Genomic DNA, 61,639 nt, shown 5'->3' on the forward strand with positions numbered 1-61,639 from the left:
TGTATTTTACGTGTATGTCTCTTTCATTACACTGTGAACGATTTGAGGTCTAGGGTTTAGTCATGTTTATTGGTAGATTTCCCATCAGCAAGAGCATCACCTGGCACGTTCTAGGCTCTTGATAGATCTAGTGAAATTCAAGTTATCATTGGAGAAGAGAAAAAAAATATTATCTAAAATAATAGCTATGAGGCTGGGGTTGTAGCTCAGCAGTAGAGCACTTGCTTTGCATGTGTGAGGCACTGGGTTCGATCCTCAGCACCACATAAAAATAAATAAACAAAATAAAGCTATTGTGTCCATCTACAACTAAAAACAAGAACTAAAAAAAGAGAAAGGGGAAAGTACACTTTAAAAAAATAAATAAAATAATAACTAAATTGTTGGTGCTATGGTATTTGGGACCTTATATTTAAACAAACTGTGTGTATGATGTCAGAGAAATTTACTTCTAAACTGAAGAAATATTGAAATGTAAAGAAGTTTTGAAGGTCATCTAGACCCGGGATTGGCAAACTATGGTAAATGGGTCAAATCCAGTCCACTGCCCATTTCTATAAATGGTTTTATTGGAATATAGCCATACATTGTCTAGAACTGCTATTGCGCTATAACTAATAGCAGGGCTGAGTAGCTGTGACAGAGGCAGAATGACCCATAAAACCTAAATATTTACTGTCTCTGTTTTCACTGAAAAAGCTTGTCAACCCATGATCTGGAGGATCACTGTGATGTATAAGGAAATGAAGCCATGAAAACCATGTAACTTGCCCAAGCTCATTAACCATACAGCTGAGACTCCACATTTGGTTTTACTGCACTGTCTCTCTTTTGGAATATCCTTCTATTTCTTCCCTTCAATAAAAAAAAATCTCACTTTGAAGATTCAATTCAGAAGACACCAGAAAACTTTTCCCTTTCCTTTCTTTACTAAGGAAAAGGAAATATTTGTGACTCTCCTTCTTAGAATTGATGGGTGATATCCTGTTTTCCCACAATATCAGTTTTAAGCCGTGACAGAGCATTGACCTGACCCCCAGCTTTGTTCTCCTTGCATACAGACCTCCCTGGGCATGTGTGGAGAATCATGGGATGGGCCCTCTAAAGGGCATTTCCCATAAACCTCCCAGGAAGGAGTGCATCTTAAGGATAAAGGGTAGAGTTTACAAATCTGGGTCCATGTGTGAGGAGCAGAGGAACTCAGGTGGCATTAAGGACACCTGCCTGAGTCCTAGGGAGAAAGGGCCATACCAAGGAAAGAATTAAGGGAATTATTCCATAGAACCCAGTATAAAGGGGTCTCTTTCATGCAATAAAGGTCCACTTCATGCTTTGAATATAAACCTTACTGCTGGATCACTGGAGGCTTATTTTTGAATTGACATGTTTCTTTCTTTTTTTTTTTTTTCATCTCCCTTTTCCCCTCTTCTACCACCAGGGAAACAAGATTAACATTCTTCCTGTCGTAAGTCAAGTTGTCTGGACTTCTGCTCACTGTCCACAAGAATAAAGAAACTCTGGACCTGGAAACTGGAACAATAGCTCTTTAAAGGACATAATTTAAGCATTAGTTAGATATACTGATAATGATACTTGGAAAACAGTCCTTGTTTCCCCCCTTTTTGAATCTCTCTGTTCCGTTTGGCAGTCAGAATTGAGCTTCTATGGCTTGAGTCTGTTGCTTTTCTCCTTTGCCAGCAAAGCAATAAAACTTTTTCCTTTTTCTCAAAACTCTGTCCTCATTATGAAATTGGCATCAGGGACAAGGACTGAGCTTTCAGTATCACTAGCAAGGACAAGGTGGGCATCAGACAACACAGGGGATTTGTGACCCCAGTGCCAATGGTTTTGGCACCAATGAATGGGGGTCTCTGTGATTGTTTCCAGGTGGCTTCCCAGACACATGTGATCCTTATATTAGAACTCAGCACAGCAACCCAGGGTAGGACTAGAAATAAGAAATGGATGATAGTGATAACTCAGGGGGCCGTTCTATGTACCCATGTGAAATGCTTCTCAGGGTATTCTAGAACCCAGGGAAGAAAATGAGCAGGCTGGAGGGCTCATAGTAGCGAATGGGGCTGAACCACAGAAATGTTCTTTTTTTTTTTTTTTTTTTTTTTTGATCCCAGGCTGGTATAGGAGGTGGCAGTAGCAGTTACAAGTGCTAATCCTCTCACCTGCCTTTGCCAGTTTTAAAGTGCTATAGAGACAAATGGGCTAGTCCCAAGTCCTAGCCTGTGAGCTGGACAGCAAAGCCTCTAAAACTCTATTACTGAGTTTATTAATCCTGGTTCAATAGGACAGGGATATACTCCAAGCCACTCAACAAGAAATTCACCCACTGTCAGATGCTGCTTGTCTATAAATACAGTCAGTGGAGTTGATGGTATTGGCATAGCCCGCCTGAGCTTGAGTGGGATCCAGAGAAATGGCTTCGGACCTGTGAGGAAAAAAGCAAAACAAACACTTGTTGAGCAATTAGGATTGCCTACCATAATAGAAAATACCAACTTATAAATCTAAGACTTAAAACAAGTCAGAAATAAGTTTTCACTGAACTAAAGAGAATGTTGGGAAATGTAAAAATGGCAAGAGTAAAGGGAGGGTTTGCATTTTGGATTTGATCACTTCTAAAAATCATTTCCTTGGCTTTCATGCAATCATATATGGTGATTTTATTTATGGCAAGAAGTATCTTGCCAAGAATGAAGCTGTGTGTTCAGAAAAATTATACAAAATTTGAAAATAAGACAAACATGTTACAAGTGCCATTTAACGTCATGGTGTCACATTGTCTAATGAGCCCAACTGACAGTCATTTGATGGTAGGGGAGTAACATAGACTTACTAATTACTAATGATTAGGGACCAGACTCTGTAAAGCTAGATATTTTCTTGAGAAGATTGCTGACTTGCAAATTACTTTTGTTAAGTAGAAATGCAAATGAACTCTGTCAAATAGAAACAACCCAGAGGTTCTCATTTTATTGCTGTGTAGAACGTTAACCAGTTCTGTCTAGCTTTTCGAACCTGCTTCCACAAGGATCATAGAAAATAATCTTTTGTTTTCTCCTTTGAGTTGACTCTCTCCTCCTGCTGATTCCTTCACTAATGAGAAAAAAAATCTTTGACTATATATTTGTATGAGAATCATATTTTGAACACTGTATAGAAACTTTCTCCTCCAAAATTCACCATGGGCTTCCCTATTTACAAGTACCCATATTGTTCTCTATGCATATGATAAATTGGACTCATCTGGCTTTTATTTCTCAGCTGGCAGATAAGACAAAGTCTCTTTGTTAAGAAAAAAGGAAAGAAAGAAAAGCAAAGAAAGTTCCTTTCATGTCTACTTTAAGACAGTTCATTTCAGCAAGTTTCTAGGTGACTTTTTGGGCCCAGTGCTATGCTGGTTACTCCATAAATTACAGAAGAAAGGTCATCACCCCTGTCCTTAAGTAACTTACAGACCAAATGGGGAGATGCATTATGTGCATTTTTATAACAGTCATCTGCTTTGAGACATTGCTATGGCATATGTGGACCACTTAGCTACCTTGAGCTTTGAGGTTAATCTGATTTTATCCCAGGATCTGGGAGGGGAGCGAAAGTAGCAAGAAAGATGACTATAGCTATAACAAATTTCAGCCTCTCTTGGCTCCCACCCAAAGTAATCGGCCTGGGAGATTGATTTCCCCTCCAGCCAGCATCTTGTTCAGCATTTCTGCTCATCATGCTTCTGGCATTGCTTCCTCAGAGGACTGTCCATCATTCTTAAACCATCTCTGGCTCTGGTGATAAATCAGCCACCACACGCTGGGGAGACAGAATGGAAACTCAGAAAATATACCTGCTTTACAAACTCATTCCCTCCTCCTTACCTTGGCTTCTCACATCAGAGAGAATCATCAGGCAGCCTGGCAGCAAAGCAGGAAGTGTGTGTGTGTGTGTGTGTGTGTGTGTGTGTTTTGAGGGTGGGGATGGGAGCACTTGGGGTAAAAAGGAAAGACTCTGGGATGAGATTGAGGGCAGAAATCTTCTAAGAAGAAGTCCTCCAACTTCCCTGAGTCCGCCCCCCCACCCTTTTGTTGTAGATGGACACAATACCTTCATTTCATCCATTTATTTTTTATGTGGTGCTGAGAACCGAACCCAGTGCCTCACATATGCGCGGCAAGTGCTCTGTCACAGAGCCACAACCCCAGCCCTCCTTCCCTGAATTCTTATAAGCCCATTTGGAGAAATGTTTTTGGAGAATGATGCTGATTTTCCTCTCTCTTCGAGGTGGGAAATAAAGGCAAGGGTGTTCAGTGTTTGTAATACAAAGAGGGGAGGAGGAAAGAGCAGGCTTTTGGACTCACATGTTCATTTGGATAAGAGACCAAGAATTGGAGGTAGGACAGGGAGGAGTGGAGACAAATCTGCCATACTTCTGCTACCACTTTAGAAATGAAATCCAGCTGGGAGTGGTCCAGGCCCTCAAATCCAGATAAGGCTGGTTTGAACTGTGTGGACTCTTCTGGCAAGCTGGTGCCCTCTCCCATTCTGTGAATTATTAAGAGATCTCTATGGTGTTGTAAGGGCTGGCTCCAGCTTTCTCCCCAGCTGAGTTCTTGTTCTCTGCCCTATATCTTGTGGCTGTTCCTCTATTTTCACCCTGGCTTTAGACCAGACATGAAAGAACTTGGCCCCCTTTCCTTGCTCTCCACAAAATAACCATTCACATATGGAGATGAAGGAGATTTATGTGCAGCAGCATAGATATTTAAAATTGAGCAGAAGATATTTCTCTTCTTAAAAGTCCTTTGGCCACCCTGTCTTCTTGCTGGGTCATCCCTCAATCCCTCTTGTTCTTCTAGGTAAAGGCAGTGTGTCTAGTGGTTAGGAGCAGGCAGGCCCCTTACTGGCTATATACCCTTGTAGTCATTTCACCTCTCTATGTCTCATTCTTCTCATCTGTAAAATGGAGATAATAACCCATGCATGTTACAAAGTAGTCATAAGTATAAAGAGGAGATCTATATGCCCATAAGTACATTAAAAAATGCTTCACATCATTAGTCATCCAGGAAATGTGAATCAAAACCATGATGAAATACCACTGCACCCCCCTGGGATGGGCTAGAATAAAAAATTCAAAGAATTACAAGTGCTATGGAGCATGTAAAGAAATCAGAACCCTCATATAGCTGCTGGTGCATCTGCCTTGGAAAGCAGTCTGGCAAGTCCCCACATGATTTAGCAATTCCACTCCTAGGTTTTGACACAAAAGAAATGAAAACCCACGTCCATGCAAAAACTTGTATCTGAATGTTTATAGCAACATTGTTCATGATGACCAAAAGGTGGAAACAACCCAATGCCCATCAACTGACAAATGGAGAAATAAAATATGTTCTATCCAAACAGTGGAATATTAATCAGCCACAAAACAATGAGTGTTTATGTAAGATGCAACATGTTTTTTGTTTTGTTTTGTTTTGGTACCAAAGACTGAACCCAGGGGTGCTTAACCACTGAGCCATATCCGTAGCCCTTTTATATATTTTATTTATTTTTATTTATTTTTATTTTTTAAAGAGAGAGAGAGAGAGAGAGAGAGAGAGAGAGAGAATTTTTTAATATTATTTTTTAATTTTTGGCGGACACAGCATCTTTGTTTGTATGTGGTGCTGAGGATCGAACCCGGGCCGCACGCATGCCAGGCGAGCGTGCTACTGCTTGAGCCACATCCCCAGCCCCTTTTCTATATTTTATTTAGAGACAGGATCTCAATGAGTTGCTAAGTGCCTCACTAATCTGCTGAGGCTGACTTTGAACTAGAGATCCTTCTGCCTCAGCCTCCCGAGTTGCTGGGATTATAGGCGTGCACAAGCTGTAACATGGAAGAAACTCAAACACACAGGTCAAAATAAGCCAGTCTTAAAAAACCACAATGTCATTCTCTTCATATAAAAAAGACAGAATAGGGAAATCTTCAAAAAGGTGATTAGTGATTGCTTAAGACTAAGTGGTAGGGAGAAGGGAAAGAGGAGGTAATGGCTAAAGGACGTGAGGTTCTAAAGTTGACTGTGAAGATGTTTGCACAATCTGTAAACATTCTAAAAACCATTGGTGAATTGTATGGTATGTGAGTTATATCCCAACAAAGCTGTTTTTTTTTCCTCAATAAAAAGGAGATGTATATCTATATTTATAACTTCTCAGCATATAGGAACATTCAGGGTCCTGAGAAGAAACAGATGGCACATTGAAATGAGTTAGTAATGAAGAGATTAGTGAAGCGTCTAAAGGTACAGGCATGGCGAGGGAAACCTAAGCGTGGATGGTGGAGTGTCCCATGGGCAAAGAAAGAGAATCCTGGGAGCCGCTGTGGCAGAGAGAATGGCCTAACAGAAGATGTGACATTTCTGGAGAAAGCAGCCACTGCCCTACTGTCCAGCAGGGAGGAGCAGGAGGCAGATTCCTCAGTGGGATCACTCTGTCGCCTGGCTCCTCTTGATAGACCCTGCCTAAGAGCCTGAGGAGTCCCTAGATATGGTTCAGACAAGTCAGCCTCCTGGGGGAAAAGAATCATTCTTTTTTTTTTTTTTTTTTTTTTTTTTTTTTTGAGAGAGAGAGAGAGAGAGAGAGAGAGAGAGAGAGAGAATTTTCAATATTTATTTTTTAGTTTTTGGCGGACACAACATCTTTGTTTGTATGTGGTGCTGAGGATCGAACCCAGGCCACACGCATGCCAGGCGAGTGTGCTACCGCTTGAGCCACGTCTCCAGCCCCAAGAATCATTCTTATTATGTGCAGTGACTTAGTCTTTCCCTGGTTTTGTATCCCCTCCCCAACAACAGTACCACCATAGGACCAATCTTCTAGGGCCAGGCTTTTGCCACTAAATGGTCTAATATAGAGTTTTTTTTTAAACTGCTAATCAAGAGGTTTGAATACTTTTCTACAGCAAAATATTTGCAGCCTTCTGCGAAGATGCCCCATAGACTTTCTTCTAGAGTAGCTGGGGAAAGAGCTGGGGATGTGGCTCAAGCGGTAGCGCGCTCGCCTGGCGTGCGTGCGGCCCGGGTTCGATCCTCAGCACCACATACAAACAAAGATGTTGTGCCTGCCGATAACTAAAAAATAAATATTAAAATTCTCTCTTTCTCTCTCTCTCTCTCTCTACCTCTCTCTCTCTTAAAAAAAAAAAAAAAAAAAAAAAAAAAAACAAAAAACCAACCATCAGAATGTTTTTTCCCCAGGCTGCTCACGGAGAGCAGGAATGGGTGGAAGGGCACCCATGGGCCTACACTGCACACCCTTGCCTTGCAGCCCAGGTGAAACAAATATCAAAACCTGTGTTGGCAAGAGGCAGATTTTCAACTTCCCCTTTAGTAACCATGCCTCCACAGGCCTGTATTTGTTCCTACCTAATGCCACTTTCCCTTTGAAGTGGGGTCTCCTTCCTTTGTGGCTTTTTTTTTTTTTTGATAGATTGGTGAGCCCGTATTGCTCTAAGGTCTGGGCAGAAAGGGGAATGAATATCTGTTATGGGCTGAATTGTGTCCACCCCCAATTCACACTCAAATCCTAACCCCTAGAAGAGTAGTTCAAAATGTGATGATATTGGGAGAGAGAGAGAGAATTAAGGTAAAATGAGGTAGCTATAGTGGGCCCTAGATCCAATATGATTTGCAACCTCATAAGAAGAGATTAGGAGACTTATCTATACTGAGGGAAGACCATGTGAAGATTAGAGAGAACAGAACCACCAATAAACAAAGAGGATCAGCCTCAGAAGAAACCAAAGGGGCTGCCACCTTAATCTCAGACTTTTAGCCTCCAGAATTGAGAATAAATTTTGGTTGTTAAAACCACCCAACCTATAGTTCTTTGTTTCTGTAGCCCTAGCAAAAGAATGCACAACTCATCCCAGAATGTCAGGTGGCCACCTTTGTGAACGAGGCCAATTGCCTCCCACTTGGGCTTTGCTTCTGAGCTCTGCCCTACTGTTTACCCTTGGGAAGAAGGCCTGAGGTGCTATACTATTTTTTTTTTCCTACCAGGGATTGAACCCAGGGGCGCTTAACCTCTGAGCCACATCTACAGCCCTTTTTATTTTGAGACAGGGTCTTTCGAAGTTGCTTAGGACCTTGCTAAGTTAATGAGGCTGGCTTTGAACTTGAGATCCTCCTGCCTCAGTCTCCTGAGCCCTGTGATTATAGGTGTGCACCACAACGCCTGGTTGGAGCGAACAATTTCATGGCTTTCATGCCTTGTTTGGGCATGAGGGTCATGGCAATACCCTTCCAGTCTAGAAGAAACCTTCAAAGCTCTTCCTTGGCTGCTGTCTCCTCTCCTCCAACCCTAGAGTCAATGTCCTCTAGCTCTAGGACAAATCACCAAGTTCTCTGAGCTAAAAAAAAAAAAAAGCTATTTTACTTCTTTGAATGCTACCCAAGGCAGAGAGCACAAAGAACTGGTTAACTCAGTGGAAATTTGCAGGGACATCTAAAGCAATAAAAAGCAGCATAAATTAGCATCTGGGTAAGTCACCCTGCTTTGTTTTGATGGAGTGTAAGGAAGCTGCCACACTCTCTAAGCCAGATTTTTGGTGGTACAGCTGGAATGCTGTCACCAAAGGAGGCAGGACTCAGTTGGTATTTCCTCTGAGTTCAGGTTCCTGTGGGGCACAAATGATGACTGCTGAGCTAGAATCCTTACTGTGCCCAAGAGCCTCAAGCTGCTTTCCCCAACCACGGGAGTTAAATAATGCAGCCAGATTTAGTCTTCGCCTCAGGTTTCATAACAGACAGAAACAAACTGGGAAATCTCCCTGCACACCCGCAGGAGCTGGGGAGAACATTGTGACGGGTGTTACATAGCCATTCCCCCTCTTGCTGACATCTCCTCATTCTGTTGTGGCTGGAGGTAGAAAGGAAAACCAAAACCAAACCAAAACAATACAAAAAAAACCAAACCTTCCAATTCTCCAATTCCAGGGTGCAGGGTAGCCACTATCTGGGATATAATTAGGGCCCCAGGGAGAAGCTGTGCACAGACTCTGAGTATCTCATTAAAAAGCCTGAAGCTGCTACTGTGGTGCTGGAGCTGGGGCAGTGCAGGTGGCACTGAGAGCCAGGTGACCTCACTCAGCCTCTGCATGTCCTTGATGTGCAAAGTGCCTTTATTCAAGTGGCTTCCAGAAATCTAGCTTCCTGCACAAGCCCTTCTGCAGCTTTGGATTTTTTTTTTAATTTTTATTTTTTTAGGAAAAAGAACCAGGGGCTGGGGATATGGCTCAAGTGGTAGCACGCTCCCCTGGCATGTATGCAGCCTGGGTTCGATCCTCAGCACCACATACAAACAAAGATGTTGTGACTGCCAATAACTAAAAAATAAATATTAAAATTCTCTCTCTCTCTCTCTCTCTCTCTCTCTCTCTCTCCCTCTCTCTTAAAAAAAAAAAAAAAAAGAACCAGATCCCTCCTGCTAAAAAACAGGTCTTTTCCTCCCATCAACCTATCCTTGCCTATGAAACAGACACATGGACACACACACACACACACCCTGTGGGGATATTTCATTTTATTTGTTTGGAAGTTTGTTGGTTTGTCCTCATCTTGAGGTACCAGGATGCTTGTCTGTTTTCTCCTGCATTACTTACCCACATTGAGTTATCAATGCAAACCAGCATGTCAGATGGTTGGGGGTGATAATGTCAGTTTTTCTCTTCAATATATTTGGGAAGCTTGTTTTATTTTATTTTGGTACTGAGGATTGACCCCAGGGATGCTTAAACACAGAGTCATATCCTCAGCACTTTTTGCTTTTTATTTTGAGACAAGGTCTCACTAAGTTGCTAGGGCCTCACTAAGTTGCATAGGCTGGCTTTGAACTTGTGATCCTCCTGCCTCAGTCTCCAGAGTCACTGGGATTACAGGCATGTGCCACAGTACCTGGCTGGGGACTTCTCTTGAGGGTGGACAATACAACAATGAGTAAGACCAGACTGGGTGTCCTTAACCTCACAGTATATTTACACAATCAGTGGAAAAGTCTAGAGGAAGACATGATTACAGTTGATAGTAGACTGTGAGGACTGACAAGATTCAGAGATTGTCATCTGCAGGGGGCCTTGAAAGATGAATAGATTTCAGCTGAGGTAGAAATGGTGACTGGGGATTTGGGGCACAGGAAGCAGGATGATCAAAGAACTCTCTATTCTTTCACCCTGCTTTATTTTCTCCCAGCGTTTAGCACCATCTGAGATTATATTTTTATCCAGTTTCCAATTGTTTCTTTTCTGTCTCTCCCACGCACTCTATGAGTACAGGAAACATGTCTGTCTCATCCACTGCTGTGTCCTAAGTGCCTAAAATAATTCCTGGCACATGGTGGGTGCTCAGTACATATTCATAGAGTGAATGAATCAATGGGCAGCCCAAGGGAAAAGAAAGAAAGGAACTCTTATGAGCTCTAAAATTACATACGTGGTTTCAGTTCATCCTTATAATATCACCTGCCCCCAAGAAACACATCATTATCTTCATCTTAAAAAGTAAGGAAACTGAGGTAAGACAAAGTAAGCGACTTTCCAAAGGTTGCATACCTAGTGAAAGGGAAAGGTAGGACTAAGTCCAGGCCATCAGGTTGAGGGTCTAGATTATGGCAAGAAGAGACTATTGAGAGACGAACTCATGCTTGAGAGGCAATGAATGGATAAAATGGTTAAGACAGGGGCACCAACAGGAAGGGAGGGATCCCTTTGCAGATTCATCTCCATCTGAGCAGCTGGTCCTGACCTCTTGATCCACTATAGTCAATCACACGGGATAACAGAAACAAAGCAAACCAAAACTACAACAATAAAAAACAGTGTCATTAGTTACTAACTAACTGTTTAATTTCAGAAGACTTGGGCTGGGGATGTGGCTCAAGCGGTAGCACGCTCGCCTGGCAAGCATTCGGCCCGGGTTCGATCCTCAGCACCACATACAAAGATGTTGTGTTCGCTGAAAACTAAAAAATAAATATTAAAATTCTCTAAAAAAAAAAATTTCAGAAGACTTACTTAACTACTCTGGAGATCTGTTTTTAGCTATGGTGATAGCTAAGTTGTTGGCTTCAGGGTTATTGTGAGATATTACACATAAAGCACTCAGAAGAGTTCTTAGCCACTGCAAGTGTTAAATATATATATATATTTAAGTTTTTTAGTTGTACAGGAAAATGCAAAACCTTTATTGTTTTGTGGTGCTGAGGACTGAACCCAGAGGCTCACACAGGAAAGAGCTCTACCACTGAGCCACAACCCCAGCCCATTCAGCGTGCATTGATTCACTTATTTCCCCATGGTTTCATGATGTCTTTTGACCTGGAAAGTAATGTTTCCAAGAGGAGGATACAAAAGAAAGGAAATGTCAGGAGGAACCTATCTGGGGCAGGCACAGTAGGGATGGTATCAAGAAGGTAGAGAGTGCCAACCTAGGCCTGGAAGAAGTATATGGATAAGAGGCTAAGAAAAGAACCCCATAGAGAAAATTTCCCTCTCTGTGAGGAAAACTCTGACCCCTCTGGTGTGAAGGCTTAGACAAGAAACCAGAATTCAAAAGAATTGTGGCCAATCTCTTCACCAGAGTCTGGTGAAGGGGCTCTAGGGAGCCATTTGGCTTGGGCCTCATATATATGAATTTGGCTGTATCTCCACATGAGGCTATTCATAAAGTTATAGTTTTGGGATAAAAAAAAATGTGAGTTTAAATATGCCACAGCACCTATTGGAGATTTTCCATTCTCAAAACACAATGTTCACTATTCTATAAAAATTGTTTCCAGAAATAGACATACTATTTATATAACCATTTAAATAAGGTGTGAACGTGTATATATATAAACAATACCATATATATATATATTTTTATTACTGTCTTTAAATCTCTTTAAAACCCTGGATCTCTGGGTTTTCTCAACTCTGGGAATCCGCACATCTCAGGCTGTAGTGGAGGCAGCAGGCGCCCGAGGGAGGGGAAGACTGCTTTACTGCTCTTGTTCACAGCGCCACCTGGTGTTTATAATACATAAAAATTTCAAATTTTTTTAATCCTTAAAGAGTTGGAATTTGCTGAGTAAACACCCACAGCTATTTTCTGAAGCTCTTTATCTCAAAAACCTCTTTTATTTCACAGAGAATGTATAAGAATATAAGAAAGAGTGATACAAAATAACACTTAATGGTCTAAGACTCATTTTTAAAGGGAAGGTCTATGTAATACTAGTTAAGATTTATTGAGCAGTTGGGCACAGTGGCACAGTGGCATGTGGCTGTAATCCCAGTGAATTGGGAGGCTGAGGAGGATTGCAAGGCCAGCCTGGGCAATTTAGCTCTTTAACAAGAGCCCATCTCAAAATAAAAAAGGCCTGGGAGATGTAGCTTGGAGGTAAAGTGCCCCTGAGTTCAATCCCTGGCATTAAAAAAAAAAAAAAAAAAAAAATTAAATCTAGGTAGTCTGGCTTCAGTCCCTGATTTTAACTACTGTTATGCTATATGTGTTCCAAGAGGAGCCATCTTCTCCATTTTTACTTGGACTGATATTAGGAATTAAGTTTTTCCAGGTGAAGCTTGAAGGACCAAGGATAAACAGGATAACAAAGGAGTTAAAAAGCCAGGCTGTGGTGCACACCAGTAATCTCCCCACAACCCCAGCTTGGGAGGATGAGGCAGGAGGATCAGGAGTTCAAAGCCAGCCTTGAGCCAGGTGCTACGCAACTCAGTGAGACCCCTTCTCTAAATAAAATATAAAATAGGGCTGGGGATGTGGCTTGGTGGTCAAGTGCCCCAGTACCCCTCCCCTGCAAAAAAGTTAAAAATATGCCTTAAATAATTCCATGACATACGAGACATGATACTTTTCAGAAGCACAGATTTCTCTTTAGAATGTCATCCAATCCAGAAAGATGGCACACAAAGCAGCCTTTGTAACAACCCTCTCTAAGAAAATATAATTTCCTTAGCCCTTCTAACAGTTCAACAATTCAGAAACTTTCTCTTTTAAAAAGAGCAATAACATTAGATGTTCTTTTCTGTTTTTGTTTTAAGAGAAGTAATTGTCCAGTGAACAACATAGGCTCTCGGGACCATACTGCCTGTATTCCAACCCTGGGGGTGCTCCTGACTGAGCAAGTTACTTCACATCTCTGTGTCCAATTCTTTCTCTGTGGGATGAAAAGAAAGGATGATGGCTACCTAAAATGGGTGTGAGGACTGACTGAGCCCATGTAAAGAGCTTAGAAGTGTTTCCTGCACTTCCTAAGTGCTTCAACCAATGCTACCTTCTCTTATAATGTGTCAAGCACTGTGCTAAACAGATTACTGAACAAAACTACCTTTTAATGCAAATATATTTGTACATATACATTGTTGTGTACACTATATATACATATTCACTGTTGGCTGCTATTATTGTTCTTGCAAAAAAGAATCTGGGAGAAAATATAATAAGACATTAATAATAGTTATTACCGTGGGAAAGGCAGGAGAACAAAGGAAGCCTAGGACATATAAAAAGGGCAGAACACCTTGCTTCTTGGGATACCAGGATACCAGCTATGGCCCCCTTTTTCCTCATGGGAGAAGTCTGCTACCCATTTTTAAATAAATCCTGCTTTATATGCTTTTAAAAAAAGAATAGTTATTACCAAATAGGTATAGTTGTGAATTTTATTTTTCACTGTTTACTTGTCTTTGCTAAAGGAGCATGGGTTCCTATTATATAAGACTAAAAATAACAAATAACTTCAGGAAAAAAAAGAGTTGAAGGAAGTAAAGATGATTGGTCTGGAGAAAAGGCAACTCCTAGGACATGGCAGATGACCAATAGGTTTGGCCAGTAGAAGGGGAAGAAGACTTATATTTTAGAAACAGAAATAGAATTGATGGATAAAGTTTCATAACATCTTTGACCATCAGAGCTGATCAGAAAAGCCACAGCAAACACACCACCTTGAAGGCATTCAAGCAGAGGCTAGAGGCCACCTCTCAGAGATGATCTCAGGTAGTTCATAAATCAAGTAGCAGATTGGGTCATAAGACCTCCTAGCTCCTACTGATTTGAGTTCTGATTTGTTGACTCCTTTTTGCTTTGAAAGGCACTAGATGAAGAGCAAATGGTCACTTGCTCCAGAGTTCAAGTCTGTTTCTTGCCAGTTATTTTTCTGCTACTATCATTGTTTCCAAAAATGCTATGAGAAGACTCTTATCCTCACTCCCTTTTATGGTTTCAGTGTGGAGGTGTCAGAAGGGATAGCACAGACACTCCTTAGCATTCACTCCTCACTGCCACCAAATGGTCAAGCATCACCCCTGGATACCTACAGGGAACAGAATAAACAGGCAGGGTCTTTGGATGTCAGAAGTCTGTGGAGGCATTTTTGGTCTTCTGTCTCAGAAATTGTTAGTAATAGAGGTCTGGCCTCAGTGGTTTAAAAACATTATGGGCTTATTTACATTAAAGGAATCTAAAGGAGACCATGCAGGACTGGTACAGCTGCTACAGAATGTGCTTAGAGAACCAGGCTCCTGTTATCTGCTCCACCATCCTTTAAGCCGAGCTTCTGTCCTTAGGAGCTTCAGCCATGACTTATGTTTTCTCAGTGGGAAAAGAAGAACAACGAGGGAGAAAACAGGTGTTCCTCTGTTTTAAAGAACTCCCCCAAGTTTTAAAGAACTCTCACCCAGTGGTGAGTGCTTATGTCCCAATGGCCACAGCATGATACTAGGGGAAACAGGGCTGGGAAATATATTTTCACTGGGTATTTTGTCACCCCATTAGAATCCAGAGTTCAGTACTAGGGAGGTAGGTGAATATAGTGCAGACAATAACAATCTCTTCCACTTTCTCTCATGGCTCCCCTGCAAGGATAGCTGGGATTATTCCCCACTTTATAAAGATGAGAAAACTGACAAGTAGCTGTGAAAACTTGCTCAGAGCCAGTGTTAGTGGCAATGTTGGTCTAAATACCCAGCTCAGAGCTGGCTTTGAATAATGAGAGAACACAAAGACAGAAACCCATGAGCATCTGTGACCAAATACCAGCTGTGAGCCCAGGGCCATCTCTCCCTGGGGAGACAAACTGGCAGGTGAGAAGGGCTACAGTGGTTGGTGAGAACAAGGGACACAGGACTTGGACCTCAGTGATGGCGCACTCCCTGTCATTTCCTGGGTTGACAAAAGGTAAAATAACTTTGGCCTTGGCTCAGCTGGAACAACAGATGGCAAGAATTCAGCACAGCTTCCAAATCAGCCAAGCGGCAGACGGCTTTCTGTGTGTCAGCTGAGGCTACTGTTCCCAACTGGTCACAGCCAGCTGCAGAGGCCCAAGACTTAAAACCTGGACAGCTCAGCCATGAACACCTAAGAATGTGCCATCTCCTGCCTGACTGTGAGCGCCATTGAAAGGACAAACAAGTAAAGTGAGGAGTTCAGCTTTCTACCGTAGGCAGGCTCTGATCTCTGTGCAGGGCAAGATCCCCTGGTGGCCTTCAGATCTAGTTCTGACTCCCTCTGAGCACAGGCCTCTGGCTATTGAAATCACCACCATCTGTTTGAGAGGGACTTGGAGACGACTTCTTTACCATGCGGCTACCTCCCATGGATGACAGCAATGTGGCCGGGGGGCATAAGGGGCACCCAGGACTCATGCTGAAATACATGCTACACCAGTGGAGGCAACTCTTCCCACATCTGGCAAAAGGAAGCTCTTTGTGGAAGGGAAGCAGAAACAAACTTGGGCGGCAGATAGGAATGTGTTCAGTTTTAGAAACAGAACATGAAATACAGTTTTATTGCAACTCTGGTTAGAACATATGCTATAGAAGGAAGAACACAAGTTTTTAGAAACATGCTTCTCTGTCAGCTGAACATGGTGGGCTCACTTGGGAAAGAATAAATAGGCCCAGAGGAAAAGGAAGTGAGTTCTCTTTTTCACCTTTCAAAAATTACATTAGGTTTGGATTACCTACTCCCCATTCACTGTCTAATTTAAAATGGAACTTTGTTCAGAATCCTACATAGCCAGGCTTCCAAAAAAGCTTTTTTAAAGTGAAAAGTCTCTGGATGAAGATCACCACTATACTCCTTCAAGAGAGAAAGTGGGAAAGGGAAAGGAGGGGAGATGAGAGGGAAGGCAAACTGTGGTAGCCTACTCTGCTGAAGAAAGCACCCTGAAAGGAGCAGTCTCTGTTTCCCTGACATTTGTCTTCCAAGAAGCTTCTGGTACTTCCTGACTACCTGCAGCTTGCACCATGAAGCTTTTCAGACGATTATAAAGAACTTCCAACTCCTGCTCCCTCACCCCAGGCCTTCTGTATTCTTGAGACCTTAGACTCATCAAATCTACTCGTGGGCTGCCTGAAGACAAGCTCATGCGGCTTTGAGAAGGCTGGGCAGAAGGCAGCCAGCAGGCTGAGGAACCACCTGGCTTCCCTTTCCTTCCTCTGCAGCCTGGCTCCCTGCCTCCACGAGTGCACAATCAGGGCTGAGGGCCTTCAGGAGCCCCCCTTGGTCCTCCAGGGTGTGAGGAGTCAGCAGGGACACACTCCCCATCCCCGCCGGGGCCATCTGCACTCAATTATAAGCCCTTTGGGAGCCAGCAGAGGGCTGTTTTGCTGCTGCTGGTTCTCTATGATTAGCTTGTTCTTGTTTTTTGAATATTGCCACATGGTGCAGCCAGCTGTGAGAAGTATTCACTATTCAAAGCTTTTATTTATTTTTTTCCTCAAAAAGAAAGTGCTAAGCTAGTTGTTATTATTACTAGGAAAGAAAAAGTTTACAAGTCATGCTTTTGGGTAAGTTCTTTACCTTTTGACTCCTATCTCTTCCCAGGACTGGGGTGGTTCATTCTCTATTCTCAAGTTTTTGTATAGGCACTTGTTTGTTGCAAATGAGCCTAAGAAACAGAGATACTCATTCCAGTTTGCACACTATTATCCACAGTTCTATGACCTCTTCTTCCTTGTGTATGTGTGTGAGATACTGGATGTTAAGGTATTCTTCTAAAAAAACCTTTCCATCAACTCAACTCATTGGAATCCACTCAAGAGCCAGGGCCAATACTGAGGCTTACCTTCTAAGTGCTCAGCCAGGAACAAAGCAATACTACTTTGTTTGCACTTGAAATTCTCAGTATTCTCTGCAGGCAAGAAGAAATTGGTTGGGTTTGGCTCTAGGCCAGCATGAAAATCACAGGGGCTGCTTAATAAAATGTGTACTTCTGGTGCTATCTATAGGGGTTCTGACCGGAAATGTACAGGAAAGCATTCCCCTGGTGAGCAAACTCCTAGGGAGTAACAGGCACCCTGTTTCCCACCTTCAGAATGTTCTGCAATCTTTCTTAGGATCTAGTAATATAGCTAATATATATGCAATGTCTAACTGGTATGGCAATGTCCTGAGAAGCCTGTGTTAGAGCCTCATCAAGCCTCAACTGTGATTGCAGGCACATAGGTCCTGGGAATAAAGGAACTTGCTTGTTTGATAACTACAATGGTTCATCAAACTCTGGTGCTCCTGGATCTGCCCGCCTAACAGTGACTTTCTTGAGAACTGCACAAAGCTCTTAACATTGCATGTAGTATATGTGAAATGTAACTGCAGAATAAGCAACCTTACTGATACTCTAAACAATAATGTAGTTATGGTACTAATGACCTAATATAACCTATTTATAAATAAATGTGGCCTCCTGAACAAAGAGCCACTCTGCCAATTTCCTGCCTCTGCACCTTGTCTCTTTGTCTACTTATTATTATTATTCCTTATAACTATCATGGACTTGAAATCCAGGCTCACACACAAATAGAGAGCCAGAGAAGTTGCACATTCGAGACTCTTGTGAATAGTGATAATAAAAGTGTGAGATGAGCTACAATTCACAGGGGAAAAAAAATATGGAAGGAAAAGACAGAAGTAGTCATGTTGAACTAAGCAAGTAAGATTCATTTCTTTTCTTATAAAATATAGACTCTATGGTAAACAGCAGCTCAAATATGCCAATAACCACAGGGCCCATCTAAGGACACAAAATTCTTGTTGATGTGAGTTTTGTTGGCTTCTATCTATCCCCTAAATTTTTTTTTAAAATATTTATTTTATTTTAGTTATTGGCGGACACAACATCTTTGTTTGTATGTGGTGCTGAGGATCGAACCCGGGCCGCATGCATGCCAGGCGAGCGCGCTACCGCTTGAGCCACATCCCCAGCCCCAGACACCTAAAATTTTTGAAACTTAGGAACCCATCAATATGTGGGATAAATGATTTTACCTACCATTCTGAGAGAATAAAAAAAGTAAAAATACGTATTTAAATACTTAGCAGGAAAACTACCCCACAAATTTTATATATTATATATATATATTATATATAAAATCCATTTTAAGTGTGTCCAAGTATGAAAAAATAATCTCTGCCAATTATGGGTTTTTATACTGAAGATAATGGGAATGACTGTGAGAAGGGAGTTTAATATGGAAAGGGAGAAAATTAGAAGGAACCCTGTGGTGTCAGATTAGAACTGAAGGCACTAGTTTGAATTCATGATTTCCAATATATAGACAGAGAAGTAAATTCAGATGTTAGTGTATGCACATTGTGTGTGTATACCTGTTTACATACTGCAAATATCCCCAAGGTCAGGCTTCTAGGATGACCAGGGACCAGGCCAGGTGAGTAACACCACCATAATAAGCACACTTAGCACTCAAAAGCTTAGCTTTCAAATAATTTTGCTCTGAATTAGAATAGAATAGAAAAACCTGGAAAGACTTCTTGCTCATAATCTGCACTATTCAGGAGGCTGATGGAGGAGAATCTCAAGTTCCAGGTCATCCTGGGAAACTCAGAGATACCCTGTCTCAAGATAAAAAAAATAAATAAATAAAAACAAAAAGGGCTGGGGTAGAGGTCTTGCCTAGCACATATAGACCCTGGGTTTGAGAATTTTTCAAAACAGAAATGTTGAGTTGGGTGTGGTGGTGTGCACCTGTAATACCAGCTACTCAGGAGGCTAAGGCAGGAGGATCACAAATTCAAGGCCAGCATGGGCAATTTTGTGAGACTCTGTCTCAAAAAGGGCTGGGGTTAGAGCTCAGTTGTAGAGCACCCCTGTGTTCAATCTCCAGTTCCATAAAACAAACAACAACAAACCCAAAACAACCCCCCCCCACAATTTTTTTTTAAAGTACAATTTCCTTTTTCTTTTTACGTGATACAACTCAAAAAATGTCAAAAGATGCTAGTGTCAAAGATGGATATTTCAACCTTGAGTTCCAACAAAATAATTTCTTAAGACAGAGTAGGAATTGTTATCTTTATATAATGAGATTTTTAATGTATATTTTAAACTAAATTAAAACATTTACCATTATGAGTTACAAAAAGATCAGTGAGTGAATGTACTTTTCTAGGTTGGATTAAAGTAGAATATTTATAACATTTTTAAAAAGTTTGGCTGGGGAAAATATGTTTTACAAAATCTGTGCCATCTAAAATTAAGATGACATGCAACAGCAAGAAGTATTCCACTTTCTCAACAAATCTTCACAAGCAATGCTTTCTTTACATGTATGCTTTCCTTTAAGAAAGTGTCAAACAGGCAAATCTGAATCTACCAAGTATAATAAATTAGAGATAAAAATCATAATAAAAGAATTTATGGCTTATAACAAAAAGATTCACAAATGAAAGTTTCAATTTGTGAATTTTTCAGTCTATCTAGATCCTTCTTGATCTCCAAAGGCTACCAAAATTTACCAAAATTCGGTTGGCATTTAGCTTTTCAGGAACACATGGCCTGAAAAGAAAGAAGTATCAGACAAGGCTGATGCTGCTTTGTGCTCCTTCCTTCTTATCAATTCCTCCCCTGCAGAAGTAATCAGAAATGGGTGCCACTGGCAAGGCATCAGTGCATCATGCCAAATACCATGCTCTGTCCAACCAATTTTCATTTTTCTCCAGTGATAAAGAGGTGAACATTCTTCTTGGATTGTAGCATCTGTGCTGCTCGCTCCACACCAACCACAGCAGCTAACCTCTGGGCATCGTATTTGGAATAGAGGACAGTACAGGTCCATGTGGCTTCTTCTCCTCTGCTGGTGGCTTTCAGCATATTACAGATTTCACTGTAGAAGTGAGGATACGTTGGCAGTTCATAGAATATCAAGTTCCTGATACCTTTTATTGTATACCTATAAGAATGGAAAAGACAGAAACTCTGTCTATGGAGAAACAATTCACAGAAAAGCTAACTCAGAGCTTTACATGGGCATAGTTCACTTTTTTTTTTTTTTTAAAAAGAGAGAGTGAGAGAGAGAATTTCAATATTTATTTATTTTTTTAGTTCTCGGCGGACATAACATCTTTGTTTGTACGTGGTGCTGAGGATTGAACCCGGGCCGCACACATGCCAGGCAAGCGCGCTACCACTTGAGCCACATCCCCAGCCCCACATAGTTCACTCTTGTTGCTTGATGTTAGAGGGGATAGACAACAGCACAAAGCAGAGCAAAGCTTATTCTATTTGGTTTAAGAGAAAGATAATAAAAGTCCTGAGAAGCCTGTGTTAGAGCCTCATCAAGAAAGTAGACCAGGATTAAAAAATCTGTCACAGAACAGCTAGGGAAGCTGAGGCAGGAGAATTACAGGCTCAAAGTCAGCCCCAGCAACTTAGTGAGGTCCTGAGTAACTCAGTGAGACCCTGTCCCAAAATAAAAAATAAAATGGGCTGGGATGTGGCTCAGTGATTAAGTGCCACTGGGTTCAATCCCTGGTACCTGCCCCACAAAAAAAAAAAAAAAAAAAAAAATCTGTCACAGAAAATTAAACATTTACAATTTAATATTACCCTTATTATAATCAGGAAAAATGTGATTTGCTTTAATGGAGATGAGGTCAGACCCAGTACATACACTGTACAAATTGTAAATGCATTCCCATTAGTCTATTTCTGTTATCCTGTAGACATGTTAGCTCCATGGCAGATGTCCCAACTTCATCCATTTACAGGATCCTGCCTGAGGACCCATTAGACATCATGAGAAAGCAATTAGTTTCAACAGCTTACACATTTCCACCTCTTTCCCTGCTGCACAGTGCTGCTCAGTGGTGGTGGGGGGTGTAGACCCTAGAGACTCACTGTATGGTTCGAGTCAAGGTCAAATGTTCCCTCTGAGACTCCATAACAAAAGAGTTTATACACTGACAGAGTTCTGATTTTTCCTGTTAAGACTGTCTCACACTTGATGATGTTATATTACCTTGAGAATTTTATTTTATTCCTAAGTTTTCCTACTCTTTTTATCTCACAGCTCATTCTAATCTCTCTGGAGCTTCTCTTCTTCCCAATTATAATTGCGATCTATTATATGGTTCACCTTTCAACATCACCTTTCCATAAAGAAGGTTTTTGTTTTTGTTTTTTTCCCAATACTGCAGAAAGTAACTAGATACTTCTTCCCACCACTTTAGAGATACAAAATAGAGTGTGGAGGTCTGGTGCACTGCCTGTGAAGTCTGGAATGAACACGACATGCTAAATCTGAGGAGAACCAGGAGAACCAGTAAACTGCTGCTTCATGCCTTGCAGGCAGTGCCAGTAGGAGCCTGGGTGAAGGGCAAGAGTGCAGAGACAGGTCTTCCTCTGGCACAGGAGTACAGGGCTTGATGACACCTGAGAGATCAAGATACTGATAGAAACCCTGCAGCACTCCACACCCCAAACTAAGCCTTTTGTCTGCTGGAGGAGTCTGAAGACAGAGGTGTACAGAAAGTCACCATGGTAACCATCAAATCCAGAGTACACTGGCAGTACACACCTACGCTAATGGCCTAGTGATGAGTACACCACACTTTTAAGTATTATTACCTCAGGCTCCATATTTAATTGAAAATTACAGAAAACATGAAAGAGCAAGAAAAAGATATTAAAACAATAAAGTTTGGGGGCTGTGGCTGTGGCTCAGTGATAGAGCACCTGCCTTGCACATGTGAGGCACTGGGTTTGATCCTCAGTACCACATTAAAAATAAATAAATAAAGATATTGTGTCCATCTACAACTAAAAAAGACTTTATTTAAAAAATGAAGTTTTACTTTGACTATAAAGCCACTGGAAATCCTATGGGATTTTACAGAAATAGGCCAATAGAATAAAATTTTTTTTGTGTGTAAATTTAGTTTTTGGTGGGGCAGAAAATATAAAGATGAGAACTTGCAAATAAATAGTAATGAACACCAAATTTTTACTTGTGTACTACCTTTGTACTAAATTTTCCTTTCAAAATCTATCCTAAGGAAACAACTAGGTAAGTATACCATCAAAATACATGCATATACATGTTCTTGGATTCTTGTATCTGAGGTATCTGGATGAGATTGGTTTTAGGACCCCCTCTCAGATACCAAAATCCACACATGCTCAAGTCTCTTATATAAAATGGCATAGTATTTGCATATAACCTATGCCTCCTGTATACTTTAAATAATCCCTAGATTACTTATAATACTTAATACAATGTAAACGCTGTGTAAGAAGCTGTTACACTCTATTGCTTAGGGAACAATGCCAAGGAAAAGTCTGTACAAGTTCAGTGCAGATGCAATTTTTTCTTGGAATATCTTCAACATGCAGTTGGAATGGCACTAACATGTGCCTCTTTATAAGTCGAGGTATGAAGTACACAATATCTCTTATGTAGAATTCTTTCCCCAAAAAAGTTTGAGCTAAAATAGCAGTCCCCAAATTGATACACACTGAAATCACTTGGCATTTTTGTCTTCAGATTTATGTTTGGCACCCATCCTCAGACACTGTGATTTAATCAGTAATGGGATGTAACCTGGGAATTGTAATATAACAAACCTTGGGAAACGCTGATCTAATACAAAAGAAACAATTAGATAAATTCAGATTATGGGATGTTCTACAGGAAACTGGGTTGGACTCTCCAAAAATTGTGTTATAAAAATAAATATAGCAAGACAATTTCTCAACTTCAACATTACTGACTTCTGAGCCACAAATTCTTTGCTGTCGGGTTGTCTTATGCACTGTAGGATGTTTAGGCAGCTTCCCTGGTCTCAGCTCAACCTCCAGTTCTAACAACTGAAAAATCTCCAGATACTGCCAAATGTTCCTGGGGACCCAGAATGCCCCTAGTTAAGACTAGGGTAGACAAAAAAACAAGTTGAATGAATATATGATTATGATATTTAACTGGATCCTGGATTGTGTGTGGCGGGGAGGATAGGGCAAAGGGGAGGGAAGAGAAAGAGGGGGGCATGGGGTAGGAAAAATGGTGGAATGAGATGGACATCATTACCCTAAGTACATGTATGAAGACACGAATTGTGTGATGCTACATTGTGTACAATCAGAGAAATGAACAATTGTGCTCTACATGTGTACTATGAATTGAAATGCATTCTGCTCTCATGTATAACAAATTAGAATTAAAAAAGGGTTGCTAAATTAGAAAAAAAATAGAGAGATTATTTTGGAGACAAGTAGGAAGATTCAAATAACAGATCATGTATTAGATGATACTGTAGTAACATTAAGTAGTGTGATAATGATATTGGAGTCAGATGAAAGAATCTTCTTATTTTAGGGGAGAAGTATCATGAAGCCTTCTGCAACATTCTTCCTCTTTTTTTTGACAGTGTCCTGCTATTTATTGCCTCAGCCTACACCCTGTACCCAGCTTACAACTTACTTTTAAATGCTTCAGAAAGAAAAAGTAAGAGATAAATAGAGAGAATATGTGAAAGTGTGATAAAATGATAACAGCCAGTGAGTTCTGAGTGAAAGGGTTTAGAGACACTTACTGTTAGTCTTACAAAATGAAATCTTTCCAAACTAAGAGTTGGGGGAAAGAAGGATATGTGATAAAATTATGTGTATTAACTTAAAAAATACATCCACATCTGCAAATATATATTCCCAAATATTAAAATATTTGAAATTTTTTAAATAACCACATAAAACACAAAATAAAGGAAATGAATCCCAATGTATACAGTGTGTCTGCAATTTTGGTACTAAAAAAATGTAAATATTTGTGTGCCCACATATTTTGTATATTAAAAATAAACAAACAAACCAAACAGGAACAATTTAACCAAAAAACAGTATGTTTACCAGGGAAGTGAGATTGTAGTTGATCACATTTTGCTTTTGTAACCTAGATTTTCCAAGTTTTTACAATTGTGCAATACCCTTGTAATTAGGAAAAAGAAAACCGCTAGGTGTTATATTAAACACACAAACACAACCAAGAAAGCAAATCCCACACATCCAAGAAAACCTCTTAGTCCCAAATTGCCCACAATAGAGAATAAATATTTCCTGGAAATAGACAATGTGACCAATGTGACGGGACCTTTTCCGAGGGGCAGTTAGTGCTGATTCTTTACTTCCTGAGTATCCCTTTTCCTGGACCCCTTCATCTACCTTTCTCCTGCCTCATAAATGCTTTGAGTCTAGAGTGACCTCTACAAATACAGCCTAACCTGTCAGGACCTAAAACCAAAGGCATTTCAGATGTCTACTTTAGCTGCCAAATGTTAATAGGCAACCACAGTTAACAAGAAAGGCTGATCCCTTTGTATGGCATAGAAAGACCAAGTCTATTACTTCTAGAACCTGGGATTCTCATATAGGGGCAGGAAGTATTCCAGTAGCCTTTCCAAACTCTGTAAATCACAACTTCAAAGTTTCCAACTTCCCTTGGTTGAGAATCTTCCCAGCTGGGGTAACCCACTGTTACAGGAAAAGACCTGTAAACCATGCTTGGCAGGGCAATCACGACCAAATGCCCATCCAATCTGGGGTTTCAGCACCTTTATAGAAAAAAAATCTTCAGGATTAAATTGAATTCTCATTTTCCTAACACTGTCAATTGTCATAGAGAATATAAAACAAATTCAGAGTTGGATAACACAGTTTACATGTACCTCAAGGGCTGGGGGGTCAGTGGTAGAGCACTTGCTAGCATTTGTGAGGGCTTGAGTTCAATCACTAGCAACACACACATGTGCGTGCACACACACACACTTTTTCTAAGGTCAAATACAAAACCAAATCACAAAGGCACTGTAGAACAAAACACCCATCATCAGTGTGGTGATCTCTCAAGCAAAAAATTCAATAGTTGAAAACCCTGAGATAATTACTTCGTTGAACTCTGAAATACCTTACCGTGTTTCATTCATCTTCAGCACAAGAAACACCCATTAAGTCAGTTCACAGCAAAATACAACTGGCACATACTGAGATTTGTCTTTATGGTGACTTTGGGGGCAACAAGGCTAGTAAATAAACTGTAAGACAAGGAACTGTCCTGTCTGCAAAGGGCTCCTCTGATTTCATTCCCTGTCCTTGAAAAGTAGCTAAGATATGTGAGATCAGTCCTTAGCCCAGCACTTGCTATAGACAATGATTCTAGGAAGATTTCCAATCCACCCACTTCATTTAAAGGGCTATCTTTCTTTTTTCAAGCAATAGAAAGCTAGGGGCTTCTAACACCTAGTGAATATATCTGGCCCCAAACACCTTCCAGCATGAATGGAAACCATAGTTTATTAGAACAAAGCAAATAATGGTACCAACAAGCAGGCATTCATCAACACTCTTTGGTCAAGCAGTCTTATCTGCCAAAATGGCAGATAAGAAATTTAGTTAATTTTCAACTCTCCACTTAGCAGACTACCTTAAGAGGTCATGTCAGGCCAGCCCTGCTGCACCCAAGCAGGTGACTGGGATTCCTCCCTCACCTTCCTGGAAAACAGAACATGGCTGGGAGCACCACTGTAACATCAGTATAAAATAAAAGTCATGCAATGCCAAAGGTGCAACATCTAATGTGATCCAAAGCCAAAGCCTAGAAGACTTCTGGCTCATCTGGGATTCTCTGAGAAAATGCATCATTCATTAGATCAGAACTTAAATTCATTGGCTGTTATTGTAAAATCGGAAAGAAACAAGTAAGACAATGCAGTTTCCATCCCTGTTAGTAGAAATTTTTAAAAAGTCTTTGCTATTGTCAGCAGAGAGATTTAGCAAAACAATATAATACCTGAGCTCTGAGGCCACAAAGAGATTGAACTATCTTCAAGAGTCCCAGAAGGCTTAACTAGCCCTCTAATTAGAATTTTAAAAATAGTAACAATGAAAAGGTCAAGCAACATTTTACCTGTCACCTGGTGGGGAATCTAAACAAATACTGAAACCCTTAAATAATTCAACTCTAAATCCTTTTCTTTTTTCCCCTCCTTCCAATATCAAGGGGCCCACCGTTCTGGAAGGTGAAGAAGTTACCAAATCCACATCTCCTCAGGATCACTACAACTTTATGAACATGAGACAGTGCTCAGCTTACATTTCTCTTGACTACAAAGCCCTCAATGCTTCTGTCTGTGCTGCAGTGACAGGTCCCTGCCCTGCCTGTATTTACCTGAGTAGTTCCTGAAGTGGGCAACCAGAGATGCATTTCAGATTTACATACAGATTACATTCTTGTCCCTATAACCTTTCCAACAATGCCCATTTTGGGGAGGAAACCAAGCAAACAACCAACCTACCAAGATGAGTCTGTCCAGCCCCCAAATCCTTTGGCTTCTCTGTAAGAATGCAAAGCCTACCATGTGCTGGGAAGCAGTCTATGATCTGCACTGCATCTCTTCTTCAGAAAGGAGGTGAAAACTGGGCACTACTTTACCTTTTGTAGAAATGGAAGCGTTCTGTGAGGAGCAGAAATTGTTTCTCTCCTTTAAGGAAGAAGTGTCTGGCTCTGGAGACACCAGATTTCTGTGTGTACTCGCAGATATGGGTGAAGTTCAGTTCCTCCTTCTTGAAATAATTTCGAAGACGCACAAAGTCAAAGTAGGACGGGACATAGATGAGTGTGTGTGACATGACTGCGTCACGGTACTGAGGCAAAATCTTGTTTACAAAAAAGTTAAACCTGATTTGGAAAGGCAAAAGGCAAAGTTAATTGTCTAGAGTTGATCCAATAGTATCCACTAACTGTGTGACTCCAGGCAAATCACAATTTCATGTTAAGAGATTAGTTCTTCAGAGGGCAATATGATTTATCTCCTCTCAGAGATTATATGAAGATATAATCATTGATATGCACATTTAAAAAAGTATTAATAGTATTTATCATAAAAAAATATGCAATGCCATTATTTTCCAGAGAATTATTCTAGGAAATATATACCATACCATAGCATTCATTCATTCATTCATTCATTAAATAATCACTGAACATCTCCCATATGCTAAGCACCATTCTGGTAATTAAATACAATGAGGAAAAAGAGGAAAATTTTACACAAAAGAAAAACAATTCTAGCTCTAAAGGTTTGACAATGAAATCGCTGACATGGGATAACTTGCAGGATTGTGTTTAATTGTCTCATTAAATTTGGTAGACAGTAATCCACAAAAGCAACACTGAATCCAATTCTAACTCTGTAAGCCAAAGTTAAGTCTATGTGGCCCCCAAGGGCCCAAAAGGAGGGATGGGTTACCTGGAATCAATCACTGAAGCTAGGTTTTCAGCTTCCATTCTCTGGAAGACATGTGGGAGCTGTACCAGCACATGGCTAATGGAGCCCGTCAGTGGAACATTCCTCACGGCCACCTGCCAGCAGTTAACAAAACCTTTAGGAGGTAAGGCATGCCCTGTTGACCAAATCATCTTCTGTTGTATGATCCAATAATAAATAGTGCTTCATGAAGATCCAGAGAAAATGGAGAGAACCTACCTGTCCTTGTAAATTGACACAGTACTTATTGAACACTGAGTTGATCTGGGCATCCTGCAGGGCTCCAAACAGCAGTGTCTGGCGATAGTACTTGGACCAATTATTAAGGCTCCACATTCGCACTCGAGAAAAGTCGACTCCATGAGAGTCCAAGGGCAGTAAGTTCATATGGTTCATCAAATGCTTTGAGCAAAAATAATGCTACCATTAATGTCTATTCAGCACTTATTTGTTGGTCAGAGCTTAGCAGTCTACAAGTATATCATCTCTCTTAATCTCATAGAGGATGTACTATTATCTTCCAAATTACAGCAAGAAAACTTTGGCATAGAGGATGAGTGACTTACCCATCATCAGCCAAATACCCCCAATATTGAAACTGGCCACCTCCTGAACTTCTAAACATAAAAGATCAAAATGGTATCTATTCCTTTAAGAATAGGAACATTCCTTAAAAGGAACTTCTGAAAATGCCACTCTGATTACTATTCTATGGGCCCCCTCACTTCTTGTGAGCTGCATGTTCTGGAGTTATAGGAAAAGTGAAGTCCCATCTGCCTTAAATAACCAAACCTACAGTTCTATGATAAGGATATCCCAAAGAACAGTTTTTCAACCCTAAAACAACAATACTGCAGAGTATGTGAAGAGGAGCAAAAAATTATAGCATAAACAGAGTAGGGGGATAAAGTCTTCCTATAAAACAAGATCCCACAATAAGAAATCTTAGGCAATGTTTTCCCATCTCCACTGAAGACCAAAGAGAATGAGCATAAACTGAATGAGGACTTATTAGGTGAGACATTACTAGTGAGGCTTCTCATCTATTTATTTATGCATGCACACATACATCCATCCATCCACTGGCAGAAAGAGACCTTTAACAGGAAGAAATCTTTTCTGTAGATTTGAAAATATTGACAAGAATATTTACCCTCCAGATAGTTTAATTGTTGAATCATCTCTGGGTAGAAGGAAGAAAAGAATTTTTCTCAAACTGGAAAATGTGGAGTATTTCCCTGTCTTCAAACAGAGTTTTGATCTGGACTTACACCTTTTAAGACTTAAGCCACCAAACTTCTTGTCTCTAAATAAGAATGTTGTCCCTCTATATGTGAATGACCACATTACCAAGACATGCTCCCAGTTCTGCATGAGGTAAATGTCAGCTTGATCAATGATGAGAAGCTCAATAGAAGACAAAAAGTCAAAATCTCTCTTCTTCTCTCCTTCTCCACCAATAATAGTCCTCAAGCCCAGAGGGGAGGCAATGAGGATGTCTGAGGAGTAAAAGGGGGCATAGAGTCGGATGCTTCTCTGAAGTATTGCCACTCCTACACAAAACCAAGTACAGATTGGCATGTTAGTCGCTTACAAGCTAGTACCTTCTGCCCTTTTAAAGCATCCTCCTCTTTTACACTTGCCACATTTCTCTGTTCCTCTTATCACATACTTGTGTTCAAAGTGCTTTTTTCTTTTGCAGTACTGGAGATTGAACTTGGGGGTGTTCTACCTCTGAGCTATGTTCCCAGACTTTTTTATTTTTCACTTTTGAAACAGGGTCTTGCTAAGTTGCCCAAGCTGGTCTGAAACTTATATTCCTCCTGCCTCAGCCTCATGATTATAGGCATGCACCACCATGAGTGATTCAAAATGCTTTAATTGTTAACAAATAAAGATGATGATAACCCCTCCGGTGTCTACAATCCTTTCAGAAAGCTCCCACTTTCATTTTCTTTCCCCCACCGTCAAACTTCTCCAGACAGTCTTCTCTTCTTTCGAGCCTCCCATTTACTTCTCAATCCACTGGCATCTGGCCTCTGATTCTCAGGACTCCACGGAAATGACTCCTGCTTAAGTCCCCAACAGTGCTCAGTTTCCAGTTCAAAGACCACTCTTTAGAGTTTCTGGTCAAGAATAATTATGTGCATACTAAACATATCCTCCCTGAAATAGTACTTTCCTTTCTAGTAGTTTTCATAACTTCAACACTTAATTCTGATTATCACTACCCTGATCCTTGTCCATTTTTCCATATCCAAATGCTTCTTCTTCCACAGACCCTTGGCTGGATTCACCTGTCAATTCTACCCACACTCTAATAAAGCTTTTGATAAATATATTCAATAACCATGATTCTAATAGTACCTTCACATAAACCACATTTCTAGCCCACATTTCCTCCTTTCAGATCAACATGCCAACTGCCTGCTAGACATCTGTACATTTCAAATGAGAGAATGACTTATCCCCTTGCACTTTACAATGCATATATACTAAAGCCTGTGTGAATCCTAGGCTGTTTCAGGCTTTGGCACCCAAATACCTCTGCACAGACAGTTTCCTATCTGAAACATTTTCCTCCATTCCAATTGCTATACCCCTCTGCTACCCCTGCAATAGGCTAAATTTCACTCAGTTTTCAACCTAACAAAAAATAGCAGCAATGCTAGGATGGCTTACATAACCACCCATCCATATCTAGGGAAAGGGTTGGCTTTAAATGGTCCCAGAATACCCACTGCATACTTCTCATCCTATATTGTTTGTTTTCCCTTTAGGCAGGACTTCCTTGGCAGAAGGAACCATAACTTTTATTTCTATATCCCCAGGTTCTTACTGGTACCTGGCATGCTATAGATACTCAGTAAATGTTTGTGAATACACGTGACTAATGCGTATTTTTACAGGAACTTTATCAAGGTACAATCAACCAAGTAAATGAAAGCTGGATGAAAAACAAGCAAAATGCTGGGTGTGTGCCTATAATCCCAGTGGCTCAGGAGACTGAGGCAGGAGGATCATAAGTTCGAGGTCAGCCTCAGCAATATAGCAAAGCTCTAAGCAGCTTCACAAGTTCCTGTCTCAAAATAAAAAAGAGCTGGGGATGTGGCTCAATGGTAAAGCGCTCTGAGGTTCAATCTCTTGTTTAAAAAAAAAAGTGAAAACCTGGGTGGGAGTTAAATTACATGAGGAGATTATTAGGGATGGGTGATATATACTGTACACAGTAGACAGGATGGAAATTCATCCTTCTGCACAGAGGCTCCCCTATCACTTTCAACTTCCCTAAGAATCCTTTGTAGCCCCTGACTATGTGCTACCAGCTACAGGTAGACTGAGTCATTTGCTATAAATGTGCACGTGGCTTCAGAGACTCCATTTACCACATTAGCCAAGGCAACACCCTGCCCTGGCAAACAAGATATTTAATGCACACTGGTTCTATTAAAAGCAGAGTCAGTAACCCATTGGGAGAGCACTAATTTCCAACTTTCTAGCCTCTAGCTATAGCTTAGGTCCCATGGTATCCTAAGCTTGACAAGGAGAAATTACCAATCCTGAAGTGGTCATCGATGTTGCCCATAAACACAGCTTCATAATCCTCAGGCCTCTTCAGGTTGGGGGGTCTCTCCTCAGGATCTGATCCATATTCTCCCTGAAACCTCTTTTTGTTGCTCACAATAATTTTCTTCTTGCTGTCACCCTCGAGGAGGCTGATGAAAAGCTGCACTACCCGCAAAGCAGCTTCCCGGAATGGCACCAGTATCAGTACCTGTGTGTGGGGAGGGCAATGACAGCAGTGGTGGGGACAAAAGAAAGGAATAATAGCTCAGGTGAACTCGCTAAGGAAGAGAAGTTCAAAAGCCTGCACACAGCAGTGGCCCCTGACTATATCTACATCACCCACTTTGCACAGGGCGTGGTTTGGTACTAGAAGCTGAACCTCTTTTGTAGCTATAGCACAGGACATTAGTCCAATGGGTTCATGGAACACATAACTCAAACAGAATTTGAGAAATACTTTTAGCATAAAAAGACAATGCCTATAATAGATGTATTCACTAGCCAAAACTCAAAAACATAAATACACAATGACTTTGAGAAGGAGTAGTGTTACACATTTTTCTTTGTCCCAGAACTTAGTATAGTATTTTTATCCAGGAGACCCATTCAATAAGTAAATGCTGAATAAATACATGTAATATGTAGAGAAGAAATAAAGAAGATAAGGAAAAGGATTAACATATTATTACTTTTCTAGTACATTCCCTAGTATATTTTTCTTGATAAAGCATTTCTGAAATAAGACTATAATTCAATGGGAAAAATAGGAGTTGGTTTCTAAACTTTTTGAAAAAAATGCTTAAAGTTACTGTTGAGAACAAAGAAGACATTTATTAAATGGTTACTTTCTAATTATCCTTTTGTAAATGATATAATAATTAATGAATGCAAACCCAGTCAAATCAGGCAATTCACCAAATTATAAATATGTTTTATGGGTAATCCATTTCTTATTCTTTTATGCAATGCTAAATTCAAACGGATAACTTTATAATCCTGAGGTTTAAGACTCTGAGGCAGCTTCCTAGAACAGCATCCAGGTAAGTCAAAAGAGTGCAGTGATTCAGTACACAAATGATGAACCAAGATTAAGAGGGCTGAGTTATCATCCAGCTGGGACACTATGGAAGTGGCTCAGATTTGGTTTCCCCAGCTAGCAAACAAGGGAGTTTGACTAAAAAATCTCTAGGAGCCACATCAGTATCAATATCCTAGAACCCAATTAAGCTCAATGCAAAATCTAAAAAGATAAGCCTTTTTCAATATGGAGAGACACAGGCTAAAGGGTTGAGGGGGACAAAGCCTTAGCTCCATAACATGAAAAGTGTAGACAGAATTAAGAAGTGCCTTTCCTATTAAAGTCTCATATCCAATGGAACTTAAGACTTACCAGCACAAATAAATGTAGTCATAACTTTAAGTAGCACTAACTTTAGAGCAGTGAAAGCGGATTTTTGTTTTCAATGATTTACATATTCATGCTGCTTAGTAAAAAGAATCCTCAATTCCAATCCCATCTCTGCTACTCTTTCTCTGGTTCTCTTTAACAAGTTCCTCTATAAATATTACATTTTCATGCTGCTTAGTGAAAAGAATCCTCAATTCCAATCCCATCTCTGCTACTCTTTCCCTGGTTCTCTTTAACAAGTTCCTCTATAAATATGGGTCTCTGACCCTAGCTATGTTATACAGGGATTGGGTAAAAGGTTCATTAAGGTTCCATCCAACTCTAAAAACCATAAGGAAGAGATTTATAATGTAGCGTTCTTTGTGTATGCTCTGGGTTTGTCTTTCAGAAGTGTATCCTGAAGTATACCCTTTTGATAGTTTTCACTGTCAGAAATAGTCCACTGTGCTGTCCATAGCACTGCTCTGATATTATCTGGCCCACTTAATATGCTCATTTTGGGGTACATTCATTATTCCAGTCAATTATTAAAACATTCAAGTACAAGCTAAATGCCAGACACCTATATGACAGTACCTTGAAGCTTCCTCTTTAAGAGCAAAATTTCCTGTTGTCACTCACCTTGGGCCTTGTTAGCCCTTGGTCCCTGAAGTCATCATCATCACCCACCCCAAGTTTCTGACTTCTGCGTCTGCTATTGTTGCCAAGCACCTGGGCATTGGCTTTAAGGACATGATTTATCACATGCAGGCAGTATACATGACGGATTTCTTCCCCATTCTTCAGGGCAGTCCTTTCTGGGTAGAATAGGTCCCGGTAGGAATTCATAATTAAGAAGAGCTCTTTCTGGAGGGGAGTGAAGGAACTATTTGATTTTGGAGGTCCAGATAAGAACTGGCTGTTGGTTTTGGTCCAAGTGGATTCCAAAGGCTTCTGGAGATGAAGTGACTTTAAGTCAATATCCTTTGGAGGCTTAAATGTTTCCAATTTCTGAAACTTGGATGAAAAGACAATCTGGCCCAGGATGGGCCACTAGGGGAAAGACAGATCAAGAGCTAAGTCAGAAATCAATAATAACACTTGGCATTTAGTAAGTACTTTATAATATACCAAGAACTTTCAGTATTTATAGATCATCTCATTCAATCCTCACACAACCCCCCCATGGAGGAGATGCAATAATACTCATATTGCAGTGTAAGAAATGTTGAGGCTCACACACAGATAGTAAAATCCATACAAAGTTTACACAACAGGGAATGAAACAGAGGGCTAGTGCTCAAGGCTTCTGACTTCAACTCTGAGCTCTTCACTCTACCAGGGTTTCCCATACTGTTCTGTGGAACACATTTGGGGAAGAGTCAAAAAAGGGGCTCTGTGGTCAAATAACTTTGGTAAATATCACAAAATCTAATTCCCTTCAAGATTCACAATGTACATTAGATCCTAAAGGTTATGGAAAGTCTTAAAACAAGAACTCTTAAGTTGTTTAAGCCAGAGTCTTCCAAATTTATTTGAAAACAAAATGATGTTTTCTTTATTTTTTTCTCCTTTTTCTTTGTCTTTTATTTGAGATATACCTGTTAGAATCCTAAGGAATATAATTTTGTGGGACATGAAGCAAACTTGGTGGTCTAAAAATAGATTACTACAGCATGATTCCATTAAACATTTTTGAAATAACAAAATTACAGAAATGGAGATCGGATTAGTGATTACCAGTGGACAGGAATCCAGAGTGCAAAGGGAGGTAGATGTGGTTATAAGAGCACAACAGGAACCCACCTACAATGCTATGAATGTTCTGCACTTTGACTGTGATAGTAGCTACAGGATCCCACAATGACAAAACTGTATAGATCTAAACGTACAGAGCTGAACAGGAGTACAACTGGAGAAATCTGAATAAGATACATAGATGGCATCAATGCCAATTTCCTTGTTGTGATACTGTAGTTCTGATAGATAACATTGGAGGAAGTTGAGTAAAGGGCACAATAGGTCTCTGCATGACTTCTTATACCTGCATGTGTAGCTTTAATTAAAACCTCAATAAAAACTTGTATTAAAAAAAGGATAAACAACTCTCATGAACAATATCAGTGGTAAAAACAAAATAAACTCTGCCCAATATGTGAACAATTTACTTGTGAACTATCCCAGATATCTCAAACAAGGGAAAAATAGGGGAATAAGATGAGCATCCCTACTCCAAAAATCTGAAATGCTACAAAATTCAAATCTTTAAAAAGTTTCAAATTTTGATCTCTCACTCTGCACAAAAATCAACTCAAAATGGATCAAAGACTTAGACCTAGAACAGAGACCCTGTGCCTAATAGAAGTAAAAGTAGGTCCAAATCTTCATCATGTTGGCCTAGGACCTGACTTCCTTAACAAGTCTCCTAAAGGGTAAGAAGTAAAATCAAAAATCAGTAAATGGGATGGATTCGAACTAAAAAGCTTCTCAGCAAAGGAAATAATCAATAATGTGATGAGAGAGCCTAGAGAATGGGAAAAAAATCCTTACCACATGCATCTCAGATACAGTACCAATTTCCAAGATATAAAGAACTCAAAAAACTTAACACCAAAAAAACAAATAACCCAATCAATAAATGGGCTAAGGAACAGAACAGATACTTCACAGAAGAAATATAATCAATCAACAAACGTGAGAAAATGTTCATCATCTCTAGCAAATTAGAGAAATGCAAATCAAAACTATTCTAAGATTTTATCTCACTCCAGTCAGAATGGCAATTATCAAGAGTACAAGGAATAAGTGTTGGCGAGAATGTGGGGGAAAAGGTACACTCATACATTGCTGGTGGGACTGCAAATTGGTGCAACCACTATAGAAAGCAGTATGGAGATACCTCAGAAAAGTTGGAATGGAACCACCATTTGACCCAGCTATTCCACTCTTTGGTTTATACCCAAAGGATTTAAAATCAGCATACTGCAGTGACACAGCAGTATGTTGTTTATACATATCAATGTTTATAGCAGCCCAATTCGCAATAGCTAAACTATGGAACCAACCTAGAGGCCCTTCAACAGATGAATGGATAAAGAAAATGTGGTACATATACACAAAGAAATATTACTCAGCCTTAAATAAGAAAGGAATTATGGCATTTTCAGGTAAATGAATGGAACTAAAGAATATCATGCTAAATGAAATAAGCCAATCCCCCCAAATCAAAAGCAGAATGTTTTCTCTGACAAGTGGATGCTGATCCATGGTTGGGGGTGGGAGGTGGGGTAGGGAAGAATAAAAGAACTTTGGTTTGTGTAGAGGGGAGTGAGGGGAGGGGTGGGGCTGTGGGGATGGGAAAGATAGCAGAATGAGACAGATATTATTACCCTATATATATGTATGAACACATTACTGGAGTGACTCTGCACCATGTACAACCAGAGGAATGACAAGTTATGCTCCATTTGTGTATAATATATCAAAATGCATTCCACTGTCATGTATAGCTAATTAGAACAATTTTTTTTAAAAGTTCAAAAAAAAAAAGTTTCAAATTTTGGAATATTTTGGACTTCAGATTTTCTCATTAGAGATATCAATTGGTAATGTCTATGCAAATATTTCCAAATCTGAAAAAGTCCAAAATTTGAAATACACCTTGTCCCAAACATTTCAGATAAGGGGCATTCAGCTTATATCTACTATTATTACTCAGTAAACGAAATTACTTTATTTTTGGGTGGCATCACTCTCTCCCTCTAACCTGAGATCAGTAAAGTGGAAAGAGGAAGATTAAGTTGTCATAGGATATGTGACAACCCTCCTTGCAGATTCTGGTCTAAATCCTGGAGCACCTGTCTCCAAGACATCTCTTTCATATCATTGTATTATTCCCACTCCCACTTCCCAGTGCTTCTTCTAGCTATAACTGTGTCCCCCTAGGCTGTTCCAGCCTTCCAATGTCCTACTTCCCTAATAAACCATGTACTATTTGGTATATACCATATATTCTAGGAACCCTCTAAATCAAAGACCTCTGTTTTATTTAGAGCTTTCTTCATTCATGACTGGGATTACCAAACAACACTTACTTTTAGCTGATGGGTAGTTTTGGGATTTGTGGCAACAACCTGAATTTCTTTTTCTTTCAGTTCTTTGTTCACATGTTGTACAAATGGATCTAATTCAGAATAAAGAATATTGATACATTTAGCAAAAATGGCAGGGGTTTTCTGGGCTTCCCTTATGAATGATATGCTGATTTTCATGATGCCCATTCATCCCTTTTTCCAGCTGCTTTCCCCATCCCCTATCCCCATCCAGATCCTAAGAGTTCCTGAGAGGTTTATCTCCTAAAGAGGTTCTTTAATCATATTATTTCCATCTCAAAAACCTTTGAAGAAACTTTCTGGCCCAAAATTTAGAGCATTATAGTCTATACCTCCAACCTGCTTCTTCAGTAATTTCTATTTGGCCCTAAAATTCTTTTGTCTCTGTGTTTTTCCTTTCTTTAACTAAGAATTCTAGCCTCTCCTTCATCTTATATTTTTTATATTCAAAAAGTATCAATGCCGGGCTGGGGTTGTGGCTCAGTGGTAGAGTGCTTGCCTAGCATGCATGAGGCACTGGGTTCAAGTCTCAGCACCATATACAAATAAATAAAATAAAGATCCATCAACAACTTAAAAAATTTTTTAAAAAGTAGCAATACAATATTACCTTGACTCAAAATAAATATTTCCCAAGGGCTCACAAAGTATTGGCTCCACTAAGTGGCTGTCCTAGGTTCACTACTGACAGTCATCCCTCTCTCCACTCAAGTCCCCTACCGTACACCTCACCTCTCCCAATACATGTTATGTGCATTTAGTAGAGAACAAGATCCCTGAAGGAAGGTTCCATGTCAGATTGATCTTATATTGAAATACAAATAAAAGCTCTACATAATTCAACTAAAATGAGCAAATGATCCAAATGATAGTACTACATTTTGAATAATCTTTAGTGCTTTGAAGTGCTGACTACACAACCTTCTCTCCCAGTCTGCTCATTAAGAAATGAAACATTCAGGGCTGGGGATGTGGCTCAAGTGGTAACGTGCTCACCTGGCATGCGCGGGGCACTGGGTTCGATCCTCAGCACCACATAAAAATAAAATAAAGATGTTGTGTCCACCAAAAACTAAAAAATAAATATTAAAAAAATTCTCTCTCTCTCTCTCTTTAAAAAAAAAAAAGAAAGAAAGAAAGAAAGAAAGGAAACATTTAGCCAGGTGTAGTGGCATGTGCCTGTAATCCTGGCACCTGGGAGGCTGAAACAAGTTTGAAGCCAGCTTCAGAAACATAGTGAGGCCATGAGAAACTTAGTAAGACACTGTCTCAAAAAATAAAAAGGTCTGGGTATGTGGTTTAGTGGTTAAGCACCCCTGGGTTCAATTCCTAAACACTCCCAACCCCCCCAAAAAGGAACATTAAAAGTTAAATGACTCATTTAAGGATCCAAATGAGAAAACTTCAAAGAAAATACAACTTGTATTAAATGCCTAAGATAATAGTGAATAATACTACGTAAGAATTCTATGTGCTAATAAAAGTATCCAGAAAAACTTTAGGACAGTTAGGTTTCCTAATGTTTCCTCCCGGGTTTCTAAATTTTGTTGGTTTAGAATGTTTGGAGTTTGTGCTAAAATTCTATAAATTCTACCTGTTATTTTTCCTTCTCTTGCATAATGGCAAACACAAATAAATGAGCAAATGAGGGGTAAAATTTCAGTTAATGGTAAAGCTAGACTGAGGAAGGGCACTGGGAGTAGGAAAGGCAGTCAGAACACAGAATGACACCAACGTAACTTGGTCACCCAGGCACAGACTGAAAAAAGAACTGTTGAGAGAGACCTGCCTAAGCCTGCCACAGAACATCCTGTCCAACTGAATTTGATTGGTCACAGAAATAATTAAGAAACTGAGGAAGATGAGTGAGACAAAAAAGATTTTAAGCTTTAGAGGTCCTCCTTGGTAAAAAGGACCATCCAGATTGACCACTTCTGGGTCTCACAAATCTGAAAATTTAGTGCTACTAGGAAGAATAAGTAAGGTATAGAAATAAAAATGGGAAGTACTTTCTCATTTTATTTTTTCTTTTTTTTCCTTCTTGGGAAGAAAATCAGTAGTATTTCTCTAATTCTAAATCCAGAAATGTGAGGCCTGGGGAATTGGCCTTCCCTACTACCATTCTTAAGCTGTTCATGCTCCTAAACATCTCTATGCCCTAACACCAACTACTGAAAAACACAAAATATCCTGAGAAGTAATTTTTCCCAGCTCTAGATTTAATCACTAAATTATATGTTTTTATTATTGCTAGTTCCAGTATAAGGAGACAAAGCATGTATTAGTGTCTAACCCCACCAAGCACCTGGTGAATTCAGACAATACATGTTGCGCTCTGACCTTGTGATACTTTCGGGGAACAGTTGTCTCCACTTTCCTCTTCCAGAAAATTGGTTTCCAGGCTGAACAGTGACTCATGTTTGGCATCTGTGAACTCCTCGGGGGATTTGTCTGATGTGCCAGGTGGTTCTTCCCCATCTTGTCCCTCAGGGTCAGCAGATAAGGTTACATCTGTAATTTTGAAAAATATTTTATTATATTATTTACTCATAAATATAATAATATTTTTGTTGAAAAATACAAATTCTTTAGCTTATATCAACATTGATGTTCACTGCTATTCTGTACTTTTAGGTGGAAGACAGATTTCAAAAGTAAGGCTGATTGTTGACCTAGTATAATGTTTAATTTGGTCAACTTAGCTAGGCCTCAATGCTTAGATATCTGATTAAACATTACTTGGGATATTTCCGTAAAGGTGTTTTAGATGAAATTTACTTAAATTGGTACACTCTGGATGACCTGGCCTTATCCAAATTGTTGAAGGAAGGCCTGAATAGACCAAAAGAAAGGGTCAATATCCTATAATCAAGAGGGAAACTTTTTCCAGTAAACTGCCTTTGAATTTTAACTCCAACAAAGGCTCTTCCTGAATCTCCTGATTGCCTTTGGAGCTGAACTGCAACTCTCTCCCTCCTGAGTCTCAAGCCTGTCAGCATCCTCCATCAGATATTCTGCATTTGCCTCATGACCACATGAGCCAAACTCCTTAAAATATATCTCTTTCTATATAAACACATCTGATTAGTTCTGTTTCTCTGAGAACTCTGATTTCCAGTTCTAGGAAATTACTCTGAAATGGTACACCAAGAAGTACATGCAAGAATTTTCAAAGCAGCACTAATTATGGTTAAGAAAAAACTAGGAAAAAAATGACATGTCTATAAATGAAATGTTAAATAAATTACCACATATCACTTACAACTGAGCACGATAGTTATAAGTTAAAGTGAATCCAGTTACATTACAGACATAGGAAAAAGCCTATAGCAAATTATCAAAGAAAAAAATAAGTTATAAATATGTATGAGACCACTGTACATATACATACAGATATAAGTACATACTTGAACTCGTACACATATCAATAAAAACACTGTCTTGCCGGGCGTGGTGGCACATGCCTGTAATCCCAGCAGCTCAGGAGGCTGAGACAGGAGGATTGCGAGTTCAAAGCCAGCCTCAGCAATGGTGAGACCCTGTCTCTAAAAAAAAAAAAAAAAAAAAATACAAAATAGGGCTGGGGATATGGCTCAGTGGTTGAGTGCCCCTGAGTTCAATCCCCAATACCAAAAAAGCCCAAACAAACAACAAAAAACATGGTCTGAAAAGTTCTAGATACAATATTAAAGGTGCTTATTTCTGGGTGGTAAAGATAGACGGTAGCCATAATCTACCCTCTTAAAATTTCACAGTAGATATGTTTTATGTTTCATTAAAAAGAAAAAAAAAATTCATAAAAACTAACAAACAAAAAATCCAAACTAAAACTCCATAAACTCTAAATCTCAGGTAATAAATTTTTATCCCAGTAAAGTTGATTAGTTAAAATATTAACAATGATATGTGACACCTTAAAGTACAGGAAAAAGTCGGCATTAAGATAGTAAGATGTGAAGTCATCTGGATATATTCAAGAATGAAATACTGCTCCAGCACCAAAAAGGAATGAACAAGTAAGATGTGAACATGAATGCATCACAGTAACGTGAGCAGCAAAAGACGGACAGGAAAGGGTTCAGAGTGCGAGATCCAATTTATACAAATTTCTAAAACAGATAAAAATAATCTATAGTGACAGAAATCGGGCCATTGGCTGCCTGATGTCAAAGGTGGGAAACTGATGACAAAAAGACAAAATGGAACTTTTTGGAGGTAATGGAAATATTCCATATCTTGATTTGTGGTGGCGATATTTATTCACTCATCAAAACTCATTTAAATTGGGCACATTTTTCTGTATGTAAAACACACCCCTAATGAAATTGATTTTAAAGAAAAAACTCACTGAGAAGTGTGAGTGATGTCGGGCAGTGGTACACACTTACAATCCCAGAAACAGAGGAGGTTGAGGCAGGAGGATGGCAAATTTGAGGCTAGCCTGGACAACTTGGTGAAATCCTGTCTCAAAAAAAAAAAAAAAAAAAAAAAAGAAAAAAAAGAAAGAAAGAAAGAAAAAGAAAAAAAAAAGACTGTGGATGTAGCTCAGTGGTAAAGTATCCTTGGGTTCAACTCCCAGAATTAAAAAAAAAAAAAGCCTGAGTGAGATGAAGTCCCTTTGGGATTTCAATTCCAGTTCTTCCCTTAAGTCTTCCCTAATTTATCCTGTCAGTATACAACGGTACAACCACTCTGTACCTCTTCAACATCTTATGCTTGAAAAATTTTGTGCATTTTTGTCTATCTTTCATCAAATTTGACCTCCCTAAGGAAGGAACAGTAATCTCTTCAAAAAACTGAGAGGTCATAATAAAAAAATTATGCTCTTCCTTGGTGTCAGGGAATTCAATTGCATGACAAAGTCCCTGAAATAGTAGCAAAATGATATTTCTGCATTTTTCTGGCAAGGGAGCCCTGGGTTTCCATCAGATTCTCAATATATAGTCAAACCCCACAAGATCAAATCTCTGCTCATGCCCAACTTACTCCATACAGGAGGGAACTGTGCCCAATCTGCACCATCTGGCAAAGATAACGAGTCAACACCAAAACACTTACTCTCCTGCATCTTAGATGCTGTTGCAGTTTCTTCTTCCACACTGACATCATCATCAGCACTTTCACTGTTCATTTCTGCATCATCTACCACACTGTCTTCCTCCTCTTCTTCCTCCTCTTCTTCTTCCTCTTCTTCCTCAGAAACATTCTTTAATGAAGCGAGTAGTTTGTGGTACCCAGAAACTTGTTCTGGTTCACTTTCTGACTCACTTTCTGAATTTGAACCATCTGAACTCTCTGACTAAAAGGAAAATGGGAACTTTAAGAACAAAAATTGTATTTTTCTCATGGTCACCCTAAGACTATTATCAAGCCAACAGGTTCAGACTTCCTTAAATGAAAACAAACTTTGCTACATCTATGCAATTTCACCTATTCAACCAAGCTCAGTGCCAAATTTACTTAAGACAGGAAAACTAACTTGGAGTTTATAAGCTCCTCTATTCTCTGAACACTAATGCTCCACATGGTTAGAAAACTGACTTTTAAAAAACAGAACTTAGGCATGGTGGCAGACACCTTTAATCTCAGTTCCTCAGGAGACTGAGGCAGGAGATCATACATTTGAAGACAGCTTGGGCTCCCCAGCTTGGGCTGGGGAGACTCTATGTCAAATATAAAATTAAAAGGGCCAGGGATGCAGTCAGTGATAGAGAGCTTGCCTAGCATGAATAGGACCCTGGGTTCAATCCCCAGTAAGACAATAAGCAAACAAACAACCCCCACAGAACTACAGTTTATAATGAGACTGAATTTATGTCCCAGACATTAGTCTACATGTTAAAAGGACCAACAGGAAAATTACAAAACAACAAAGAATGTAGTATCTTTGAGTTTGTTGCAATAAAGGAACATTGTTCATTTGCACTCTATTTGTAACTTCTTTTATGCTAAGCAAAAAAGGATGCATTAAAACACCCTCTGATACACTTCTTTACCAGGGTCTAATAGGCTATGATCAAGGGACAGTCTCAAATTCGGGCTTCTGTACAAATTATCACAATAGAATTTTTACGATCATTTACATTAAAAAAACTAAGCAATATTACTAAAATAGTAGCTTACATCTTAACTGAAGAGAACAGAAATGTAATAAACCCTTATTTATATATATATATATATATATACAATCTTAAAGAACTAACTATTATAAAGAAGGTATAAAGCATTACCAGTTGACAAATCTGTGGTTTGGCTTCCTTTCCAGAAACCCTGAGAAGAAACAGGGAATGTTAAACTCTACTAGTTTGTAATAATTACAAAAATGTCTTATAATTTTAAATGAAAAGGACAGAATACCATCAAAAGTACATTATAACCCAATGTGGTAGCTCATGCTTGTAATCCAGCCACTCAGGAGGCTTATACAGGAGGATCATAAGTTCAAGGTCTGCCTCAGCAATTTAGTGAGGCCTTGAGCAACTTTGCAAAACTCCTTCTCAAAAAATTTAAAAGGGCCTGGGGATGCAGCTCAGTGGAAAAAGTGCCCGTGGTAAAAATATCCCTGGATTCAATTTGCACTTAAAAAAAAATTGTAAAAACTGCATACTCATTTGGACAAAAATTACAAAACTATGACAAACCTGTAACTGGCAAATGAGAAGTTTAATGACATGACATGTCAAAAACGAGTCACATAGTAACTGGCTCTCACCAAAAAGATACAACTTAGCAGAAAAAAGCCTCGAGGTTCACCTTTTCCAAGCAAGTTTCTTAATTAGAATGTACTTCTAACTACAGATAAAGCAGCCCAACGTGGTCGATAAGCCCTAAGACAACCTATCCGGGCATTTCCAGAGGACCCACAATCACCGATACAGCTGCTCTCTTACGGTAATTGGATATGTAAGTACTGTCAAAGGCCCCAACCAATTATTTAAACATACACCTTAGAAGAGCTCTGCCCACACAGAATGAGTGTGTCGTTCAGTCTAGTTTCGGACTCAACAAAAACTAGAAGACGCGTGAAGACCCCTGTCTTCCAGAGTGATGCCTCCAGAATCCTTCCCAGCCGAGCACTGGGGGAGCAGGGGGAAGTGTGGGAAAAGGACCGAACAGCTAATCCTGGGACCTGCGGACCCAATCTGGAAAATGCCGGCTCACACCGGGAACAGACGACAGCAGAGCTGGCCCCAAGCAAGCTCCTCCGGACCTGTCATAGAAGGGATGCTCCTCGCCGAAATCTCTCAGGTGCTTCTTCTGTTTTTTCGTCAGGTTACTGAGTAGCTGGCTCTGGCTCCTGCTCCCGCGTTTGCCCATTTCGCCCGCCTCAGTCAAGTTTTCACCAGGAAATTGTCACATCAACACAAGCACGTGGGCTCGCCCACGGCGCTTTACGGCGGAAGCACGGTGCCATAAAGCAGATCCGCCTTACGTCGCGCTTGTACGACAGGCGCTAGAACTTCCGGGTCCAGATCCCGCCCTCTGCCGATGTTCTTTGGAAGAATGTGCCCGCGAGCCGGTTGTGTTCTCTGAACCGCAGAACTTTGACAGCGCAGGCCTAAGGACTTCCTAGGGTGGATAATAGGTCTGGGTAGAGGCTGGGAATTTGCTTTGTGCTTCTGTGTTGGTTGTGGGAAGCAGCCAGAGTAAATGGGTAGTAGCAGAAACGGTTGAATGCAGTGACTTTAATATTGTACTATGTTAAAAACTACCAACTTTTAAGGTTGCTGTCACATCTTACTTCATCGTCGGTCTTGTTAATAAGCCTGATGTGCAGATGAGGAAATTGATGTAAGCATGGAAAGGTTATCCACTAGCAAGAGATGAGATGAAAAACCTAACTTTGTCTAATGTACACGTGTGCTTTTACATGAAGAGCCCAGCTTCAGAGGTGAGGTTTCCATCCTCCCTGATCCCTGAATTTTCTGAGAGTATTATCAGAGCCCTTGGAAACAATCTTTCCTCTCATTCTTCTTTTGACAAAAGCAGAAACACATCCAGAGAGGTGAAGGAAGTGACTTTCCTAAAATCACCCTAGGAGTCAATGTTAAAGACTGTGTAACTAAATCTACTGTCTCAAACCTGACCTCGGGCAAAGGAGGATGAAAAACTTTAAGGTGAAGGAACCATTCTGTCTCAATTGCGTGGTATTTGCATGTTGTATACAATTACCAAAAAAATAAATTAAAATGTACACTTAAAAGGGGTGGATTTTACTGTTTTAATAACAACCTAAATATAGGAGCTGAGACTAAATAGGAGCTGGGACTGTAGCTCAGTGTTAGAGCACATGCAAGAGGCCCTGGGTTCAATCCCCAGTACTGCAAAATGCCTAAAGAAACAAAGATGGAAAAGCAAACTGGGTGTGGTTGTGCACACCTGTAATCCTAGCCCCTTGGGAGACTGAGACAGGAGGATTGCAAGTTCAAAGCCAGCCTCAGCAACTTAGACTGTATTTCAAAAAATAAAAAGGACTGGGGCTGTGGCTAAGCAGTTAAGTGCCCTGGGTTCAATCCCTGGTACCAAAAAAAAAAAACACAGAACCCAGATACACAGCAGTGTGCGGGCCTGTTTGAGACCACAGGATAACCAGAGTAAAACATTTTTTTCCTCTAAGTGTTGAGTTTTGCTGAACAACCTGCCACACTGTAGATGTTATACTACAACTACCAGACTGCTATTGTTGTCCATTCTTGGCCACTGACTACTTCTAATTGGAGTTCAAGAGGCTGGAGTGGGGAAGAAAGGAGAGGAAAAAAATATCAAGACAATGTACAAACAGCCAGTGGTGCCAAGCAGCTGGCCCAGCCAAGGAACCCATAAATAGACATCTGTCTTCTGTCTAGGTTCAAGATAAAAGGTAGAGTTAAGTCAACAAAAGACTGTTTGCAAAATGTCATCATGTTTTAAGGTGCTGATTATAGTATAACCTGGTTGTAAGAATAAAGACCCATACTTTTTCTGCTTTCACCATATTACTATTGTTCCAGCTTCGCTCCCCAGAGGCACCCAGTTTCTTGGTGTTCTTCCAGAGATCTTCCATGAAAAATTATATTCTTGAAAACTTGAGGTTTATTTATTGTCTCCTAGTTTTCACATCCTTGTGGTCCAGTGTAGAGGTCTAACCTATTAGGTTCAGTAAAAAATGCATCCTGGACCCACCCAACCTATTATTGGCTGAGTAATGGAAAACAGCCCTCTTTCTCCCCAAAATATTTATATTAGCTTTTGACAAAATAAAAGGGATCATTTGTGAAAAATGAACCTGGTAACCAAGAATTTAACCTTTTTTCATGTCCCTAGTAGAAGTTCTCAGTATAGTTCACACAAAGATGTATATGCCAACAAATGAAAGGCCTAGGAACGTTGTAATGAAGACAAGATTGTTCCTTTCCTTTCCTCTTCCCTCCCTCATCCCTGCCTTTTCTCTCTCCTTTTACATCTACTCACAAGCATTCAGTATTTTCAGGGTTAAAAGTAGTGCAGGAGATAATCTTCCATATTTACAAAGAGATATTAAAGGATTAGTAAGTTACTCTTACTGGGGTATTTGCAATTTCCAGAAGACTCCCTCAGATAATGATCTCAAGAGTTGGGAGAAGGATGACTACCCATTAGGACAGGAATATCAAAATATTCAGAAAGCTGTTAATAATTTAAAAGAAAACATTCTATGGAAAATTTCTTCAAGTACAGCAAATACAAAACTAGTCAAACTGGTATAATGAACTCCATTTACCCATTATTCAAAAATTATCACTCAAGGTTATCTTGTTCTACATATTTGTATACTCACTGCCCCTGCCTATATGCTGTATTAGTTTTTTAAGGCAATCCCAGAAAACATATTATTTCATCTATAAATATTTTAGTATCCACTTCTAAAAGACCAATTGTTCTTTCTTCAAACATAGCCATATGGCATTATTTTACCTAAAAAATATTAGTTGTGTAATATCTTCATATATTCAATTAGTTTTCTATTTTCTGATTGTCTCATAAATGTTTTTGTTTTAAACTTTGTTGGTTTAATTTTAATGTATTCTGCTTTTCTCTATTCTGTGACTTGTGTCCATATAATTTATATATATATAGTAAATATATATATATATTTATATATATATATTTATATATAGTAAATTTATATATTTACTATATATAAAATTTATATATAGTAAATATATATATAAATTACATGGACACAATACCTTTATTTTATTTTTTTAATGTGATGCTGAGGTTTGAACCCAGTGCCTTCCACATGCGAGGTCAACACTCTACCACTGAGCTACAACCCCAGCACTGGACCTAGACTTTTGATCAAATTTTTTAAGAGTTGATATGTTATACTTCTATCATAAGGCATATGATGTCTAATTACGTTCTTTTTGTGATGTTACCAAACATGATACACAACATCTAAATTCATTAATGCGTTCTAATTCTACCTTAGGGGTAATATTTTAATTTTATCCTTTTTTTTTTTTTTTTTTTTTTTTTTTAGAGTGGAAAGTTGAAGCTTTATTAAAGGACAGCAGAAAAGACTTTTCCTCAAAGGAAGAAGGGGACCCAAGAGATGGAAACCATGGAAGGGGGAGGTCTTCCCTCTTTTATAGCTAAGGTTTACTTTCAGATTTCCCACATTCCTGTCGCATGCATTCCTTTAATTATATCTTTTCTTCTTTACTTACTGCCAGACTTTTCCCTTACATAAATTTTGATCTCCCAGTAGTACAGCTTATATAGGAAGAATGCATGCTTAATTATTTCCTTTTATTTGCTAATTTTCAACATAAAGAGTTGGTCACTATTCTAAATGATGACAATTGAGTTTGTGATTTTGTTTCTAGTATCATAATGAATTCATGGAGTTACATTGGTGATTAAATCCCTAATCTATGATATATATGGTTTGAATTAGTAACTTAAAGAGATCTTAAGTAACTTATTCAATATATAACTATCTTATTCAAAGCAACAGATAAAAACACTTTCTGATATAAACTAAAGAAAGGAAGCAGGATTGTAGCTGAGATTCTCAATAGAGCCAGGGGAGCACAGTTTGAGGGTACATCTCAGAAACTGGGGATTTTTGAGATTTGAAACATGATAACTACTGTGATTTTTAAAAAGTCACATCTGGTTGGGTGTGATGGCTCATGCCTGTGATACCAGTGCTCCAGAGACTGAGGGAGGAGAATCACAAGTTTGAGACCAGCCTAAGCAACTTAATGAGACCTGAAATAACTTAGAGAGACCTCATCTCAAAATAAAAAATAAAAAGGGCTGGGGGTATAATCATAGTAAATCCCCTGAGTTCAATCTCCAGTATCCACTACCAAAGTCACATCTGAGAGGGAACCATCCATAATCCAAAGGTATAACTCCATTGATGAAAATTCAGACATTTCAGCTTCAGAGTTGAGAAGATTCTGAGAAGGTGTGTGTGTGTGCGTATGCACGCATGCCTGCACGTACATGTGTGTGCCTGTACACGCATGTGGTCATGTGTCTTCTTAGTGGTCCTAAATCAAAAAGTTTCCTATATGCAACACCAGCTCTTCCATCACACATATATCTCTACACAGCCAAATCAATTGAGCCTCTTCCTAAGATTGCTGGCAGTAAGGAAGAACATTCCAGGCAGAGGGAATAGGATGGACAAAGGTGTAGATATGTGTTTGGAGAACTTCCAAGTGCACATGGTGCTCAGGCAGACAGGGAAGTGGTGGTGGTGGGGTTGAAAAGACAAGATGAGTTTCCAGTCCATGAAGTCCTATGTCCTTTGCTGAAGGGTTTAGGTCCAATCCCATAAACGATGAAGAGCTGTTAAAGCATTCAAACAAAAGGGTTATGTGATAAGATTTGAACTTTAGAGAATTTGCAGTGATGTCTGGTGTGGGTGGCACAGCTATTAGATCTTCCTTTCCAATGCCTTCCCTTAGTCTCTCACTACCTTTAAGAAATTATGAAATTAATTTATTCATTCAAAAAATATTTACTGAACACTTGCCATGTGCCAGGTGCTAGGATGGCCGCTCAAGCTAGGAAAAAGAATAAGATTCATGCCAGCCTCCTCAAGGAGTTCACCGTCTCATCTGAATATAGATAAGTACATAGACAATTACAATACACTGTGATAAACGATGAGCTGATCAGTGTTGGATGTTAAGGAAACAGCCAGGATGGTGTTTACCCAGGCTGGAAGAATCCGCTTAGGCTGAACCTTTGTCAGTCAGGCATATTCACTGAAAATTCTATTGAACTCAAAATTGGTCTAACTAGTCTAGATCTTAAGCTGTAGGAGTAGTTTCTGCTGATCAGATAAACAATGTGTGTGTGTGTGTGTGTGTGTGTGTGTGTGTGTGTGTGTTTCAAGGCAGGATACGAGTGTTGTAGGGCAACTGGAAATTAAAAAACTAAAGTCATTGGATTCTACAACATTTATTGTATACAGAGTAATAAGTTTTCTAGATGGAACAGATTATAGGAAATGAGATTATATCTGAAAAAAATTTATAATTAATGCATTCTTCATAATGTATAAATGTAAAATATTATGGTTGCCACTCTTTCTATTAATCTGTACTCAAAACAAATATCCATTGTTAAACCCAGATTCTGGAATGCAGTAACTTTTGATAAATATGTTTCCTTAGGACTGATTATCAGGGACTGATTTACATTAGGTCTAGTCTACAAGTAAACATATTTTTATCAGTTTATATTGATAGATTTTAAAACAAGCCTAAAATTCTGTGTTAGAGGGGAACAAATTTTTATATCACACCTTTTATTGGAATATTGGTATAACTGCACTCTGTTTTTTATATTTTCTGACAACGCACACTTTCTTGCATTTATCAAACACTAAGCAGTTACAGTATTCCAGACATGACATTAGGCACCAAGGATTTAAAAAGCTCAAACCTGCCCAGTGCAATGACTCATGCCTATAATCCCAGCAACTCAGAAGGCTAAGATAGGAGGATATCAAGTTCAAGGTCAGCCTTGACAACTTAGTGAGACCCTATTTTAAAATAAAGAATTTTAAAAGGTGAGGGATATGGTTCAGTGATAAAGTGCCCCTGGGTTCAAACCCCAGTACTTAAATAAATAAAAAGCTCGAACCTCAGACTCTTCTTGGAAGATCTCATAATCTACTTGGAAGACAAAGCAATTAACAAATAATTACATTGTTGTGGGATTAAAGATGTATAAAGAGTTATAGGAACCTAGAGGATAAAGAACTTGTTTCTGTAAGAAGGGGACAGAAAAGCTCTGAAAGAGCTGCAAAGAGGGTGAGTGGAGTCAGTTTCCTGGATAAACAGTAAGGAAAGAATATTCCAGGCAGAGGGAATAGGATGGGCAAAGGTGTAGATATGTGTTTGGAGAACTTCCAAGTGCACATGGTGCTCAGGCAGACAGAGAAGGGGGGGGGGGGTTGAAAAGACAAGATGAGTTTCCAGTCCATGAAAGTCCTATGTCCTTTGCTGAAGGGTTTAGATCCAATCCCATAAAAGATGAAGAGCTGTTAAAGCATTCAAACAAAAGGGTTATGTGATAAGATTTGGACCTTAGAGAATTTGCAGTGATGTCTGGTGTGGGTGGCACAGCTATTAGATTTTCCTTTCCAGTGCTTTCCCCAAGCAATTACTTCACTATTGATGCTGCCCACTAAGACTATTAAGTCCTTTTCACATTTTAACCAAATGATTCCTCCCACTTCTCAACATTTCTTGAAACCAAGATCTCAAATCTCTTCTTAAATAAGCATCATAATCTCAGGCCATAGTGAGTTCAGTTTATCAATAAACATTAATGAATGATGTCTATATCATCCTTGCTGGTCACTGAATGGATATGGTTACACATAATGGGATAACATGGGTCACCTGAAGGTCTTACTCCCCACAGCTTTTAAAGTCTTCTGTCTTTATTCCTGGGCTCCAGAGACTCTGCATACCCAGATAGTTCAATTCACATATTAAGCTTGAGATCCTATCAGATGTTCAAGTGGAAAGTTCCATGAGGTATACACATCTGTGTGCACACCTGGAGTTTAGGGGAGAGATGCAAGATGCCCATGCACACCTGGGAATGATCAGCATATAAATGGGACTGCTATGGCTTCAATATGGTTTTCTCCAAAGCTCATGTTTTGTATACCAATGTAATGGTGTTGAGGGGAACCTTAAGAGGTATTTGGTTGTAAGGGCTCTGCCCTCATGAAGGAATTAAATGCCACACTTATAGACTGGGTTAATTCTTGAGGAAGTGAGCAAATTCTAGTTCTCAAGGAATTGCAGGTCATTATAAAGGGAGGCCGCCCCTCCTATTTTACCTCTTCTGCACAAACCTACTTGCCCTTCTGCTTTTGGGCCATGAGATGAAGTTGCATAAGGCCCTTGCCAGATGCTCACATCATGTCTTGAACTTCCAGCCTCCAGAACTGTGGGTTAAATAAACATCTTTATTTTATAAATTACCCAGTCTCTGGTCTATTAGAGCAACAGAAAGTGGACTGAGCACTTGGTACAGTGGCACATACCTATAATCCTAGCGATTTAGGAGACTGAGTCAGCAGGATCTCAAGTTCAAGGCCAGCCTTGGCAACTTACTGAGACCCTGTCTCAAAATAAAATTTAAAAAGGATTGAGGATGTATCTCAGTGGTAAAGCATCTCTGGTTCAATCCCCAGCACCAGGAAAAAAAAAAAAAAAAAGACTAAGCCAATGGTCAGATGAGATCACCTATATAAACACCAAGAAGCTTAAGAACTGAACCCTGGAGCCCTAAAGATTTAAGAGGCTGAAGAGATGAGGAGTAACCAGCAAGGCAACAAAGACGGAGCAGCCATTGGAACAGAAGGAATGTTGGTAATGTCCCACATTTACTGACAGATTCTTCACAATGGGATGAAGATGGAGGGTGCTGAATTCAAATGAATCCTGATTGAAATCTCAGTCATGCATTTGATGCTAAATGATTTTTACACTTCATATTTGCCACTGAATCTACTATAAGACCTGGAGAGTATTTGTTCACTGAATAATTATTGAATATGTATCACTGCAATTGTGGGTAGGGAGCTCACAGCCAGAAGTGGGGGACAGTCATAGAAGATGTCTCAGCTTTTCATCACTATAAGAAAAATAAACTTGAGATAAATTAATTTAGAGAAAAGGGTTATTTGGGCTCACAGTTTTGGAAGTTTCAATTCATGATTGGTTGAGCCCTTTGCTTTAGGGCCTTTGGTGAGGCCACACTTAATGGTGGAGGTTATATGGCAAAGCAAAACCATTCACCTCCTGGCCAGTAAGTAAAAGTGAATAAGAAGGTGTCCCTTTCCAGGACACACCACCAATGACATGAAGTTCTCCCCTGAGGCTATACCTCTTAAAGATGAGTATGATTTTCCTTGTTCATCTTAAACACATCATCTGGCCTAAGAAAATTATGACTTTTTGGAACACCGTCAATCTATTGATGATTTATGAGAATTTTTTTTTCTTCTAGATACAAGGAGAAAAAATTTCTCAAAATATATACACATTGCGGTCCTACTTTATTTTTTGCAGAGGAGCAAACTCAGGGCCTTTGCATGCTAGGAAAGCACTCTACGTCTACACTACATCCCCAGCCCTGTGGTCTTACTTGTAAAAATTAATAATTACAATCTTAAATGAAATTAAGTCTATAATTACCAATTAGCCTAAATCAATATTCTCCCACTTTTGACTGTTACCAAATGACTCATCAGTGCAGCCTGACATCTCAGCCCCAACTACACTGCCTATTACATCCGGTATGGTAGTTGTCAGAGATCTTAATCATTTTCCCTTGAGCAATAATTTACCTTTCATTTTGGGAACAACTTTTCTCCTTTAGATAATAAAGCCCCTGAAATATCATATTTTCTCATTTTTACTTCAAAAACCATACAATGCTCCTAACTAAGATTTTCCACAAGATGTGGTGATGCATGCCTATAATCCCAGCAGCTTGTGAAGCTGAGGCAGGAGGATTGTGAGTTCAAAGCCAGCCTCAGTAAAAGCAAGGCACTAAGCAACTCAGTGAGATCCTGTCTCCAAATAAATTACAAAATAGGGTTGGGCATGTGGCTCATGGTGGATTGCCCCTGAGTTCAATCCCCAGTACCCAATAGATAAATAAATAAATAAGATCTTCTGCTGGGTGTGGTGGTCCATGCCTTTAATCCCAGTGGCTCTGGAGGCTGAGGCAGGAGGATAGCCAGGCCAAAGCAATTTAGTAAGACTGTCTCTAAATAAAATACCAAAAAAAAAAAAAAAAAAAAAAGGGAGGGGCTGGGGGACTGGGGTTGGAGCTTAGTGGTAGAGCAAGGCACTGGGTTCGATTCTCAGCACCACATATAAATAAAAATAAAGGTCCACTGAAAACTAAAAATAATTTTTAAAAAAGGTGGAGGATGCTGGGGATGTGGCTCAGTAGTTAAATGCCCCCTGGGATCAATCCCCAGTACAAAAAAAAAGTATTTTCCATTATTTTCTGGTGCATTTTATTTCGCCATGCATTCATTTTCGTTAGAACTAAACATTTAGAAATGATACTTAACTAGAAATTTCCTTTCATGGGGCTGGGATTGTGGCTTAGCGGTAGAGCGCTCACCTAGCATGGGATGGGGGGACCCGGGTTCTATCCTCAGAACCACATAAAAATAAAAGGCATTGTGTTGTGTCCATCTACATCTAAAAAATAAATATTTTTAAAAAAGAAATTTCCTTTCATGAGTTTATGATAAATTTTGCATTGAAAATTCCACAAAGGAAGATTGCAAACCTGTTTATCATTTGATGGTGAAAGCAGTGGAATATTTTTCTCATTCTTCAAACTTTCAGCTCCTCTAACTGTGTTTGAAGACACAACTAGGGATTTTGGAGCTAGGGTAATGTTTGGATAATTTTGTCATCTAACTATAACTGTGGTTCTTTTGATGTAACTGTAACTAATGACTTAGGTGGATGATGGTGAATATATTTGGGACAGGGCATGTTCTAGTGTAAAAAGAGATGGGGTAAGGATTGAGAATTGTCAGCTGGGATCCAAGGGAAAAAAATTAACTACAGAGGAATATATCCTAGAACTAATGCTGGCTCTTCAAAAAACAAAAAACAAAAAGTCCTTGAAAAACAAATCATTAAAAAAAGGTCCAGAGAATTGGGTTTTCCTGATTAAAAAATGAAAATGCTAGTCTTTTCTCTAAGAAAAGATAGTTAAGGCTTATTTCCTAAATCGGGCATATTATTTTAAAAACGATTACTTTGAAAGCTGTCTCTATGCTTCAGCCTTGAATTAAAAGAACTAGTTTAAATAGGAGTTCATAATCCACTTGAATCTAATGTATGAAATATGATATGTCAAGAGATTTGTAATATTTTGAACAACCAATAAAAAAAATTGTAAAAAAAAAAAGAACTAGGTTTGCTTTTTAATATGTAATCCCAATTCTGCTCAACATGTGCATGATTAGATTAATAGCAAGTCTCCTCTTCCATTGGTTTGACCAAATCCTTCAAAGATGCTGACTCCATTCATCCTAAGCAGTCACTGCTGAAATCTAGTTTGCTCCAGATATTGTCCTCCATTCTCCCTCCTTTCACTCAGTTGCTCAGTCGCAAGTTGACCAGGCCAGGACCAGCTCCCAATCATGCAGCTCTTTCAGATCTAAGCTCTTCATTTCACTTATGCATGGCCATTTCCCTAGGCCACCCAGGGTTTCAAGGAAGATGGATTAGAAGGTTTCTGTGTTAGCCTCCTTCTGTTCCCAGAGCCAGCTCTCTTCTCCACAAGTCTCCCCTCTTGTGGAGAAGTTCATTTCTTGATCACATCTGTCTGTCATTAGACCTCTGCAGGCACCCCTAGTTAATCTGACATGTTCTGGTTCTCTGAATCTCAAAGATAACCAGGTCAGTAGTGCAGAGAATGGGCTGGTACTATGTTGTTGAGCACTATTTACTGCTGAGGCACAAGTTCCTGTTAAGTTGAACTCAGTGAAACAGAAAGGGTTGGGAAGTGTTGGCTCTGCTGCTCACAGATAAGTGTGTGCATGCATATGGATGCAGGGGTGTCTCTCTGTGTGTATGTGTGTGTGTGTATGTGTATATCATGGAGAGAGGAGTAGGCTGGAAAGACCAGGTCCTGAGAACACATTCATCTGAGTTCCAAGATTCTTTCTTATGTTTTTTGAAGAGAATCTAACACAGGACCAACCTAAATATATTAAAAATAGATCCTGGATAATGGGGACATTTATAATCTCTTGCTCATTTGTTATCATTAGCCAATGATCTAAAATTCTTGAGCTTCTGGTCAGTTTGGGCAGAGACAGAAGCCACATAGAACATTTCTGTAATTTTTGACAATTACATTATAGGACAGACACTAATAATAGTGTAGATATGCCAGGAAGCCCTAGAGCTATCTGCTAGAGGTCCTGAGAAGAGAGAGAGAGAGAAAGAGATGCTTCCTTGGCCTATTGTGAATAAGTTAATTCAGCACAACAGAATTAGTAACACTGAACACCTCCTTTATACTAAACTTTAGGGAATGAAATGCTGCAGTTCTTCCTGTGGACAAACATATCGCCTCCTTGAGGAAAGCAGAAGGATGCTCATCCTAGAAATAATTAAGACAATAGGCATCATCTGGGGCCTCTGGGCATGGTCTCTAGCTGCTGTTAGTACCACTGTGTGATCAGCTTCCTTAGGAGAAAAGTGCTTACATATTCTCCTGTGTGGTCACTCTGCACAGCAATAACCTGGCTGTTAGAATCAGGGAAAAGTTGGCTCTTAGCAGGCAGGGCATTGGGTTGACCAGTGACACTGCAGCATCTGTCACTCCTTCTGTCTAGGTCTAGGGCTATGGTTGAAATGATAGCTCCAGGATTTACTATTCACAAGGTACTTCCATCATAGGAAAGTACATATAGACATGTTCCAGGAGAGGGTGAGGATTGTACCTGGAGAGTTGGCAGCCTTCTCCTGCCAAAGAATTGTCTGGAAAGAAAAATCAAAACAAACCCAGTCTAAGTCAGGATGGGGTGGGTACAGAGGCCAGAGCTGGGGTTGCAGTTTTCTTTGGGACCATGAGAAAAATTGCTTTCAATTATGTTAATTACAACAACAGAGCATTTCACTTTTCAGGAGAGCTTTTCATCTTCAAAGGGGCTCCAGGATGGGGCATTAACGGTTGACATGAAAGTCTCTGGAGTTTGAGAACTAAAGTCGGAGGAGCCTAGCTGTGTGGGCTGGGGCCCCAGGCAGGGGCCTGGCAAGCCAATGCCCAAGGAATTCTCCTGCTTCCAGATGAGGAAAGGGGCAAGGCGGGTATCTGTGTCTTTAAACTGGATCTCACTTTACTGGGATTGGAGAGTGATGGAATTGGAGAGTGTCAGCCAAGGTTCAGTTTCTCTAAGCTCTGACCCCCTATATTGAGATCACCAGATAAAATCAAGGAGTCCCAGTTAAATTTGAACTTTAGATAAACAACAAATAATTACTTAATGCATTTGTATATTTGTTGTTTATCTGAAATTTAAATTTAACTGGGTCTCCTGTATAATTATTTTGCTAAATCTGGCAGTCTGCCCTAGGTATTGCCCAAACACACAGAAATGTGCATACACACACACACACACACACACACACACACACACACACGATCACAACCTGGTTCTGACCCAACAGAATCAGACCTGACAGTTCAGCAAGTCAGGGCGTGTTCCCCCAGAGGGAACAAGGACTCTGCAGACCTGCCCAGGCCCAGTCTCTTTCCCACCCTCATCTGGGAATATGAGAATTCTCCTTTCAGCTCATGGGTAGCACCTCAAAGTCTGGACAACTGGACCTAGAGTCCAGCCTTCCCACTTCCCAGCTCCTTTCTTTGACTTGGAATTTAGGGGTGAAGCAGCCTCAGGCACAGAATTTCTAAAGCTTGTCCACCCTTCCCTCCCATCTTTTCTTCTCTATACCCTTACCTCCACCTACCGCTCTATAGCTTCAGAGAGAAAACAATGGCCACCCACCCCCATCACCCAAACTGCTGGAATGGAAATTCCTCTGTGACAAAAACCAGAGAGAAATGGTTACTGAGCTGAGATCAGCTTCCTGCCTAGGCAATGGAATCTGGGCTGCCAGGACGGGTCTGGGCCTGAACTAGAAATGCTGCAGGTTTCCCTGGCAGGGTGGGGAAGGAAAGACAAGCTGATACTTGCCACAGCACAGAACAGTGACTGGGAGGTTGCTATGTCTGATCTGAGCCAGAGTGAAACTCTTGGGGCCTCCAGACACTGACGCTTGTAGAAAATTTCCCAGGCCCTTGAAGCTCCAGATCCAGCCCCTGGGCTCAGCCAGGGTCAAGGATAGAGCCTATTGCTTTATTCCACCCCCAGGACAGACAGATGGTCCCACAAATTCACATCCTGGGATCTTACTTCAGGCCTCTGGGCAAGATTAACATTCCAAAGCTCCAACCCTGAGTCCCCCATCATGACCTAATGGAAAGGCTTAGAGTCAGACTGAGCAGGTGGGGACAGCTTCCTCCTCACTACTTACCAACTCTGGGGCCTTGAATGAAATTCTTTTTAAAATTAAATGTTACCAAACCCCCCCCCCCCCCGATATTCTTGAAAATAAAGTCACTTAAAGAAAGAGAAAGTGTCTAAGATGAACCTGGTTGACTGGCTGGCAATGGCTGTGCAGGAGATTCCTGGGCAAAGAGGGGCAGCATGTTCAACCACAACTTTTCCTTCCAGAATTCTTGAGGGGTTCCAGAAAAGCTCATTTTGGGTAAATTATTCATTATATTACAGAACAACACCTCCCCTCCCCAAGAATTATGTGGTTGGTAAAACATACCAATGTTTCCATCTTTCCTTATCTTTTCTTAAGAAAAATGCATGGACATATGAACAATGTGATACACTCAGCTCATGGGCATTGTTCAAATCATTACCTGCCAGTTATGGAGTATGTGGAACATTAAAGGTCTTTATTAACTGTTCACTGACTGACTGGCGGACTAAGGAAGGGAGGAAGAGAGAAAGGAAGGATTGCTTTTATTTCAACTGACAGCTTAGTAGAAATACTGACTCTTATTTTAGAAGCCTCCAGTGCTGGTATAATATTTCCTCAAATACCCCTTCAACTCAGTCTACTATTTTCCCACCTCCTTCCTCTTGTATTTAGGCAGCAGCCAGGGCAGCTTTGCTATGAATGTTTAGTAAATAGTGAACTAGAGAAGATAGAGCTTTGAAGTTTCTCTGGCTACCCCCAAGGGATTTGGCTGTCCAGGCATCTGGCCAGCATAGGCCTGGTGGGTCCTTCTTTGGATTTGAAAAGCCTAGAAGCAACTGTTACACTAGCAGCTCAGCATTATGCAGATGTCGCTGTGCTAGGGAGGGACAGGTGGTATGTGGGCTGCCTCATCTCGGATTCCTAAGTCTGAAAAAATAAGATGGAAAAAAACAGTCCCAGATAGTGGGATCAGAAGTTTCTCTGGAAATGAAAAGTAGGTGGGGCCATCCACGGGACATCAATAATATGTGAGGATAGCCCTGGGTTAGGGGGTCATATGAGAGCCCGAGGAAGAACTCTTTCTATTCTTATTCCATCTTTCTTGCACAACAACTTCTCTCTTTGGAGTTCAGAGGTTTGGATTTGAACCCAGTTGTGGCTATTTTCCAAGTAATCTGGGGGATTATCCTCTATGAGCCTCTGTTTACTCATGTGTAAAATCAGAGTGTTATTAACTAACTCAATACACATGCATTTAGCAAATGTGTATTGTATACCTGCTGCATGCCAGGTCCTGGGAATATACTGGTCAACAAGATGGATGAGATGTTCCTGAATAATATGTCCTATAGGGCATTTTATATGGCTCATGTAATTAAAAATTTGTTGCAAATATATTAAAAAATTAGTAGATTTTTGCATCAAAACCTAGCTTTCCCAGTGGTAAAACTGGGCCTGTGTTTCTTTTTATTTTCTTTTCCTTTCTTTCTTTTCTTTTTCTTTTTGTATTAGGGATTGAATCCAAGGGCCCTTCACTACTAGGTTACATCCCCAGCCCTTTTTAATTTTTATTTTGAGATAGGTTCTCCCTTATTGCCTTCAAACTTTCGATCCTCCTGTCTTAGCCTCTGAAGTCTCTGGGATTACAGGCATGTGCCACCATGCTATGGGCCTGGACTTCTGTATGGCAACCATCAACCAGAGATTGGTACCTTCTTACTATAAACAGAAAGTATGCTGTCCAGGTAACTACAGCCCTCACCATTTCTGGACACTCCTACCTTGCTCAACCTATATGATTTTTTTTTTTTAACTTAAAACCTTTAAATGACCTTTCACTGTAAAGAGAAAGTCCAGTCTTCTGTATGACATTTGAGGCCTTCCAGATCTCTCTCCTGCCTAATTCAACCCTGCAAATGCTTCAGCGAATCATAATGCTCTGATTATTCTGCGAGGTACCTCTGAACTGTTGTGATGCAATTATATTTGCTCGAAATGTTTTTTGCTTCCATTTTTCTTTCCAGAAAACTGATACTGATCTTTAAGGAACATCTTAAACACCCTTTTTTCCTTTGTGAAGACTTCCTGTGAGGAAATTCCCAAAAGTCACATAGTCGGGAGACCTTCCAAGATGTGAATGGTCCACTTGAGATTTCATCTGGGTCCAGAAGCCTTCCAAATGGTGACAACTTGTAAAAAGCCCCCATTTTCCCAATAAACCAGGACAAAAATAGAAACATTCAATGAAGTAATATCTGTGAATGAAATTAGATACTGCATGAAAGGTGTTGAAATGGAGTGGTTGATACTTCATAAGCAGTAACTATTAGTCCAATTGTTAGTTTCTTAATATTCCAATTGGTGAAAATTTCATCAAGGATGGTAGGGTCAGCAGGTGCAAGTGTATTTGAGAAAGACAAATTTAATATGGTCGAAGGGCATAGGAATGCTAAGAGATATGATTGAAAAGGTAGGCAAGGGCCAGAAAAGGTCCTTCTTACTAGTCTTCCATTCCCTTCTGAAATACAGCAATGAGCATAATCTTGAAAACAAGTTATGTCCTTTCTCTCTCTGCTCAAAAGCTTCTAGCGCTTCTTTTTACTCCCAGAGTAAGACTAGCAGTCTTTACCTCTCACACCTTGTATGTTACCACTTTCCCTTCACTCATTCCTCTATGTTCCAGCCACAATGAGCTCCCTGCCTTTCTTTATCAGGCAAGCATCCTCCTGCGTCAGGGTCTTCTCACTAGTCAGCCTCTTTCTGGAATGATCTTCCCTCTGAAATCCATGTCTCCTGTCTCCCATCATCATATTCTTAGGTCTTTGTGCAGATAACATCTTCCTGGTTAGTCTGTCTAAAAATTGATTGCACCCATGCTACTTCCTAATCTCTTTCAGGTGCCCTATTGTTCTTAGAAATTACCATCAACTAACATGCTTTACTTATTTATCCATGTTTGTCTCCCCCACTAGAATATAAGTACCATGAGAACAGAAACTGTTATCTGTCAGTCTTGCTCTATAGTTATGTCCTTAGCATCAAGAACAGAAATACAATACACATTCATTTAGTGAGTAAAGTTTCTTGATTCAATGAACATGAGGAAATCATGGAGTGTTCTTGAGCAGGAGGAGAGCGGTGAGATCAGAGCTCAGGAGGGTTGTAGGGTAGATAGTAGTGGGGCTGGGACCCAGGTTAGGAGATGATTACAACAGTATAAGAAGACATCAGTAAAGTTTAAACAGAGGGCATCCACAGGAACAGGAGACAATTGGAGGCAGGCAGTTTCAAAAGGGCAGGGATGTTTTTCTGTTGTATAGTCGATGCTCAATAAATATCAACTGAATGATGAACGAAGGAAAGATGCCTGGGTCTCCTGTGTCCCAGAGTTCTGGTCTCAAATTGTCTTTAAAAGGCCCAAATTTGCTGAGCACAGTGATACAGGCCTGTAATCCCTGCAACTTCGGAGGCTGAGGCAGGAGGATCATGAGTTCAAAGCCAACCTTAGCAACTTAAAGAGGCCCTAAGAAATTTAGTGAGACCCTGTCTTAAAATAAAAAATAATAATAATAATAAAAAGGGCTGGGGATGTGACTTGGTGATTAAGTGCCCCTGGGTTAAAAAAATAGGAGTTCAGCATAGATCTCCTATAACACCTGGCTAAGATAACACTCAGGAGAGAAAGAAAATTTAGATCTTTTTTTTTTTTTTTTTGTACCCAGGATTGAACCCAGGGGAGATTAACCACTGAGCCACATCCCCAGCCCTTTTTATTTTGAGGCAGGGTCTTACTAAGTCACTTAGGGCCTTGATAAGTTGCTGCGGCTGGCTTTGAACTTGCCATCATCCTGCTTCAGCCTCCCAAGTTACTAGGATTATAGGCATGAACCACCATATGCAGCTGAACTCCTGTAATATATATATATATATATATATATATATATATATATATATATATATATATATATACACACACACACACACACACACACACACACACACACACCCCTTTTCTTCCTTGTCTGAGCAAACCCTCTGTGGCATCTAGCCATTTTAAAAGGTGGCGCAGATCTTAGCACCTTAGTCAGACAAAGCTGGGATTTAAGCTATGGGAATTGAGGTGGGGCTGTCAGTGTCTAGGGGCAGGGATCAGATCCAATGGCCTCTTTGAATACTAGGTAACTAAAGTTTTAGGCCTTGTGGAGAAATTGGGGTTGAAGGGTTTGTAGGATGTCTCTGGTCAGCCTAGAACCACTCAAGAGAGTGGAAATGCCTATAGACATCATCTTTGCTTTTTCTAACGATCACAGAGTTGTTAACTAGATTAGTCTGGATTGAGGCTGGGCATGTGGACTGCATTAAGAGAAAGTTCTCACAGTGGATGGGTGAAGGGGTGGGGCTGCTACTTTGTCAAAGAACCTC

The 61,639-nt window shown here is 39.9% G+C and overlaps 1 protein-coding gene and 1 long non-coding RNA gene across 5 annotated transcripts; one reads left to right on the top strand and one right to left on the bottom strand.

Annotated features, from left to right (window-relative positions):
• Positions 1 to 19,413: 19,413 nt before the first annotated feature.
• Positions 19,414 to 44,037, bottom strand: Utp25 (UTP25 small subunit processome component). 4 transcript variants are annotated; one of them, XM_076873020.1, is made up of 12 exons: positions 43,873 to 44,037; positions 42,893 to 42,932; positions 41,721 to 41,961; positions 39,003 to 39,173; positions 36,645 to 36,733; positions 33,193 to 33,603; positions 31,152 to 31,371; positions 28,947 to 29,095; positions 27,816 to 27,998; positions 27,579 to 27,691; positions 26,762 to 27,007; positions 19,414 to 20,233 (listed from the first exon to the last, which is right to left on the bottom strand). In XM_076873020.1, exons 1-12 carry the CDS (start codon positions 43,977 to 43,979, stop codon positions 19,990 to 19,992), a joined length of 2,214 nt encoding a protein of 737 aa, XP_076729135.1. In that variant the 5' UTR covers positions 43,980 to 44,037; the 3' UTR covers positions 19,414 to 19,989. The 4 variants fall into 4 exon arrangements, with proteins under 4 accessions (XP_076729135.1, XP_076729134.1, XP_076729136.1 ...); XM_076873019.1 differs by having other exon boundaries at positions 28,947 to 29,149; XM_076873021.1 differs by lacking the exon at positions 43,873 to 44,037 and adding an exon at positions 43,824 to 43,839 and having other exon boundaries at positions 28,947 to 29,149.
• A 129-nt stretch (positions 44,038 to 44,166) lies between these two features.
• Positions 44,167 to 47,449, top strand: LOC143412198 (uncharacterized). Its single transcript, XR_013092939.1, has 4 exons — positions 44,167 to 44,247; positions 44,386 to 44,553; positions 44,652 to 44,779; positions 47,167 to 47,449. It is a non-coding gene; the product is annotated as an uncharacterized LOC143412198 (long non-coding RNA).
• Positions 47,450 to 61,639: the final 14,190 nt, after the last annotated feature.

This window comes from Callospermophilus lateralis, chromosome 13 (genome assembly GCF_048772815.1).
Source record: "Callospermophilus lateralis isolate mCalLat2 chromosome 13, mCalLat2.hap1, whole genome shotgun sequence".
In the NCBI taxonomy this organism is placed as follows: domain Eukaryota; kingdom Metazoa; phylum Chordata; class Mammalia; order Rodentia; family Sciuridae; genus Callospermophilus; species Callospermophilus lateralis.

What these genes read in the sequence shown, in the direction of transcription:
- Utp25 (XM_076873019.1), bottom strand. Translation starts at nt 43,979, where the DNA reads ATGGGCAAACGCGGGAGCAGGAGCCAGAGCCAGCTACTCAGTAACCTG. An exon ending in GAGCATCCCTTCTATGACAG is followed by an intron (nt 42,933 to 43,872) that starts GTCCGGAGGAGC and finishes GTTTCTTCTCAG; the next exon opens with GGTTTCTGGAAAGGAAGCCA. An exon ending in AACCACAGATTTGTCAACTG is followed by an intron (nt 41,962 to 42,892) that starts GTAATGCTTTAT and finishes TTTTCCTTTTAG; the next exon opens with TCAGAGAGTTCAGATGGTTC.